Source organism: Pelodiscus sinensis, chromosome 1 (assembly GCF_052426305.1).
Source record: "Pelodiscus sinensis isolate ZL-2025 chromosome 1, ASM5242630v1, whole genome shotgun sequence".
NCBI lineage: Eukaryota > Metazoa > Chordata > Testudines > Trionychidae > Pelodiscus > Pelodiscus sinensis.
The window spans coordinates 222738260-222810348 of NC_143052.1; the positions used below are offsets into that span (position 1 = coordinate 222738260).

Sequence of the window (72089 nt, forward strand, 5' to 3'; positions counted from 1 at the left end):
GCTGTTCTTGTATACATGGCTGTGATCATATAACTGTATTATATAAAAATATAAAACATTAGAAACAGGGAAAATCCATTACAAAAATGATTACACTTTTTGGTTCAATTCTGTCCTTGCATGTGCACACAAAGCTTCCATTGAGCTTAAAATAGTACCCAATATCCTGTAAATGTCAATGAGAGACATGTGCACATATTTAAAAAGATAAATGTATCTGAATCGTGTTTTTTATATTTCCCTATTTTATAGCTATCCCCCACTCTCCAAAGATAAAGTTATCCTTTAAGTATAAATTACCCCCAGGAGTTTTGGAGGGGAGAGTTGTATTATGTTATCATGCTTGCTGCATGAGCCCTATCTGCCTGGGAAGCAGGAAAACTGAGATTGTTGATTCTTCTAAAAAACTAAATTGCTAAATTCAACAAATGCTTTGAAAAAAAATATCATGTGAAGTAAAACACTGAAAAAGTTATGAAAACAAACTATTTAATGCCAATTCTTTGTCCGTAATTTATTAGTTGAATACAGGAATAGGAGACAATAAGGTTTTGTGAATGTGTGTTATACAGCATTTACTTTGATGACAGACATGCAAGCACTAGCTTTAACATGCCTTAGGCTGAAAAGCTGATGTTGGAATCATGCTCAGCTCTGAAGCATCTTTTTCCTGGACATCTCCCTCGTCTGAAATCTCTCTCTCTCTCTCTCTCTCATCACCTGTGGAACATTGCAAGGGCTCACTTATTCACATCTTCATCAGCTTTACTTCTGCAACTTTATCTTCTAATATGCTATTGTGAAATCTTCAGGGTAGCTAAAATGTTGGTGCCAGGCTACAGTCTCTCTTCAAAAAGTGAGGGGGGGGGCCTTCCTGTCTTTTCATCCATCAGTTCAGCTCAATATTAAATTCATTGCTGTTTACCCACCTATTTATTAACATTGATTTGTTTGTGAAGGTTTCTGAATATCTCTGCTTCCTATCACCCATTTTTCTTTATCAGTGGAAGTTTGATTGGAAGACAAAAAAAGAGGGTTGAAAAAAAGAGCAAAATAAATTCATGAAGAATAGGTCCATCAATGACTATTAGCTTGGATGGGCAAGTATGGTGTCCCTAGCAAGTATGGTGTCCCTAGACTATTAGCTTGGATGGGCAAGTTTTGTCAGGGCAGGGAATGGGGATGAATTCATGATTCCTTGTCCTGTTCATTCATTTTGGGGCATCTGGCATTGGCCACTCTCGGAAGACAGGATACTGGGCTAGATGAACCTTTAGTCTGACGCAATGTCACTGTTCTTATTTTCTTATGACAAAAAAAAAAAAAAAAAATCCTGCCCACACTACATGTTAAGCTCTATCTTAAAAATTAGTATCTTCTAATCCTTCTGTTTTATCTCCCCCTATACTTTATTTACTGTTGATGGGAAACTTTTATTTTTCCCTTACTTAAAATTTTACTTTGTTATTTCTTCTTTATATTCATTAGATAGTAAACTCTTCAAACTCAGAAACTGTGCTTACTTCCATGTTTACATAGCACTTCACATAAAACAGTTGCTGATTGTCACTGGAACTCATGGCTACTAACATATAATAAATAACAACAATATATAATAACTCTAAAAACAGTACCATTATTGTAGCTGACATTGCTTTGATTATTTGTCATATTGTTTCATGTGGCATTACATTTTTTTGTATACCTTTTGAGCAAAAAACCTATTTCATTATAAACTGATGAAAGAAGACATCAAAAAAAAGTTAAAACACATTCTGCTTCTCTACCAAAATATAAACATTATTAGTTTTATTGTTCTTATTAATTTGTTAAATCTGTACTTGTTTCCTCTTGTTTAATTTATAAAAATGCTGAAGGCTTTTGTTAAAATAAATCACATAATGTCTAAAAAGTTAAAAACAAAGAAAAATCCAGATGAAGTTATTCTGAAGTTTAAGTATTATTCTGTGGTTTTAGTATCTGTTCACATTTGCTTACATTAGAACAAATGAATAAAATAAGTTCTTAAATCTGGAGTGTTTTCCTAGTGACAATGCAAAGGAATACAATAGATAAAGATTTTTTATTAATCAAACAATTGACATTATAAAAAGGTCTCCACGTCAAAAGAACTGGAGAAGTTACTGCTATTTTTTGATCTCCTGCACAGTTAAACCAAGATAGGCCTTTTTTTATTTTGCTGGAAACTCTCAGACTCGTTCTGGTCCAGACAGAGTGTTTAAGATCAATGTTAAATGGCCATATTTCTACATTAAGCTTTGATAATAGCTATGCATCTGATTCTAGTTCTCATACATTTCGATGAAGCTCATTTCCATTAAATCTGTATGTGGTAAAATAGAACATGCCTTTCCATTGTCAAACCACAGAAGAATGCTGTGAAATATTTTGTTGTGGTTATTGAGTTTATATGTTTTTAGTGAACATCTTTCCAAACTGTTGAGCTGGCGATGCATTGATTAATACCATTAGAAATAACCAAAAAGGCAGTTGAAAAGGCTGGCAAGAGTTCAAAATCATGAAGGACTGGAGAAATAAATATTAGCTTAAATTATGCATAAATATCTTAACCAAAAAGATACTCTGGCCTACACACACACACAAAAAAGACAGATTCAGTAGTAAGTATACTACTCATACAGCTGAAAATCCACATCCATGGATCTATACTCTCAGACTCAGATTTTAATGAATTCTGATCAGTACTGTAGTGGATAAGAAAATAAATATGCCTCACTATTGCTGTTTTTTAGATCAGTCTCTCTCAAAATGGGCCAATGTTTTTCAAAGTAACTCTCAGGCCCACTTTGTGGAAACCTGCTAATGGGCTGCTCTGGTTTGTTTATCTAAAGGTTTCATAGCCACGGAGACTTGCAGCTTCCATTGGCTACCCTTCACCGTCCAGAAACAGTTGGAGAAACACTGTTTTAGACTATAAGGAAATATTGTTTAATGTGATTTTATTTGCAGCTCTTTGTTTCACATCATACGTGGATGTGCCACTGGTGGAGAAGAAATGGTGAAGATAAAAGGACTTATTCCTGAAATGGAGAAGTGAAGCTTGATCCTTCAGATGGGTTCTCAGAGAAAGGTTCCCATTAGACACATGGGACTAATCACATAAGTAGTGAATATTTGTCTAGGCTGCATAATCATACTTTAACTGAATCGTAGAAGATGAGGGCTGGAATGTCAGTGACCAATGTCAGATGCTTGAGAGGGAATAAACGGAATAGGTGATCATCAAGTGATCTACCCCCTGTCACACAGTCCTAGCTTCTGACAAATAAAATTATTCCAGCAATAATCTGGATCTAGCTCCAGAACAACAATTACAAATCATAAATAATATACATCTGATAGATTACAGTAGAAAGAATGACCTTTACTTAACTACTTAAAGAAACAGAGTTTAACAGATTAACAGTGAATAACACTAACAAAGTACACAGAAATAATAGGAAAGTATCTATCTGGCATTTGCACTGCCCCTGTTTATCACACCCCAGAGTATGCACTCCTCAGGATTCACAGTACCATACGCTCACTTGCATGGGCATGCTTGAAGATTTTGCAACTGGAGTGAATGATTCTAGTCTCCTTCTGTGTGCTCGGTGCAGAGTAGTACTTCTAGCCTCAGGTATAACCAAAGGGCAATCAGAAGCAGCCTGCTAGATTCCAGTCCCAAAGGCTCTGAATCCAAGTCTGTAGCTGCAACCTAACAGTTCCTGGACTGGCTAAAACTCCTCCACAGCAGCCTGGCTCCTCTTTTCCAAAAACAAAGAAAAGAGTCCACAGACTTCTGAGAGTCTCTCTCCACACACATAAAGAAACCCAGATCCACCCCTCACTCCAAAAAAACCCCTTCCTTCCTGGTTTCCTCAAGGGCTCATGGGAATTGTAGTCTCTGGGGCTAGATTGCAGCATACAGGATCTTCCTAGAAAATAAGCAGAGGCACCTTTAGTAGGGAGACTACAACGATATCCACTGGATTTCCCTTTTCCATGTGCTTTTTGACCCACCTCAAAGAATTCTAGAAGATTAGTGAGGCATGATTTCACTTCACAGAAACCATGGTGACTTTTCCCAATCAAATTACGTTCATCTATATGGCTTACAATTCTGTTCTTTACTATAGTTTCAACCAATTTTCCCAGTACTGAGGTTAGACTTATTCGCCTGTAATTGCCAAGATCACCTCTACAGCCCATTTGAAAAGTTGGCATGATGTTAGCTATCCTCTAGTCATTTGGTACAGAATATGATTTAAAAGATAGATTACAAGCCACAGTTACTAATTCTTTGATTTCACATTTAAGTTCCTTCAGAATTCTTGGGTGAATGCCATCTTGACCTGGTATCTCACTACTGTTTAGTTTACCTGTTTGTTTCATAACCTTCTCTAACAACACCTCAATCTGGGACAGTTCCTCAGATTTGTCACCTAAAAAATGGCTCAAGTTTGGGAATCTCCCTCATGTCCTCATCAGTGAAGAATAAGGCAAAGAATTCATTAATTTTTTTCCTTGAGTGCTCCTTTAGCATCTTGATCATCCAGTGGCTCCAGGTTATTTAAGGCTTCCTGCTTCTGATATACTTAAAAAAATGCTATTATTTTTTGAGTTTTTTGCTAGCTGTTCTTCAGATTCTTTCTTTGGCAGTCCTAATTATATTTTTACACTTTATTTAACAGAGTTTATGCTCCTTTCTATTTTTCTCACTAGGATGTAATTTCTACTTTTTAAATGATGCCTTTTTATCTCTCACTACTTATTTGTTAAGACATGGCGGAACTTCTTCAGTTCTCTGTTTTTTTGGATATATATTTTAGTTGAATTTTTCTTATGGTATCTTTCAAAAGTTTCTATGCCGTTTGCTGGGATTTCATTTTTGGCACTGTACCTCTTAATTTTTGTTTAATTAGCCTTATTTATGTGTAGCTCCCTTTTCTGAATTTAAACACCATAGTATTGGGCTTTTGTGGTGTTTTTCCCGTCACAGGGATGATAAATATTATTATTTTATGGTCATTATTTCCAAGCAGTCCAGCTATACTCATATATTGGACCCGATACTGTGCTCCACTTAGGACTAAAATCCAGCATTGCTTCTCCTTGTGGGTTCCATGAAGTAGCTATTTAAGGTATCAAAAAACTTTATTTTTGCACCCCATCTTGATAGCCCTTTTAATCTCCCTTAGCATTTCACAGTCACTATCACCATCCTGGTCAGGTGGTTGGTAATACATTTCTACTGCTAAAGTCAGTTATTATTGGAGTATAGAATTACTATCCATAGGGTCTCAATGGAATAGTTTGGTTTATTTAAGATTTTTACTTCATTTGATTCTATGCTTTATTTCTCATATAGTATTTCACTCCCCCACCAGTACCACCTATACTTTCTGATATATTTTGTACCCTGGTATTACTGTGTCTCATTGATTATCCCCAGTCCATCAAATTTCCATGAGGCCTATTATATCAACATCCTCACTCCATATGAGGTACTCTAGTTCACTGTCTGCCATTACATGATGTGATTGACGAGGGCTCTTTTTCATTTGACTGTTTCTCATCAGATCTTACCCATATTTTATCATCTTCCATTCTCTCTCCTCTTTACTAGGACATAGAAAATCCCTATTAATAGGTCAGCCCCTAAGGGATGTTGTGGTCTGATCCATGTGCTCCTCTGCACCTATTGACTTTCTCCCAGCCTTCAGTTTCAAAACTGTTGTACAACCTTTTTAATTTTAAGTGTCAGCAGTCTGGTTCCATTTTGATTTAAGTGGAGCCCATTCTACCTGTATAGGATTCCCATTTTTCAAAAGGTCCCCACCTCCTAATAAATCTCATCATTTTCTCCAGGATCTCTTTCCTATGCTTCCCTATGTCAGATCAGCAAACTTCACAAAAGGCAGGCAAGTCACAATGCAGTTCTCCTGGTCATCATAAATCCAGCTCTCTTTATTTATAGTGATCCAATTCTCCATTACTAACACCTGTATTACTGGAGTTCACTCTACTGTAGCGGTATCCTCAGCACGAGAGGATACCACATCATTTGGAAGGAGGGTCCCAACTATGGGATCATTTCCCTCCGCTCCAGTTGGATGTTCTCCTTCCCTGAGCCTTTCACTCTCCTCAAAAGCTCAGAGGCTGATGTGTGTGACCAGGGATGTGGTCATTCTGCTGTGTTCCAGAAAGTCTCATCTATGAACCTCTCTGACTCCCTTAGCTCCTCCAATTCAGCCACCCTGGTCTCCAAAGCCTCAACATGGGCTTTGAAGGCCAGGAGTTCCTTGCACTGACTGCACACATATACCACCTGTCCATAGGGAAGATAATCATACATGCTTCACTGGGTACAATAAACTGGATAGCCTCACCCTGCTGCTGGGTTTCTGCCTGCATTCTCTTTTTACTCTGAGTTAATTCCTTTTTTTATAGTTATTTTTAATCAGATGGTTTGGGCTTTAGTTTAGTTTAAATAAGTTTAAAGAATGTCAAGAGTATCTTCAAACTCCTCCCCTAAACTCCCCCACAAAACTCCTGTTAGCGGCTCCTGTTTGCTAGCTCCTTTGGCTGCTTAGCAGCAGGTTTTTTAAAGTTCTCAGGGAAGCAGCAAAGTACACCATGAACACACACACTGCAGACAACCACTTAGCTGAGTCACATCATCACTCCTCCTTCATCTTGAAAAACTCCTTTTTTAGCTGCTCCTCAGGAGTTCATCCCAGCCAGGACTTTATCAGGCCTGACCTTAACAATCTTTAGGGATGAAAATTCCACCACCTCCTTAGGTGACCCATTCCAGTGCTTCACTACCCCCCTAGTGACACTTTTTTACCCCAATATACAACAAAAGTATGAAAGTGCTACCATAGGACAATATGAAGACTCAAAAAAGAAAAGTCACATTGCTAAAATATGCACCATAGAAAGTTAGGATTGGTGCAGTAAAACAAGAAAGCTAAATTAAATCTACCAAAAGAGTTTAAACAGACACACATGTATTCATGTAATTATCCAAACTTTTGGATTATGTATAAGCCCCCAGCAAAACTAGAAAAAAAACATAATTCCAAAATCCAAGGTAGTATGTATGTAAATGCAATGAACACAAATGATTGGATAAGGATATGAACTTTAGTTACACCATTTGAATGTCTGATACCTGAGTTCAAAAGTTAATAAATAAGGTTTTTATTAATTCATGTTCCCATGTGGGAATGAAGAACAGTGAGAATCACCTTCCTTGTGATATTTTGGCACTTTTTGGTCCACGTAGCAATTTTCTTTAATTCTCTTGTTACATTAGATACATTTTTGACAACCATTGCTACATCTTTTTTTTTTGGAGGGGGGGAGGTGTACTGGGAAATACCTCAAGAAAAACTCTGAAGGGGCCTTTCCCATAATTTCCCCTATAATCACACGGCACAGCCCTTCAAGATAAAGTCTCAGAAACAAATCCCAGTCTTCCTAACAGCAGTTGTTTTGCCTTTGAATATGACAGGATGGGAAAATAATAGAATGGTTAGTGTATTTCAGAAATGTTTTGAAGAGTTTTTGTGTTTGTTTACTTGTTGGGGAATATGAGAGAAAGAGAGAGAGAGAGAACTCTGATTTTTGTAGTGACTGTGGATACTGTAACTTGCTACCTAGACAAAGTAAAGAATGAAGTTTTAATGAAAGGACTTTTCAAGCTGAGTATTTTTAGAAGCTTAGTGCCATTTTAGGCTCTAAGTCCAGCATTTAAACACCACTGGTATTCACAAAAACCCTGCTCTTCTGTCAGCCAACCCTAGGAATGCTTAGGTTTCCATTGTTATCATCTCTGAGGCATGTAACTCAGGCAACTTTACATACGTTCAGCAGCTAAAGTCCTGACACTCCCAAGCAGCTCAGAGGCTCAGATTCAGCAGCCCACTTATCTTTCCTGCTGAAGCTGTTCTACTGTTTATAAATAGGTAAATAAACATTGAGCAACAGATTGAAAGAGAGAGAGAGAAACTGTAGGGATGGAAGATCCAACTTCATATCATTTCTCCACATCAGAGAGGGAAACAGTTGAACTTGAGTCTCTCATATCCAAAGGGTGTGCCCTAAATATAGACAAAAGGTAATAAGGCAGTCAATCAGCCTGACAGGATTTCTTTGTCCAGATAACCAAAAGGGTGGTTTCCTCACTACTTTTAACAGAAGGCTGTTGTCAGATTTACTTTCTCTCTGTTACACCTTCCAGGCAGGCAGCTGGTATGCCAAAAATTACATTTCTGATTTCCCAAACTGAAAATTCTCTGGAAATCTCTTGTTCTTCACTCATTCAATTGCTAAATAAATTTGGCTGTTTTCACCTGATTCAGGATGGTGATTTTTTTCCACCTCATAAATGCTAACATTCTCATTGAAAGAGATTTCCATGTTCTGGCTGTCTGTAACAATCAAAGGCATACTGAAAGCCAAACTACCGTAAATCAAAAGTTATTAATGGTGGTGGGGGGGGAGGGGGGGAAGGCAATTGCCCTTGTAATAAGGCTGTAATTTGTAGTCTTAAAGACATCACTGAAATCCTCATTAGCTATTCAAAGGCTAAAACCATACAGAAATTTTTGTACTAGTGAATAAAAAATTCCCATACAGGTGGCTCTCATCCCTTGCATTAGAAAAACTATTAAAGATACCAATAGTCAACAAGCAGGTTGGGAATAAAGGCAGACTGACTGGAAATATGTTTTAAACTTTTATTTTTATGGAGGGAGAGAGTAATCGACTAGCATAGAACTCTTCCAAATACAGTAGACGGAAGACCTCCAGAAGAAAAAAAGTGCTGTCACTCAGTCTCATTTCAGATCACATTTCTCTGCATCTGAAGGAGCTAATGACTGCCTCCATTTTTGTTAAAAGATAGCACTCATTAACTTTTAATACAGCATCTATAATAGTCTTCTTTCCTCTTCTGGGATCTTACAAAACAATATTTTAATTTTCACCAAAATCTTTGCTGGTCACCTTTAACCCTAACTTTATTCCACTCAGAGTGCAACCTGAAACCTGGTTCTATCTTCTAAGCATTCCATTATGAGAAGTAATTTGCACCTAATCAAATCACTCATCTTCTCCCCAGTACTCTCTTCTGACTAGAGATAAACCATTGATTTGTTCTGCTTAGTATCCAGAAAACACTTAGTAAAATGAACAGTGTCAATGAAAAAGGAATAGTTTTTTAGATCAACAAAGCTATTTAAAAATAAGCTAGAATTCTGGCTCTGAATTAGCTGCTTGTGACGGGTGCTCAATTATAGCTCTGGACACAGAAGTCCTCCCTTTAACTTTTGTTCTAATGCTCCAACAATATGCTTCTATTCTGACCACAAGAGAGCATTTCCAGGAGTACCTATGTACATTTGTCTTCCCTATTCATACTCATTCAAGTCTGGGTTTCTTCTCCAATGAGTTTGCTTTACAAGGATGTCAATAAATGCTAGTTGTGGTGGTTGTTCATATGATGTTGTACTCCACAAAAACTGGAATGAGATAACAAACCTCGTTTCACACAGAGAACCATATATCATATATCAACAAGTACAGCTCAGCATCTCCCTGGGAAGGAGAAAATCAGCAAGTCTTTATATTCCTTATAATTCATTTTGTGTAATAAGTTATCCTTTTTATGGCTTATAAGAACACCTCTCTGAATATGCTTATCTGTCACCTCTTTGTCTCTGAGATGTCCTTATTCTTTACACTGCAGTTATTCTAATCAAAGCATTTTTGTTTGACAGACAGCTAAATGGACTTGCTTATTTGTTTGGTTACAGATAGAGGGTTTTTTAAAAATCATAATAGGATGGAAATCATTCTCCACTAATAATTAAAAACAAGGATAATTATTCAATTTTTCTGTTTTTATGAATAAAGAACCGGGTCAAATTCTCTTTACTTAACCAACTTGATCACATGGACCAAAAATTCAGGTCAGTGCAGCCACCTCTGTTGAGTTTAGAGGTAAAGAGAGGGGAAGAATGGGGGAATGGTAGGAGAGACCTATGGGCACTAAGGTTTCCATTTTAAACCATCTGACAGTTGGACGTAAGGATCCCTATAGCATCCTTCACCATTAAGTTGTGCTTTGAACTACTGAGACGAGCAGTATTTATCCAATAAGCACTGATGTAAAAATATATAAGAGAATGTGAAATAAACCTATTGATTATAATACAGGCTAGTGAATGCATTCATAAAATCATGATAGTTTACTTTCTGTTTCTGCTCTCCAAATTCATTAATCATGGAATTCAGAGGTGAGCCAATGTTGTTGCTGGAGGTTTCAGGACTGAGCTCTCCTTTTCAGCTCAGACCACCAGAAGAGTTCTTCCAGCTGTAGAAACACCTCAGGAACCAATTTTTAGCCTTAAGACAATATATGTCTTAGTCTCCCATTAGAGAAAATGTTTAATTTATATTCTTATTATTTACAAGACTATGAGTGTGGGCTGAATTTGAAGAAAAGCTGCTGAGAAAAAATGATCAGGCCAGAAGTTTTTCACTATGTTGCACAGCTTGTCTCTTCAGTCACTGCTCATAGGAAGTATCAAGCAGGGAGGGAAAGGCTAAGTAGACTTTAATGATTATAGTAGAATGATAGGAAGGAATGGAAGTTCCTCCGTATAAAGGCAAAGCTTTAAAAACTAGAGCTTTGTGGGAACCAATTCAGAAGCACCATCCACCAAAAGAATGGCTCAGTTTGTTTGGATAAGGTACCAATTGTGACATTGTTTGTGCATGAGTATATGTGTGTTATGTGTAACCTGTGACTACTGCCAACCACTTAAGATTCTGTATGCAAAGGACAGATTAGAAGGAAGAGCCTCGCAATGGAAATGTGTAAATGTTCTTTGTCTGTCTCATGTTGAGGATTACGTTGGTTTGGAAGGAAACATTATCTAGGTTTCTTTTGGAATCCTGTGCTGCAGATTCTCCCAAATTGGATACCCAAGGTGCTGGAAGCAACTAATGGATAATGATGCTGGCTTTGATAGTCAGGATTAAGGCCCCTCAGTAATGTCAGTAAGTAAATTCTCTAACATTCTTCCCAATAACTCTTCATTGACAAGTTTGCATGCATAAGAGATCCAGTTAGGTTGAAAAATGGCTATTCATGGGTGTAACCACCAAGCTGAAACCCATTGCTTGCCAGTAACCACCAAGCTGAAATCCATTGTTCTCTCAGCCCCCTGCCAACAGGCAGGGCATAATTCACCCTGTAAGTGCTGCCTGACAGAGGGAACACCACTGAGATTTAAGGCTGATGTTTTCTGGACAGCTTTGTCATGCCTGATTGGAGACAAAGAAGTGTGGAAAGAGGCACTACAGTGGTAGATTCAGGTGGCTGAAAAAACCATGCTGCTAATTATCCACTCCAGAGGAGGAGGGGGCAAGGCTATATATGTAGGCTGTGTCTAGACTGGCAAGTTTTTCCACAAAAGCAGCTGCTTTTGCAGAAAAACTTGCCAGCTGTCTACACTGGCCGCTTGAATTTCCGCAAGAACACTGACTTCCTACTGTCTGAAATCAGTGCTTCTTGCGGAAATACTATGCTGCTCCCGTTTGGGTAAAAGTCCTTTTGCGCAAAAGGGCCAGTGTAGACAGCTCAGATTTGTTTTGCACAAAAAAGCCCTGATGGCGAAAATGGCAATCGGGGCTTTTTTGTGGAAAAGCATCTGTGCCAATCTAGATGCTCTTTTCCACAAATGCTTTTAATGGAAAACTTTTCTGTTAAAAGCATTTGCGGAAAATCATGCCAGTCTAGATGTAGCCTAAAACTACACAAAATAGAATAAAATACTATGGCAAGGTCCTTGCCCAGGCACCCCTTCTTCAGCCAGAAATCACCAGGAGGCCCTCTCTTGTGCAATCACCTGTGTCTTTTTTATTGCTTATGTCAACTTCCCACCACCTTCTATTTACAGAGCTTGTTTTTCCCCAGCAACTAACTCAGCCACCATCACCTTCTGGCACAGGCAGGCACACCCAGACTCGCTCTCTACTTTTACCACTCCACGTCCCCTCTGGCTGCCTTATAAAGCCCTCTGGCTAATGAGGCCCACAGCTGCTTCCATTAGCCTTTCAGGCCAGGGCTTGCTCGTCTAGCTGTAATTGACCTTTTCAGCCAGGCTGTAGTGGCACAGCGCCAGCTTAGCCAGCAGCCTGACACAATACATATTTTCAAATGAAATAGTCTGGAGAAGCTGAATCACTTACCTGCTCCACTGCTGGACTCAGAAGATCTGGTGGCCTGAGCAAAAGGGTGCACTTTACTCCTGGAGCCTCTGGAAACAACATTTTACTGCCTTCAAAGTTCACAGGTGGGTAGCTTCAGTCTATGAGTAATGAATGTGCAGAGAAGTTGTGCATAAGAAAAAAAAACAACAAATATATTTTAAAGAAAGAATGGAGCAAAGCACTTTCACTGCTGAAATAACTGTGTTAATAATGAATAATTCCCTCCCCCCCATTCTAACTGCAACGGAAGTTTTGGGTGCACAAAGTATTTATGATTTGGCCATTTTTCTTTACCTGATAAAAGACCTGTTGTCATCATGTCTTTCAAACTTATACACATTAAATTCATTCTCATTCAAACTAACAGTATATTACGAATACAACTTTGGCTACAAAAAGCACAGAGTTTAAATAATGTTAAAACCATTTACTGCAGTTACTTGGGCTTGGGTTTTTTTTTCCATTAACAATGCCCAGATATCAGTAATCAAAAGCATATGATGGAATAATAAATATATCTTTGCTTCCAGTAGTTATATATACACTAATCTTTGTACAGAAAGCAAGAGAAAAACAACAACAAACCAAACTCAGTGATGGTAAAGAATTGTTTTTATATCCTCCAGGTTATTTTGAAAAATGCAGATTTTTTTGGACAATTTAATTATCCAACTAACACAGTTTGTGTCTTCAGTTCAAATATATGCCTAGTCACAACTACAAGCAGAGGTTCTTGATCTCATTGATAGTGCTCAGACCAAAATGTGATCTCCTGAGTAAATTAGAATCCTTCAAAAAGCCCTTGGCTGTAAGTAATCACTCCAACTATGTATAAAAAATAGTTCTCAACCTACACAGTGCCAAGAATTTAGGAATATGATCCATAGTGGGAACAGCAGAGAATATATTAGAAAACCAAAGCTAGAACAACTAAAAAAAGCATTAAAAAAATACTGAAGGGGAGAAATGTGTTTTCTAATGAACCATTCACAAATTCAATAATAGTAACTGTCACTCAAGAAAGTTTAAAATGCCAAAGTCTTACAAATGTATTTTTGAGAAGTTCAGGAACCTATGAACACAACTAAATTAAAGTTCTACCGACTGGATCACATAAGTACGCTTTCAGGATACACAAATTTGTACCTACATATCTTTTTTCCCATTAATTCGGTCTCCCAGCATATGAGATCACTAAAGAAAACTCAGCTTCTGGTGAAAATGGCATAAAAATATGCAAAAACTCTTGGCCAGTGCTTAGCTATTGTAAATCTGAATAGCTACATTTACTACAATGGAATGCCATTGATTTATACCAGTATACCAGTGGCTCTCAACCACCGGTCCATGGACCAGTGGTGAGCCGCGAACCTCTGACTAATGGGCCATGGCACATTGCCCGGCCATGTCCCCTGCTTTTGATTAGACCCTTCTGCTGGGGTTCCCCATAAGGAAATTCCCTTTTGCCCACTTCATCATACAGCAGCTGGGTGAGTGGGGCTGTGGGCTGGAGCTGGAGCCGAAGCCGAAGCCAAAGCCAGGGCTACAGTGACGCTGTCCCTACTGGAGCAGCCTTATTGTAGCTCCAGTTCCAGTTCTGACAGCTGCTACATGGCTGGTTGGCAGGGCCGTGTGGAGAATAGCTGCTGTGCCGGGGGTGGGGAGGAAGCCCCAGCCATGTGGTGAGTAGCCAGGGCCTGTTCTGGCAGCTGGGGTGGGGCCTGTGCCACAGCCACATGGTGGGTGGCTGGGTTTTGCTCCTACTTGGGACAGAAGAGGGGGCTGGAGCCTGCCACTTGACAGGGAGGCTGGGACCTGCAGTGGCAGTATGGCAGGGGAGGCTGAGGCCTGCTGGAGGGGACTGGGACCTGCTGCGGGGTGGAGGAGGACAGAACCTGATGCATGGCTGGGATCTGCTCCATCTGGTAGGCAGCTACTCTGGCCGCTGGGGCTGAATAAAATAATATGGGAGGCTGCAGGAGTCAGGGTTGGAGTTTATAAGGGAGTCGGGGTACATATTTTGGTAAACAGGAAATGTTTTGTTTGCATATTTGTATACCTATTATTTGCATAATGAACATGCAAATATGAAAATGTTGCCGGTCTGCTGCAAGTTTGCGAACGGGTTTTGCCCGTATAAAAAGGTTGGGAATCACTGATCTATACTCAGCTCTATGCATGGCTTTTTTTTTAAATATAAAAAGTAAGCTACTTTACAAAAACAAACTCCAAAACACATGGAGACTTACCCTGAAACCACAAACCTTTATGCATGTAAGCCCTCTTATTCATTATATTTATTCAAGCACATAAGTGTCTACAGGATTATCAATGGCAACTTAAACTTTTCTGGGGCCTTTTAAAGTTTAAATTCCTTTTTATTAGCATCTTACAATTTTCAAGCATTTTAAAAAGAGCCTGACATATTTTAAAACAGAAGAGAGGAAGAAAACCCTTTTAAATATTTTTATTCTTTTTGGTAGCAGATAGTTAATTTGAGGGAATTCCAAATATAGGCCTACAAAAATGAGGTTAAATATGTTTCAAATGATGACCCTAAAATAGATATTCTAATTACAGCAGGGAGGTAGGAATGTATGTGAATCATATTTCCATTGCAAATATTGATGTGAATTTAAAGGATAAATAGGGAAGCTTACAATTAACTAGGTAATCTCTCTCTCTCTCTCTCTCTCTCTTTCTCTCTTCTCTCTATGCTCTTTTTTGTTCTCTACTCAGTACTGCTTTTTTTTCTGACCTGAACTCCACAACTTTAATCAGCCCAAACTTCCAATTATTTCAAAACAAGTTTGGGTTGGAAAAGATCTGAAGGAACAACTGCTACAATACAGCATTCTCATTTCAACTGCAGTGGTGAGATCAAGATTTGTATCTTATTCTCTTACTAGTGATACTGGTGCTAATTAGTAGTCATTGCACTGAGATATATTATGATGATCTAAAACTCACACAGTATTCACCCAACTCTGTTCCCATTAAAGTCAACAGGAGTTTTAACACTGATTTTAATGCATGTGGAGTTAAGCTAAGGGTGTGCAATTTTTTTGAAAACCTCACCTTGGAGCTATACTTATGTAAAAGTGGAAGAAATGACAGGATTCAAGCTGCCATAATTTTTTTAGTCCAAATTCTGAGCAAAAGCAGACAGCAATTCTATGGTTCCTAAATGGGACAGAAGCTTTGTGGGAAATTAACCAGAGCAGTTCCATTTTGGAACTTTGTTCACCACTGTGCTACAGATTGAACTTTTCTAGTTCAGCACCCCGAGAACCTGATAGGTGCTAAACGAGAGAATTTGCCGAACCATGGGAGATCAGTATTGTCCAGCAGCATTACCAACACTTCCACTGTTAGCTGGACTCTGAGGCTATGTCTACACTGCAGCCTTTTGCCGGCAGAGAGTATGCTAATGAAGTGCTCATTAGCATTTGTCTTGCTGTCATTTGAATATTCTCTATGTTTTTTGCGCAAAAACAAGGAGTGTAGAGGGGTCCATTTTGCACAAAAAAACCCTTTTGCACAAGATCCTTATACCTCCTTTTATGAATCATAAGGATCTTGTGCAAAACGGGCAACTCTACGCTCCTTTTTTTTGCTCAAAACTCTCTCGTGCAAAAAGCATCAACAGAAAATATGCAAATGACAGCATAACAAGTGCTAATGGGTGCTTATTTAGCATACTCTCTGCTGGCAAAAGGCTGCAGTGTGCACGTAGCCTGAGAAGACATTTAGGGGAAAATTAGAGCTAAATTACAGCACAGAACACTGAGAGCCAGAACTGGTGGCTGTCCACAAACTTTATGGAACCATGGGAAACTTGGCCACACTCATGATAAATGGATATCCAGATAACAAAAATCATTCCAGACCATGGATGTTGCTGGACCAGAGAGTGCGAGACTAGTAATACATTGAAGTACAGGTTGAATCTCTCTAAAGTAGAAGAATGGTGAACTGGAGACTAAAACACAGAAGGGCAGTTTGGGATGCTTTGCTGACCTCCCATTGGTTCCCAGATCTTTAAGTTACTGCAGTCTAAAGGAAGCTTGATATTGTTTCCATGGAGGACTTTACTTTCTAGAAATGTGATTGCCTAGGCTTATTTATAGGCATTTCACCACTGATACATATTATTTCTACACAGGAACTGGAGATGTAATTTCCAGCTCAGGCAGCTAAAAAAAAAAAGCTAAGAAGCTAAAAATAGCAGTGTAGTTGCAGTTGCACAAACAGCAAGGAAGGGCTAGCTACTCCCAAATCTAATTCTATTGGAAATTATAGGTGTGTATTTGGTGGGGCTAGTCCATGTTGTTGCCTATGCAGCAAAGATACACTGCTGTTTTTATCACTCTACTTTGATCAGAACTAATGTGGGTATGGCTGCCTGAACTGGAAATTACACCTCCAGCTCCTCTGTAGAAAATATCCATGGAAGACCTTGGTTTCAGACTGCCACAGTGCTGTCCAAGGTGCTGTATATTCAGATGTGATTTTATGTTCTTGTGTCTCATAGAAATCATAGAATTCTGTGACATTTCAAGAAGTCAACAATGACTCTGGTATCTTGACACTCTCTCTCTCACTCACTCAAACAGAGTCTAATGTCCATTGTTGTATATTCTGGTATTACTAACAGAATAGTGGTCACTTGACCTGCCTACATATTCACTTAACTACTAGTATTTTAACTTAAAGTTTTTTTGTTATACTTTTAGTATGAAAGATTCAATCTATACCAAAACAAAATATTATTTCTTCCAGACATATGATCACCTGCTGTTTCTCATCATGCAAATCCTGCTGGTTACCATTCTTTGCCATGGTTTTATGTACCAGGTGGAGTAAGAAACCATAAAGTAGACATTCTATAACAGTCTTCTAAAGTTTTACTCTTTAATTCATGCAAAGCAAGTAAATGTGTTGTTGCATGACCATCATAATCATGGTAAACATGAAGGAGTCTATTTTATATCTGGACTAGTAAATTTTAGGACAATTATGCAGGACTGCTCTACAATATGCAATAGATGGGGTTACATATAGAAAACAAAAGAAATCACAAAAAAGTATCTGAACATTATGGAACAAGGCTTATTTCTGCCATAAGCATATATTTTTGTTCAATGCAACACAGTGGTTCTCAACCAGGGATGTGTGTACCCTTAGGAGTAGCCCTTGGCCTTCCAGAGGGTACACCAACCCATCTAGGTATTTGCCTTGTTTTGCAGCGGCTACATGAAAAAACACTAGCCAACTTACTACAAACTAAAATTTCATATAGACAGTGACTTGTTTATACTGCTCTATATACTATACTTTTGGATAGCTGTCTGGAATTCCAGAATTCTTTTAGTATGGACATAAAATTAAATTACTGTTGATGAACAGAATATAGACAGAGAATGAAAGGCTTCACTAGAACTATGCCAATTCACACAGGTTTGTATCTGGCCTTGTCTTTATTGCCACAAACTACTTAAGGTGAAAATCTAAAATCAATGGGAATTTTGCTATTGACTTCAAGAGAGCAAGGACTTAAACTCGGTCTTTACATCTGTAGTATCGTCTTCATTTCCTTTCTGGTCACATTGATTAAAATTCCTTTTTAAGTGGCAGAACCTGCCTAGCCAGGTATCTGAAGTGCCTTCAGGATTTGTCTTTGTGCTTATGATTCATTACTAGAGTTAAAAAAAACACTTCATGTACTGTGATGATGTAGGGTATGGAAATAATAATTTATATTTAATAAAAATGGCCTAAGCTGTTAAAAAAAAAATCTTCAGACTTCTAGCATAATGACATGTTTGCATTAAGTATCTGCAGCTTTTTGACCTTATAATGTTCAGGTATTTTATTTTGTTATCTGTAGAAGGACTTTTTTTTTTTTAGGTGCTCAATATTCCTTTGATAAGAGAAAATACACTTATGTTTCTCTCCTGACTTTGCTGATCTCTATTATGAAACTAATATAAAAATTCATGGGAGATTTTATTTATGTCGCCTTCTCACAGGATGGCAAAGGTAAATTTGTAGTATTTCTTCTCATGCACATTTATTTTATATTGCATTCTCACAAAGAGCAGATGCTGCATAATTAATATAATATTAATCTTCTATTCACTTTACAGCCTTTTCTTTTTCCTCGCTGCTCTGTTTTTTCAGATGCCCAAGGGAAAAATTGTCATAAATACAGGTGTTTGTAAAAGCCTTGTAAGAAGTGTAGGTAGTGTGGTTAATATTTGTTCTTTATATTAACTGTGAAGCATAATATAGGGCGTATGCAAAATTATTTTCCCTTACTGACTGTTTCAACATGCTTGCTTATTAGGAAAGCTTACTATTGCTTTCCTTATTATTAGGAACAACTTGACAAAATAAAAGACCTCTCCCAAAACAAAAAAATCCACCCTAAAATCATAACCATATAAATGCAAAATCTTTTGGAGACCTTGATAAGATGGCAAAAGCTGCACAGAGAAGAATGTTTGAAGTGTTTTGTTTGATGTTGTGCCAAGTGGCTTGACTTGTTAACTATTACATTTTTTATGGTTGTTATTTCAGACTTTTGTAGTTGAAATAGCTGAACAGAAAACATAGAAATGAAGAATGGTTTTACAAAACCCTGAACTGTTCTTTCGTTTCAATTGATGTGGTCTCCAGTAACAGCTGCCATATTGCAGGATGAATGGATCCTTTTGTTGTTGTTGTTGTTGTGCTTTGTTTGAAACTCCATGAAAAGGAATGATTTGAAAATAACTTCTGAGGTGAAGTAATAAAATAATTAATTGTATTCCTATTTTCAGCAATTCTGGTACCATTTAATAAAGGAGACAAGCTAATTCTTAAACTCTACTTTTAGGGTAGGTGTTTATCTGCTTCACTCATTTAATAAAGTTGGGAAAGTGAAATATAATTAGAAAACAAAACAAAAGTCTAACGTAACAGTATTTTCTCTGAAGACTTAAATTTTATTTGATTTGAATTTGTATTTACCTTTATTTAAAATTATCTGTAATTCTGTGGACAATCCCTAAAAAGGGCCCAAACTTAATGTTATTCTCAAATCAATGGCAAAGCCAACAATGACATCAGTGGAAGCAACTCTGGCCCAATGAATGAGTCTCTGATAAAAACTGAGAAACTATCTATGGACATATTTAAAATTACTTGCTCATGTGGCATATTTTCTTCATTTGTTGTCATTGGTTTACTGCTGTGGTACCTGTAAGGAAAACAAGCTTTTGGTCAGATCCTTAGCTCTTGTACATTGGCATAGTCCAATAGAATTCAGCAGAGCAAAGACACTTTACACACCTGAAAATCTGGTACAAAGTCTCTTTCTTTGTTTTTCACCAGACATTATAAATGTTGTGTTCATGCAAGGTGCCAGATTGACAGCTTAATAAGTAAAGTCCTCTGTTTCACCTGAAAACAGGTGTAGAAGTGTCAGAAGTAGGACCTGCTTTTTCAAAGTGTCATGATTTGGGCTGGAAATACTCTTTTAAGGAATGGAAGAAACTTATGTCCCTTTAACCATGCGTTTTTACTGATATTGTACTGAAGATTTCATCTACAGTCGGACATGCTGGCTGTGTTTCACTGAAGGGTACAATTATCCACTTGAGACAAATAGTCTTTTCATGTAGTCATAGTTCAGCTATCAGGTAAACAAATACTAATGACTTTGTCATTATTTCCCTGGAATTAATTTGAATCAGTAACTTAGGAATTAAGTTCTCATCTCATTATCAGTCTTCTGAGAAATCCAGTCCCTCACACCTTCAGGATTTAAGTTTTTTTTTTTCCTGCTCCAGAAAGATTATACTTCACTTTTGATCAACATAATCTGGTATTTGACTCCAGAACGCTGTGAAAATTTTGTACCAAAGCTAAACTGCTGAAAAATGCTACTTGGTGCCTAAGTCCAATATTTAGATTCCATGATTTAGATACCACTGAGATCCCCAAAATCCCCATTCAGCTACTGCCTACCCTGGCAGATTCTGAAACTCCCTAGGTACCTAATCTGTTGATGAAATGACCAACATACATAAGCAGCTGTAGTAAGTCTCCATACAACCACTTCAGTCCAGCTGCTCTTGCACCTATTGTGATGTATTAAGGACTGTGTTTGAAATGCAAGCTGGCTCTGGACGAGTTGGGCTGGCTCTAGAGAGTTGCAGGCATGGAGCTCAGCAGTGAGGTGTTGGTGCAGCAGCCAGTCTGGAAAAAGTAACCCTAGAACAAGGCAGGCTGACTTTAGCTTCTTTGTCTTAAGGAACAACTTCCTTTGTTTTGGTTGTGATGTGAAAATTCTGGCTTCTAAGAATAAGTAGCATCTCTTATAGCCTTTGAGGGAGTATCTGATTTTTTTCCCTCTCCAAGCTCTTTGCATGTATACCATGGACATAACATCTATCTCCCACCTAACAGACTGCCTGTCTCACCTTCAGGGCCTCATCTGGTAGGAATGACCAGAGTAAACTCACAAAATAGCCATGGGTGCAACTTCCCTTAGTGTTTAGGTTAGAGCAGTCAGCTGGGGTGTAACAGACACATATTCAGGTTCCTTCTCTCTCTGATGAGGAGAAGGGAATTGAAGGTAGTTCTCCCACCTTTTAGGAGTGTACCTTAACTACTGGCCTGTGGGTATTCTGAACTGGAAAGCTGTTTTGCTGAAATTATTTCTCTGGGGAAACCTAAAAGTTAAGCACTGCAATGTTGAAAGGGTTCAGCTCCTTAAATGGAGGGTACTGATTTTGCTTTTCACTGCACCTTGAAATCCATCCGAAACCAAATGTCATTTCCTTTGAGACATGAAAGAGTCTGGGACGTGGTGTTCATCTCAAAGTCGATCAGGTTGTCAAGACAATTAGCAAGCAGCATCTGGTGGAGAGCCATAGCCCGAAAGGTTAATTGATGATGAAACCCAGCTGGACAGGGGAAGCCTAAGCCTGTATAAAGCCAACAGGGCTTGAACAGAAAAGAACTGCAGTCTGCAATTAGCCTCTAGGAGAAAGTGGGAGAAGGAGAGGGTTATGGAGTCTGGCATGAAGACAAAAAGAAAGAAAGACTAAAGCTGCTCCTTAGGAGGAGGAAATTTGGGCTTTTAAACCTAGAGTAGTGGGAACCAGAAGACAGAGAAAGGACAACAGTGATAGGATCTGTGAACAAGCAGATCAGAATGCCTAGAGATAGGATCCCTGCAATGGAACACAGAGTATTATGCAGGCCTGGATAATGGCTCAGGAGCTGGGTCTGGATTGGACGACTCGCTAGAGTGGCATGAGGACCTCTGATAGGGTATGTCTACACTACAAAGTTAATTTGAACTAACAGCCGTCAGTTCGAATTAACTTTCCTAGGCGCTACACATACAAACCGCTAGTTCGAACTTAATTCGAACTAGCGGAGTGCTTAATTCAAACTAGGTAAACCTCATTCTACGAGGACTAACGCCTAGTTCGAATTAAGTACAGTAAACTTCCGACAATCCGGAACCTTTAGGACCCAGGGGGTTCCGGATTATCAGATTTGCCAGACTATCAGAAGGGGGGCTAGAAGGGGCCTGAGGTGGTGTGGTGTGGGGTGGGGGGGTGCCCCCCCTTCCGATAGTCCGGCTCTGCCCCGGGCATCCCTGATTCAGCCGCTGCTGGTCAGTTTCAGAATCCGGGACGCCTGCAGCAGAGCAGCTGGAGTGCTGCCAGGTTGGTCTGGTAGCGCCGACCCTTGGCGTGGCGAGACCAACCTGGCAGCACCCCAGCTGCTCTGCCACAGGTGTCCCCAAGTCAGCCGCTGCTGATACTGATCAGCAGCTGACTCCAGGAAGTCCGAGGCAGAGCTGCTCTGCCCCTGGCTTCCTGGAGTCAGCCGCTGGTCAGTTTCAGCAGCAGCTAAATTGGCGACAGCTGGGGTGCCGCCGGGTTGGGTCCCGCAGCCCCGAGGGGCAACGCTATGGAACCTACCTGGCAGCACTCCAGCTGCTCTGCCCCCGGTTTCCCCAATTCAGCCGCTGGTCAGTTTTAGCAGCTGCTGATTCGGGGAAGCTGGGGGCAGAGCAGCTCCAATGGTCTGGCTGCCCGGAGTAGTTCCAGGTTCCTGATGGTGCCGGACCATCAGATGCCGGACCATCGGAGTTTTACTGTAGTTTGAATTAAGGCCTGTGTAGCCACTTAATTCAAACTAGTGGGAGGCTAGCCCTTCCCAGCTTGCCCTGGGGGCCACTTTGGGACAAGCCAGGGAAACTCTTCTGCCCCCTCCCAGCCCTGGAGCCCTTAAAGGGCCGTGGTCTGGCTACGGTGCCTGTGCTAGGTGCAAGCCTGCCAGCACCCAGCCAGCAGATGCTGCACCTGGCACGGGATGAGCCAGCCACCCACTGCCACTCAGCCCTCCACCTCTTCCCAGGACCAGGCTGATGGCTCCCAGGAGCCTGCCCGGAGCTGCAAGAGGCGGGCGCCCACCTGGTCTAGTGCGGAGATCGTGGACTTCATCCAGGTTTGGGGAGGGGAATGCCTCCAACATCCACAATCTCTGCACTAGGCACAGAAAAGTGGCCATCTAGTGCAGGATAGCTGCCAGCCTGGCCACCAAAGGCCACATGCGAACCCAGGAGCAGGTTTGCATGAGAATCAAGCTAGTCCAGTGAGACCCCTGACCTTGAGCACTGAGCTTAGAACATAAGAATGGCTGTACTGGGTCAGACCAAAGGTCCAACTAGCCCAGTAGCCTGTCTGCCGGAGGCGGCCAAAACCAGCTACCCCGGAGGGGATGGACCGAAGACAATGACCAAGTCATTTGTCTCATGCCATCCATCTCTAGCCTTCCACAAACAGAGGCCAGGGACACCATTCCTACCCTCTGGCTAATAGCACTCCATGGACCCAACCTCCATCACTTTACCTCACTTTCCTTTAAACTCTGTTCTAGTTCTAGCCTTCACAGCTTCCTGTGGCAAGGAGTTCCACAGGTTGACTATTTGCTTTGTGAAGAACAGCTTTCTGTTACTAGTTTGAAGCCTGCTACCCATTCATTTCATTTGGTGTCCTCTAGTTCTTATATTATGGGAACTAAAGAACTTTTCTTTATGCACCCTCTCCACACCACTCATGATTTTATAGATCTCTATCATATCCCTCCCTCAGTCTCCTCTTTTCTAAGCTGAAAAGTCCCAGTCTCTTTAGCCTCTCTTCATAGGGGACCTGTTCCAAACCCCTAATCATTGTAGTTGCCCTTTTCTGAATCCTTTCTAAGGCCAAAACATCTTTGGGGTGAGGAGACCATGTCTGTACACAGTACTGAAGATATGGCATATCATAATTTTATACTTCCCCTCCTCCTTCTCCTGGCTTCCCACTTCCAGCTCCCTCCTCCCAGGTTTCTTCCTCCCCGCTTCCACCTTCTCTCTTCCCCTCTCCCATCTCCTTTTCCCAGTCTCCCCAGAGGTTAATCCCCCCGCTCCCAGTTTTGTTAACTAAAGAGCCTTTCTATTTTTGAACTCACATGTCCTTTATTTTTTAAAATCAGGAAGGGGGGCTAGGGAGGAGTAAATGGAAGGAGGTGAGCGAGGAATGGGGCACAAGCCCCTTAATGAGGAGGACTGGGGTGGCTCTGAGGGCTCCTCGGAGTGGAAGCTCTCCTGCAGGGCCTCCTGAATTCTGACAGCCCTCCTGATTGATCCCCCTGGATGGCAGCCTGCGGCAAGTGCTGTGATGTGCTGAGTGCTGTGTTATGCCAAGTGTGGGCACTCATGGCACTCCAAGAAAAGGACTGCTTTGCTATCCCTCATCGAAGTAGACAAGCAAGCGGGGAACCCTGAGAACTGTCTGTCCGGGGTGGGGGTTGGGTCCCTTTAAGCACAGCCCTTGGCTAGCCTGAGACAGCAGCTCCATACTCTAAGTCCTAACCTGATGCTCTGCTGGCACTGGTTCCAGCCAGCCCTAACTTCGGTTCAGGGTCCACTCAGTGTGGACATGCTAGTTCCAATTAGGAAAACACTAATTCAAATTAGTTTTTAGGTCTAGATGCACTAGTTCGAATTAGCTTAGTTCGAATTAGTGCTGTAGTGTACACATACCCATATAGGCGAATGTTGATATTCTAGAAGGGAAGGAATAGAATGAGCTGGTAGGAGGGCTGAGTTGCAAACAGAAAGACAACCACAAGAAGCTCAATGGTAGTAAAACCTCGTGACAGATATATTCATTTAGCTATTTTTTTTAAACGGCTTAGCTATATTCTCAATATTTACTTTAAGAGGTCTAAGTGTCAGGTCACTAATCAGTTGAGAGTGATCATGAGTAGCACTGGATTATGTTTTACGCATTGTTATAACTTCTGTACATGCCAGTATAATGTTGTAGTGTCTAACAATGTTGTCCTTGTGGAAGAAAACAAGCCTTCACTCTGCATTTATAATCAACAAGTAGCCAGAGGCAGTTTTATTATGAGCTGCAGCAAGGGAAAAACTGATTCAGACAGGGGGGAGCACCCCCCAAGACAGATCTTCGAATACAAGCAATTATGAAGCAGTTTATATACTGTCCATTACATATAATAACAGTAAGCAATTAGTCTTCTTCCCATTACAAACACCAATGGCTAACAGTTATTTTAGTTCCACACAGATGCTTCTTTATCTCAAGGTTGATGCTTCAGTCAGCATTCAATCTCTCTCTCCTAAAGCAAGGCAAAGGCAGCATCTTATTACAGCTCTCACATTGTCAGGCCACAGACTTAGCCTGACTTGCTCTGCTACTGAGAAACCCTAAGATGGCTGCACACAAATCCCCTATTCCTGCTTCCACATGTTGATGAGCTTATCTTTGCACTACTCCAATTTGTCCACTCCAATAGAATGCCAAACTGTTACCTTTTGACTAAACTGTCATTATATACGATCATCTAACATTTTCTGTGAAGCTACACTGCTATATTCTGAGATCTTTATTTGCAAAATCATAATAACTTCCATACCAAAACATTCTAAAGCTCTAAAATAGTATTATGATGTGATTCACAAAACGTCATAGAACAATTAATAGAAGCAGAAATAATCTTAGGCTACGTTGAGACTATAGGTTTCTTTCGGAAAAAGAAGCTTTTTTCAGAAGAGATCTGCAATTACTGTCTACAAGACAATGAAAGAAGGGGATGGTTATGGAGTCTGGAATGAAGACCAAGAAAGAAAGATTCTAAAGTTGCTCCCTAGGAGGAAGAAATTTGGGCTTGTAAACCTAGAGGACTTCTTCTGAAAGAGCGTCCACACTGTAAAAGTGCATCAAAAAAAAGCAATCTGCGTTTTCAAAAGAAAGCAGCCAGCTGTGATTGCAATGGACAGAATGGCCACCAGGGCACCTTTGCTTTTTCCTCTTCTTCTGAAAGAACTTCCTCTTCCCCCTCCACACATGCCTTTTTGCAAAGGCTTCTTTCTCATATAATGAGAATTATCGATGCCAGAAAAACCCCTCTGTTCTTTCGATTTTTCTGGTGGAAGAATGCAATTGCAGTGTGGACGTTCCTCAAGTTGTCGGAAAAATGGCTGTTTTTCTGACAAAACTCTGTAACGTAGACATACCCTCTGTGTGGAAAAATTAACCCAGCAAAAATTGTGACTTGTGCCAAAGATATAGGGATGAAGTATGTCCAAAGAAATAGCACATACATAAACTTGACTGGAAAGGCCAAAACGTAGCCAGTGCCAACTAAGTGACCAAGAAATTTGTGTAGGAGACTATTTTTGATAAGAGGGTTAAAATACTTAAGAAAAATTTAGGTGAAATCCTAATTCTATTGAAGTCAATGGAAGTTTCACGATTGACTTCAGTGAAGCTAGGTTTTCATTCATCCATCCACACTTCCTTAGTAAACTGTAAAATCTGAGCCCAAAAACTTCGACAAGTTGGCTGGCTGACATAACGGACATTCTGAAAGAAAGAACATTAGGTTGATGAAAATAGGTTGATGAAAATCTTCTTTGGCGTGGATATTTGAAGAGGGATATTTCATTGGCCTAGAGCTAAATCCATGCATCTGGCCCCTTGATTCATTTTGCCTGCTATGAAGTCTAGACTATAAACTGTCGGGGGGGGAGGGGTCTCGCTGTAGAGACATCTAACAATGAAAAGGCTAAAAAATAACTACATAAGGCCTTCTGTGCTCTGATAAATGAAGTACGGTTGACACACTTAAACATTTTTTTCAAATATACTCCTTCAAGTAAAATCAGGTAGTTTGTAAACTTTATAAATTAAAAGCAACAATAGGAGTAATCTGAATAATCAAAATGGGAAGGATCTGTGAAATGTCGCAAAGTGGCTTATCAACCAATATAGGGTTTTGCTCTCCAAATATTTTCTTTATGCTTCATACCATGAATGAAGTGACAGATTGATGAAGATCAGACACATCAAAATAAAATTGCACTTGACAAAGTAATTCATATAAACATTCCAAAATGCTAAACAATTTCCTCTGCAACCATATGCAATTTTTCTGGTATTTCTATTCTAGAATCTATTTTGATAAGAGTGTGGACATTCAGCTAGCTGTTATTCTCTTTGTCAGACTAGATTTTTGATGAGCTTTGATTATCAAATGTAGCGTCATCTCATAATCTTACAACAAATACCAGAAAAATTTAGAGTGACAGAGGGTACATTTCAGGTTCATTCCTAGTCTACAGACTTCTTTATTTTGATATAATGAATATATTTACCTAAATCAGTAAAATTGTTTAAATGTATCAACTGTACTTCATTCATCAGAGCACATTTAGGACTGTATTTTTTTAGCCTTCTCATTGTTAGATTGTTCAAAAATGAGACCTCCTGACTGTTTAAAGGATTGACTTCATAGACTGAATGAACAGGGTACCCTATGCATTGCTATTATAAGGATCCAGTTTGGCAACCCTTCTTTGAGTGAGTATGTAATATTTAACAATTAGTGCTATTGAACTCTGTGGGATTTTCAACTACTCTGCAAGATAAGGTTGGTTGAATTGGGTCCTTAATTTGGAATGGCCATTCAAGGTAGAAGTTAGATTATTTGAGCATTGCTATCTGTCCTATCTTGCAATACAGTCCTTACCTAGGCCAGTGAACCAAGCTGTACCATAGAATCTCTATGGATAATAATTCCATGTTTGAACAACAAAATCATAACATTAGAGAGATACTCCCAACCACATGAGCCGGTATGGTGATAGTGACTCAAATATTTAGTGATTAGAAAGGCTGCAAATGAATAATAAACCACAGTAATTATGGGGGATTTCAACTATCCCCATATTGACTGAGTTTGTCATCACTTCAGGACAAGTTACAGAGAAAGTTTCTTGATATCTTCAATTACTGCTATTTGGAGCAGTTGGTCCTGGAATCCATACGAGGTGAGGCAGTTCTTGGTTCAATGCTAAGTAAAGCACAGGATCTGATCTCATCTGATAGTATGACCTCTTGGTAACAGAAAACAATATATTTATAAACATTCTCATGACAGGGAAAATGGCACAGCAGCCCATCACAGTAGCATTTAATTAAGAAAAATTTTGGGGGGGAAAGTGAGTTAAATAGAAATTAAGATAGTTACAAAAGTAAAATTTCTGCAAGATGCATGCAAACTATTTAGAGGTTCAATTTAAATGTATAACCCAAAATACAAATAAGAGAATCAAGAATGCAACTGTTGCTAAACAAAGTAAAATAAGTGGTGAGAGTCAAAAAGGTATCCTTTAAAAAGTGGAAGTTAAATCCTAATGAGAAAAATAGAAAGGAGCATAAACTCCAGCAAAGTTAAGTACAAAAATATGATTATGAAAAAACAAAAACAAAAAACCAAACAAAAAAAGAGGGAGGGGACACAGCATACCAGAAGCTGGAAGCCTGCTACTCAACAATGGGATCACTGACAATCAAGATGCTAACAGAGTGCTCAATGAGGACCAGACCCCCAGGGAACAACTAAATAAATTATTTGTATCAGTCTTTATGGCTGGGGATGTAAAGGCAATTCTGAAACTGAGCTTTTTCTTTAGGTGACAAATTTGACATCCATATCGAGTAAACTGGCTGAAACTATAGTAAAGAACAAGTGTTGGATGCATAGATTAGCATAACTTATTGGGAAAGAGTCTACAGGATATTTTAAAGGGAAATCATGCATCACCAATCTATTAAAATTCATTGAGGGAGTCAACAAGCATGTGAATGAGAAGGATCAACTGGAGATAGTGTACTTACATGTTCAAAAAGCTTTTGATAAGATCTCTCAAAGGCTCTTAAGCATAGCAACCTGTCATGGTTTAAGAGGAAAAAGGTCTTCTCATGGAAGAAAGGATAGAAATAAGTTCTCAGCCTGGAGACAGGTAAATAGTGGTGTTCCCCAAGGTTCTGCATTGGGACCAGTTCTATTCAACATATTCATAAATGATGTGGGAAAAGGGTAATCAGTGAGGTGGGAAAAATTACAGAGAATACAAAACTACTCATGATAATTAAATCCAAAGCATACAGTGATGAGCTACAGAAGGATCTCAGAAATTTAGGAGACTGGGCAACAAAATGGCAGATGAAATTCAGTGTTGATAAATGCAAATTAATGTGTATTGCAAAACAATCTCTACTATATATCTAAAATGATGGTGTCTAAATTAGCTGTTACCACTCAAGAGAAAGATCTTTGAGTCATTGTGGAAAGTTCTCTGGAAACATCCACTCAATTTTCAGCTTCAGTTTAAAAAAAAAAAAGCAAACAATGTTGGGAATCCATAAAGAAAGAATAGATAATAAGACAGAAAATATCATACTTTCTTTATGTAAATCCCTAGTAGGCCCACATCTTGAATGCTGCATGTGGATGAGCTCAACCCTATTTTAAAAACAAAATTATAATATGGAAAAGATACCAACAAGGGCAACAAAACTGTTCAGGGGTATGGAACAGTTTATTCATGAGAAGAGGTTAATAAGACTGGGACTTTTCATCTTAGAAAAGATAAAAAAGGGGAATATGATTGAGGTCAATAAAGTCCTGATGGGTGCAGAGAAAACAAACAATAAAGTGTTAATTACTCTTCCTTACAGAAGAATTAGGAGTCACCCAATGAAATTAATAGGCAGCTCATTTAAAACAAACAAGCATTTTCATACAACACAGACAGCCCATGAAACTCTTCGGCAGAGCATGCTGTGAAGACCAAGACTATAACAGGGTTCAAAAAAAAAAAAATAAAAAAACCACTAGATACATTCATAGAGGACAGATTCACCAATGGCTATTAGCCAGGATGGGTGGGGCGGATATCCCTAGTCTGTTTGCCAAAATCTAGGAATGAGCAACATTCTAGCTATCTGTTCCCAACATTCCTTTTGGAGCACCGGGCATTGGCCACTGACAGAAGACAAAATACTGGTCTAGATGGACTTTTGCTCTGATCCAGTATGACTGTTCTTGTGTTTCTCTATTCAGACTGAGGCTTCTGAGCTGCACGTGGCACTTTAATGTGTCTCCTGTGGCTCTGTGCAGCATATGATATTAAAACACTGATTAATCAATCAATTTATCATGCTAATTTTAGCTGATTAAATAAATTGGCCAATTTGCTATGAGAATAATACATATAAAATTAGTAAATGAAACAATAACTTGTAAGTTGCTGCATTCATCAATCACATTTGTAATATTCATGTCCCACATTAAAAGGGACCAAACAGGAGAAAATAATTACTATACACAAAATACTAGCTTCCACCCCCTTAATCTTGGTGGGTTCTGTGCTTTCAGCCAGATTACTTGCCTCAGAGGCTCACTGCAGCCCTCAGTTGGGACACCAGCATGCTCTTTGTTGAGCTACTCATATCACTGGCCAACAAGGGGAAGGGGGTGCGGGGGGGGGGGGGGGGGGGGAGAGGAAACCAAATTTCTTAGTCTCTGCAGCTCCTCCCAGTGGTACAGAGTAGGACAAACCCTTGTACTAAAACCAGTCTCTTTAGTACTGAAATCGGGAGTTGGTGTGTAAGAGTATGGGGAGGGGAGGGGCGGGGAGGAGGAAACCTTGGCCTGCCCTCAACTCCAAATTCCAGCCAAGGGACCCTGTAATAGCAGCAATCTGTAATGTTTCTGGTAACAACTGAACAGCTACAAATCCCTGGGTCACTTCCCCAGTACCTTCCTTACCACAAGTTCTTCTCCTATAGCTGTTACACTTCCTTCTCCACCACATTTCCTCTCATCAGCTCCTTCCTCACACTCTGAGCAAAGAGAAGGGAAGCCTTAACTGGTTCTTAATTGGCCCCCAGGTGTTCTGATGAGTCTGGGTCCCTTGAGTCTGGAAGCCTCCTAACTGGTTCCAGGTGTTTTAATTGGCCTGCTTACTCTGATTCTAGCAGGTTCTTGGTGGTTCAGATAAGCCCTTGTTAGTCTCCCTGAGAACAGAGACCTATTTAATCTGGGGCTAATATATTTTCCCTCCACTACTCTCCTGTAAGGACTTTGAGGAGCAGTGGGCACTGTCCGGAGTTCTCTGCTCCATGTCCTCATCTGGCTCCCTCTGGCTGTGTGACTTCCACACCTGTCCCTGCTTTCCCTTTATTTGACCCCAGTAATCATTCAGTGTGCTGGGCTCTGTGGGTCCTCCCCATAGGCTGGGGGGAGGTCCTTTAGATGTGGGCAGGCCCACCCACCTCCCGGACTCCAATGGGACAACTCTTCTATAAGGATTTCAAGGGACAGTGGGCACTGTCCAGAGTTCTCTGCTCAGTGTTCCTACCTGGTCCCTTCAGTTAGTCCTTTGACCTCCACACTCATGCCTGTTTTCTCTTTATTTGTCCCCCAGAATCATTTGGTGTTTCGGGTTCTGTGGATCCTCCCCATAGGACTCCAATAGGACTACTCTCCTATTGCCCTCTGGCCTGACTCTGTCACAGGATGTATTATCTCTTGTCCAACAAATGAAAGCTCATTAACATCAGAAGAACCATTGTGGAATACCGGAAGACAACCTCTCTTCATAGAATATGAACACACTTATAGAATATGAAGAAAGGGTAGAGGAAAAGTGGTTGGGGTTTTTTTAAGAAGATGGTTCCTATGAAAATGTAGCACCATTGTCATGACACTTCCTGACGTTCTCCCTACTCCCCCTTACGCCCAGAAGTGGGTTGGAAGTGGGGCCACAGGAGGCAGCATAGTCCCCTTAGACAGCAGGAATTCACCTCCAGCAATCTCTAGCAGATTTAAGGCCATTTCATGCTGCTTATATGCTGTAAAGATCTTAGCAAAATTTGGAGAATCAGCCCTTATCTTTAAATGTCTGAGGATCTTGATAGATAGCAAAATACTCTATTAAACTAAAAACTTAAGTCCTTATTTGTTATATTATTTATGTTGTAATGGATAAGTTCATTGGAAACTTGTCAACTCTAGACCAGTATCCCACCTCTGGCCATATCCAACACCTAGGCTACGTCTACACTGCAAGCTTCTTGCGCAAGAACGGCCCTTCTTGCACAAAAATTTGCAGTGAGTCTACATTGCACGCGCATTCTTGCACAAGTATATTTACAGTAAGGCATTAGAACAGAGGGCTTCTTGCACAAGAATTATTCCTCTGCCCATGAGTAATAAGCCCTCTTGAGCAAGAGCTCTTGTGCAAGAAGGCAGTGTGGATGGGCAACAGGGTTTCTTGTGTAAGAAACCCCTATGGCTAAAATGGCCATCAGAGCTTTCTTGTGCAAAAGCACATAGCAGTGTGGATGCGCTCTTGTGCAAGACCTTTTGCACAAGAACTCTTGAGCAAAACAGTTCATGAGCAAAAAGCCTGCAGTGTAGACGTAGCCCTAGAGTTTGAGAGAGAAGTAAAAATACCCGACACTACATGCAGCTGGGTATGCAATGCTACAGAGGGTACAATTTCCTGATCCAAAGAGGAACACACTTTTCACACTGAAGCATCAGATTTCATTCCCCAATCCACAGTTTGCATAATTGCAAATATTGTTATCAGTTATAAATGTATACAGCCCTTCTTAAAATCTGGTAACTAAGCAAGCCAAATGCTTGCTAGCTACCCAGAAAACTGGGCTAGTTTCTTCTCATTCTATCAGGTGAAACTAGAAAACGCATACTCTCTCAATACTGTCTTCTGCCCTGATGCATATATAACTAAAAACATCTGCAGGTCACATCATGTGACCTCAAGGCCATAAAGACTTGATATGAAGGATCATCCTTTTATCCTTCATAATCTCTGTTCCCTTCCCCCTCAGATAAAGCTTTGCAGTCTGAAGCTTTTGAATAAGACAGCTTTATGCAGCAGGACTCCCACTGTAAAGGCAATGTGACACAACAAGACAGTGGGAGTAAAACAGAATATAATTTAAAGCCCTAAATTGCCATTGCACTCATTTCTCTATATGGGATTCAAATGGCATGTTGCAGTCTGATTGTTCCTTAATGCACATCAAATGTAGGTGCTATTCTACATTTAAACTAATTTCCTGCTTAAAAAACAATTAAGGGTCTACAATAGAACTTGGTTTTCATTTGCATCTGTTTCATCCAGATGATACAAGAGATAAATACTCGCTTTGACTGATTTATTTTATAAGAACATTATAGAACTTAGAAGGAAAATGATATATAATCAGGAAATCCATGATGTATACTCTTAATGTCCCCAGTTAAGAGCATAAAACCCAAGGACGTTGGGTTTTTTGAGCAGCTTATTCAAGGATTTCACTGGCTGCTAGCACATTTATTTTCAAGATAAGAACTACCATTTCCATTAAGCTTAAGGGGATGCGCATAAGTTATAGCATCAGCCACTGAACTTTGTGGGTTATTTTTCCAAATGAGAAATTTCACAGAGAATCCTTGTTTGCCCCAATGATATTGGAAGTGAATATTTTATATTAAAACTTTAAGAACCAAAAACTTAGGATTAGCAAAAATCATTGGAAACAATGTTTGTGTATGATCTATAGTAAGAAGGTTTATATAGTCCACCTATATACAAATAGGCCATTGCTATCACAGCAGCAGCAGTGGCTGGGAGCTCCAGACTCGTCTAATTCTCCCAGAGCTCAGTGTAATCACCCCCTTAATTCCCACGTGTCAGCAGCCCTGCTCTAGTGTGTCATCCACAAACTTTGTAAGTGTAGTCTTTAATTATATAAATTATATAATTAATTATATAAATCATTGAAAATCTCAAACAGAACCGAACCCCAAACTGATCCCTATAGAAACCCACTCATTATGCCATTCTAGCATGACAGTGAATCATTGATAACTAGTCTCTGGTATGGTTCTCCAACCAGTTATGCACCAACATTATGGTATCTCTATCTAGATTTTATTTCCCAAGGCTATGTCTAGACTGCAAGCCTCTTTTGAAAGAGGCTTTTTTGAAAGATACTTTTGAAAAAGCCTCTTTCGAAAAAGAGCATCTAGACTGCAAGCGGAACTTTCGAAAAAGCAAGCCGCTTTTTTGAAAGGCAGTCTGGATGTGGATGCTCTCTTTTGAAAAACCCCTGTTTGCATTCAAGAACGCCTTTTTTCGAAAGAGCACTTTCGAAAAAAGGTGTTTTTCCTCGTAAAATGAGGTTTATCACCGTCGAAAGAAAAGCCGCGTTCTTTCGATTTAATTTCGAAAGAACGCGGCTGCAGTCTAGACACAGGTGAAGTTTTTTCGGAAAAAGGCTACTTTTTCGGAAAAAACCCCTGAGTCTGGACACGGCCCTAGTGTGTTAATGAAACGGTCTAGAAAGACCATCTGAAGCCTTAGTAAAGTGTTATTTATCACTGTATTATCTTCTAGATGTTTGCGATCTAAACTATTTGCTCTATTATCTTTCCTGGTATGGAAGTTAAACTGACTGGTCTGGAAATCCTTGGGTTGTCCTAATTTCCCTTTTATAGGTGGACACTATATTTTCCCTTTTCTAATCTTCTGGAATTTCTCCAGTCTTTCATGAATTTCCAAAGATATTAAGTAATAGCTCAGACATCTCTTCTGTCATCTCCTTCAGTATTCTAGGATGCATTTCATCAGGCCCTGGTGACTTGAGGACTCCTGACTTGTCTAGGTAATTTTTAACTTGTTCTTTCACTATTTTAGCTTCTGATCCTATCTTATTTTCACTTGCATTCGCTATGTTTGGTGTCAAATCACAATCAAACTTCTTGGTTTAAAATCGAAACTAAGAAATCATTAAGCACTTCTGTTATGTCCATGTTTTCTGTTTTGTTTTTCCCCTTTTGATTAAATGGTCTTACCCTGTCCTCTAGGATCTCCTAGTTAAGCCAGGGTGGTCTCTTGCCATACGTCCTACCTTTTCTACACAGCTGAATAGTTTGCTCTTGCACCCTTAATAATAATTAATGGCTACTTAATGGTAGTGCTTGAAACAGATGGTTAATATACACTAGAAAATCTTTAGTGTACACCAGCAGGGAATCCTCAGGTTAATAAATGTTAGGTATGTTAAGCATACTCTAGAAATCACATGCTAATAGAGTACTAATCAATCATGTTCACCAGCCCTAAATCCAAATCTTCAGTTCATCGTAATAAAGCACCTAGCACAATGCTAGTGCTAAATAAATAGTACTCATTGAAGCTTTTTCTGAGATATGTAAGCCTATAAGGGACATAGCAGGAATCAAATAAAATCTGTGAATCAAAAGCAATAGTTGGACTCAACTATTAGTCTTTCCTTTCATTCGTGTGCATGCTTGCATGCATGCATGAGAATACACAGACATGTAGATACAGAGAGTACGCTTTTTAAATTTGCAGATGATACCAAGTTGGGAGGGGTTGCAAGTGCTTTGGAGGATAGGGTCATACTCCAAAATGATCTGGATAAACTAGAGAAATGCTCTGAGGTAAACAGGATGAAGTTTAATAAGGACAAATGCAAAGTACTCCACTTGGGAAGGAACCATCTGTTTCACACATACAGAATGGGAAGTGACTGTCTAGGAAAGAGTACTGCAGAAAAGGGATCTAGAAGTCCTAGTGCACCACAAGTTAAATATGAGTCAGCAGTGTGACTCATAAAAAACAGACATGATTCTGGGATGCATTAACAGGAGTGTTGTAAGTAAGACACAAGAAGTCATTCTTCCGGTCTACTCTTCACTGATTAGGCCTCAGTTGGAGTATTGTGTCCAGTCCTGGGCACCACATTTCAAGAAAGATGTGGAGAAATTGGAGAAGGTCCAGAAAAGAGCAACAAAAATGATTAAAGGTCTAGAGAACATGACCTATGAGGGAAGACTGAAAGAACTGTGCTTGTTTAGTTTAGAAAAGAGAAGATTGAAAGGGGACATGATAGCAGTTTTCAAGATTTTAAAAGGGTGGTAAAAGGAGGAGGGAGAAAAAATGTTCTCCTTGGCCACTAATAATAGCAAAAGAAGCAATGGGCTTAAATTACAGTAAGAGAGGTTTAGGTTGGACATTGGGAAAAACTTCCTAACTCTCAGAATGGTTAAATACTAGAATAAATTGCCTAGGGAGGTTGTGGAATCTCCACCACTGGAGATATGTAAGAGCAAGTTGGAGAAACATCTATCAGGGATGATTTAAATCAGGGTGGGCAATAAATTTTGACCAGGGGCCACTTCAGAAATTTTCGAAGTGGCTCCAGGCCACCACAGAAGGGTAGGGGCCTCAGGTGGAAGTGGCAGGGCCAGGATACTTCCATGCTTTCCCCACCACAAACCCTGATTGATCTGTGTGTGGGGAAGCACATGAAGTCTTTGCTCTCCCCCCACCCCCTGAGAGAACCACCAGTTGCTCTGAACTGCTGGCAGTTCCCTCCAGGTGCCTGTGCCCCTGGTAGTGGAGACTTTGAGCACTTCCGTCCCTCCCCCCCGCCCAGGTCAATCAGGGCCTGGGAGCAGGGGAGTACGTAAATTCTGCTCCCTGCCTTGAAAGGGAGCGCTGCGCTTTTAGTCACCCCCTAGCTGAGAAGCAACTGGAGGCTGACTCTAAGTTCCGAGCCCTTTGTAAGGTGGGAGGAGACTTTGCATGCTTCCCCTGCCACCAGGCCAATCAGGGCTTGGGGATCGGAGAGTGCATGAAGTCTCCTCCTGTCCTGCCCCTGTCCTACAAGGAGAATGCAGCACTCCTAAGCACCACGCAATCTTTACGAAGGCAGGGGCAGGAGACTTCATGCACTTCCCTCAGCCCCCAAACCCTGATTGGCCTGGGTGTAGGGGGGAGCGTGAAGTCTTTCACTTCCTTCCATATGGCACGCAGCACTTAGGCTGTATCTACACTACAGCGTTATTGCGAAATATTTAATTTCAAAATAGTTATTTTGAAATATCTTATTTCGAAATAATGCATCTACACACAAACTGCATTTTGAAATAGCTTTTTGCTATTTCAAAATAGCGCATCCACACTGATTGGATGCTAAATCACATTTAAGCCAGCCGGAACGGGTCAGAAGTTACCTTGTGGCCAGGGCGGCCAGCAGGGCACCCTGGGAAGGGCTGGGAGCCCCCTATTTCAAAATAAGTGTCTACACAGTGCTTATTTTGAAATAGCAGTTTTGAAATTGGTGCTATTCCTCGTGAAATGAGGTTTACCTAGTTCAAAGTAAGCCCTCTGCTATTTCAAATTAATTTTGAAATAGCAGTTGGCTTGTGTAGATGCTAGGAAAGTGATTTTGAAATAACTTTGCTGTGTAGACATACCCTTAGAGTCAACCAACATGGTTGACTCTAAGCGCTGCATGCCCCCCTGTCCTTAGGCCCTGATTGGCCTGGGGGTGGGGCAGCAGGACCTCTACAGCTCAGATCAGGCCCACAGAAGCCCTTTTGCACACCCCTGATCTAGATGGTGCTTGGTCCTGCCACAAGGATCTGTCTAGGTCCCTTCTGGTTCTGGTATTCTATGATTCTATTCATAGTTTTTAAAAAACACATTTACAAAGGGCATGTCTTTCCAAGGGCCTGGTATTTCAATCACTATCCATGACAAATGCATTGAACTGGCATGGAAAAACATCCCTTCTTCATATACAGAAGTTCCAGACTGAAAGTCTCCTGTGTGCTTTTAATGGAACTGATGAGTGAAAAATTAAAGAGAGCAATATTTAACTGCTTGCACATGCCATGCTTAGGATTCAGCAGCAGAACAGTGAAATGTAATGGTGAACAGCTCTGTAGGAGCTTTCATATGCATTCATAGGATTTTACAGATAAGAATATATTCTTAAAGTAGTGCAAAATTGTTAGAATGTACAAACAGCAACTGTTGTTGCTACCAATAGTCTTAATAAACTTAAAAAACAACAAATGCTCTGGTAGCACTTTATAGACTAGCAAAACATTTAGACAGTATCATTACTTTATAGACTAACAAAACATTTGACCATTTGATGTTTTTTAAGTTTATCCTGTACAGACTAATTCGGCTACCCCCGAATAGTCTTAATGTTTGTTTTGTGAGGTGGGAATTCCATTGGGAATTTGACTGAAATGCTTATAGAGATCATTTTCTTCCATTTGTCCACTTTGGCAATGTTTGAATCCCAGAAGAATGGGCTGCTGATGAAGTGGGACACCCTCATGATGCATTTAGTGAATTCTTATCTGATAGCACAATGGTTCAGAGATGACTGAATATATCTGGCTGATAGAAATGCAGAATCAAATGTTCTGGTTATCTCTGATTTGAGTGCAGTATTCATCTCATACCTCCATATGTTTTCTTTCATGTCAGTCTGAACTGGAAAATAGTGGAAATTATTTCTGCTCTTTTTTTAGTTACTTGGCCTTTAATATTTCTGCGCTAAGACTTATTTTGTCTATTTTGTTTTTATTTTTATATCTATGTACCTTTGAGTTTCATAGTAAATTTTTGTTTCTTTAAATTAATCAGTGAATCTTCTGGATGAAATAGATATGACATAACATTGAAATCACTGAATTTTTATTAATTGTCCTCACCAAGCTCCGGTTTGGGGAACCAAAGCTCATATTAGTCATAGTTATTCTTTGCTTATTGTCTTAATGTTCTTGTATGGCATTGTTCCATTTAGTTGCCATTTTTTAAGATTGTTGCACTGCAATCATCAGAGGAGAGATTGTTTATAATTATTCTGGAAGTCCAGAATGGTGATATGGATGTGGCTGTATGTGCTCCTTACACAAAGAGGAGACCCACGTAGAGCTGGAAGGCTACAGCTGTTTGGGTGTTTTAGGTCCAAACAATCTTATAAGGAACACCTAGAAATTTGTTTCAAGAGTGCTAGAAGACTTGTCATACAATCAAGGTTCTTTTCAGTCTTCCTACATCTAATTCAGAGACTAATCTTACAGAGGGATAGTGAAAAGGTTTTTGTTCGTGTATGTGGGGCCTGATTTATTATTATTTTATACCTTGTGTAGCCACACTCAGCAGTGCAAAGTGAAGGCTAAGTGGATTCAGGCCAACACAAGGTACAGGGCAAGAATGTATCAGACTTCTAATGCCTTGAGATATTAAGGGGATAGGAGCATTAAGAGTGTCTAAGAAATATAGATAAAAGACGGGCTTCAAAACTGTGCTCAGATAATCAAAATGAAGTATAGGAATCAAGAATAGAGGGATAGAAAACTATTTAAGTATTTTCATACAGCTTGTGCATTTAAAGAAATTCCACCTTCTCCCTGATCTGAGCATGATACTTTTTTGTAAAATTATATGTATATGTATGTATTGAAAAAGAAAAAAAAACCAACTGTTCATGATGGTGCATCATGAAACCCGTCTCAGATGAGAGAGAGAAAATGCTGGTGTGTAGCCAGTCATTTGCAATTTAGGGAAATTTTTTACAAGGGAAACTATTTAGAATGTAATATTTTTCTTAATAGATAGATTGTTTTACATTTTGAAGAGAGTAAACCAAAATATGCAGACATGAAGGCTATTGGCTGGATTATCTATTGGGGCTGGATTTTCAGGCAATGTACTTGGAATTTGCTCTTTGTTTCCTTCTTCCGTACTCTTAAAGTTCTGTTTAATCTCTGGTTATAGACTCTTTTCTCAAAATCGGTGTTTTTTATTGCTGTTCTTCAAAATGGAAGACCATTGGTCCTGCAAAATAGGACTTTAGACTAAGAATCAAGAGACTTGGGTCCTATCTCTTCCACTCACCTTGGGCAAGTCACTAACTTCACTGTTCCTTGATTTCTGATTATGTAACAGAGTGATGATGCTTACCCATCCTTTCCTCTCATCTTCTTAAAACCAAAGCTCCATCAACCTTCTGGCTGTTCTTTGCTTTGGTGAAAACTATATTTTGTATCCAGACTGATGGTAATGTAGTATCTCACCATCCTGGAAATAACAATGAAATATTGTTGTAACCCAGAGGCCCTGAGTTCACTGACAGGGGAAAGGGTTTGTAATTCATGCAGTAGAGGCACATGGTTTTAGCCCCTAATGTTGCAGGTTCAATCCCTCCAGCTGATGACCAGAGTCTGTTGGGTTTATATTGTCACAGCCATTAAAAAAAATCAACAGTTAATACCATAAGTAAGCAAATGAACTGAAGGACTGAAGTAATTTATTCTACGTATGAGTATATCTGTGATTACTATGTGTTGATGGTTGGCAAATGATGACTTTGATGGAGATTAATGCACTACTAATTTTGTAACTGTCATGAAATGGACAGATCAAGAGTCTGATGTTCTGTCGTGATCTGGTACAATGCTGGTAGTCATGTTTGGCGATTGAAGCAGGGAAAACAAGGACTAAATGGACAGAGATTGAATTCTCCTTTCACCGTACGGGCTGTTCTAAATGAAAAAATATTAATATGTTTGGACGTAGTTGTAAAAAACTGATTTAGCTGATGTGACATTCTGACATTGAGGTCAACATAAAGCAGGGCACGTCATGTTCCAGCCAACTGTGATTAAACGCTGAGGACCTCACATTTTAATCATGACAAGCTGACATGAAGTTAAGCACAATTTGTCCTGGGCCATGCTGTTGTCAAAAATCATGGATTCAACACTAATTCAGCTAAATCCACAATCATCTTTAAATGTGACAACATTTTATAAACCATTATAGATTGGCATCTACAAATGAATAATGAAGCACTCTAATGGAGGTGTGGAAACTGACTTCTCTGACTGTGTGTCTGGCATGCGGACTGCAGTTTTCAGTGGTTGTGATCTATTATCATCCCCTTCCATAAGAAGTAAAATTGATTGAAAAAACAGAAGGTTTTCTTGGTTTGATTAGTTTTTAAGCATATTGAATAAGTACTAGTCATCTATACATACAAAGAACTTTAACTTATACATTCAAAGAAATCATTAAATTTCTCTTTTGTAGTTTTGGATAAGTCCCAAAGCAACAATGGTTTAATTTTAGCTTTTAGTGAACAGATTGCTGCTCAAAATTGGTGATCTGAGGTACAATCAAATCCACCTGCATCCCTGGTATTCACAGGGATGTTTACAATCAAAGAATTGATTGTTGCATGGTGGAGTAAACAATGACACCAAGTGGTCAGAAGGCTTCAATGCACATTTATAATCTCTGGATTTCTTCTGAATAAAATTTTTTATGACTTAAACATATAAAATGTTTTGTAGTACTGTCAAAAAACTGGCACTTGAGTTTTCTTTGGGGAAAATGTTGAAATGGGCTTTTGAAATGCAGCATAAAAGGGAGATGTTTCAACTTGGTGCTAGGAATGAAGTTGGCCAGTTTCGTCAAGAATACTTACAGCTCTAAAACTAAATTTAGTTTCAAGAGTGCTAGTAAGTCAGTCATGCTGTACCAGTATAGTATGGTCAGATGGCAGGTATTTTTCTTGACTTCAAAGATATCTTGAATGAAGATGGTTTTGTTTCCCCTTCCCTGTCCAAAAAAGTGAAGCCACTTAGGAGGTTAGAAAATAAAATGAAAATGAAAATGAAAAATGAAGCCTCCATTGTAAGGAAAAATGTGTTATCCAAGCCTGACTGAAACCAAGACAAAAATCAGGGAGGTTCAATGAAATCAGGGAGGTTAGATGTAAGTTTGGATCTTGTCCTCTGGATCTAAGCTTGTGTTTTCTTCCTATCACTTTCCAAGTGCATCCTAAAGTACTGAAAATTCTAATGCCAAAGATGACAGAGATGGCAAGCTACTCGTGTCATCTGCTCCTGCCATGTGATCATGTGGCAGATAATTTTATTAATAATGAAATACTGAAATTATTGGAATAAAATGGTCAATAAAAAGTTGTTGTATTCTTAGTGTCTTATTTTATTCTTTCACTCCTGGGTTATGTAGTAAGAATATGTCTACACAGCAGGGCAAGGTCAAATTGAGCTACACAGCTTCAGCTACATCAACTGCGTAGCTTAAGTTGAAATAGTTTAATTCAGCTTTTGCCGCTGTCTAGACAGCAGAAAGTTGAAGGAAAAACACCCTTACTCCTTGTGAAATGAGAGTTACCATGAGTTGGAATAAGAAGTCCTCCAGCTTGACATTATTTTGAAATAAAGGCTTGTAGTGTAGATGCACACTGTGTTATTTAGGAATAGCATCAGTTATTCCAAAATAACAAAGCTGTGTAGTCATACCCTCTGGGTATTTCTAGAGTATAAGCCTCTTTCAAAAGAGGCTTTTTCAAAAGAATCTTTCGAAAAAGCCTCTTTCAAAAGAGAGCGTCTAGACAACAAGCAAATGTTTTGAAAAAGCAAGCAGCTTTTTCGAAAGAGTCTAGATGCTCTCTTTCGAAAAAGCAGTTTGCATTCAATAGCACCTTTTTTGAAAGAGTACTTTTGAAAAAAGGTGTTATTCCTCGTAAAATGAAGTTTACAGCGATTGAAAAAACTGCCGCGTTCTTTTGATTACTTTTGATTACTACATGGCTGTAGTCTAGACACAGGTGAAGTTTTTTTGAAAAAAGGCTACTTTTTTCAAAAAAAACCCTGTAGTTTAGACACACCCGGTATGTAGCCTGACCTAATTAATGGTGTACTAAGGCCCAACAGATTTCACAGATCAAAGGTGGCTATGACAAACTGGCAACTTTTTTTTTATAGAGTAGTATGAATTTTAACAGAGATACATGCAGATTTCATTTTTTTGTTAGTTTGCTGAAAGTCTTTATACACTGGTAACTGGCATAGCCAGCTAAAGAGATTATTAAAGGTGACCATTCTACAGATATTTTCATGTTTTTGTTAGCAGTCATTTTTATCTTCATGAAACTTGTATAAAGATATGTTGAAGTGTGTTAGTAATTGTAGATCTAAAAAATGGAGAAGAATGAAATAAGAGCAGTGATCAAGTATCTCCAAATAATGAAATCTCTTCAATCAATGTAAGTAATCCACCTTCCTGAGAGTTGGTATCTAGATTAATGGAAGAATTCTTCCATTGACCTAGAACTCTCCACAGGGTGACTTTCACTAGTTAAACTATGCCACTCAGGGATGTGGATTTTCCATCACCTTGACCAACATAGTTAAACCAACTCAATTCTCTAGGGTAGACCAGACCAGGTTTTTCATGACCACTGTTTAAACCAGGCTCTGGGCTTGTACAACCGTATTCATGCTAAGACCAAATCAATTACATGGTTTTTATCTTTTTATTATCTTTATGGGTGGAAGATCAGAAATTTCTCACCAGACTCCAAGGCTACGTCTAGACTGGCCCCTTGTCCGGAAGAGGCATGCTAATTTCTAACTTTGGAATAGGGAAATCCGCGGGGGATTTAAATATCCCCCGCGGGATTTAAATAAACATGGCCACCGCTTTTTTTCCGGCTTGGGGAAAAGCCGGAAAAGAGCGTCCAGACTGGCGCGATCCTCCGGAATAAAGCCCTTTTCCGGAGGATCTCTTATTCCTACCTGAAATAAAGGGTTTTATTCCGGAGGATCGCGCCAGTCTGGACGCTCTTTTCCGGCTTTTCCCCAAGCTGGAAAAAAAGCGACGGCCATGTTTATTTAAATCCCGCGGGGGATATTTAAATCCCCCACGGATTTCCCTATTCCAAAGTTAGAAATTAGCATGCCTCTTCCGGACAAGGGGCCACTCTAGACGTAGCCCAAGACTTAGAACTAATGTGTTTGCATCTCTCTTTCACTACTAGTTCCCTAGGGGTATGTCTACACTACCACCCTAGTCGTAACTAGGGTGGTAATGTAGGCAACCGGAGTTGCAAATGAAGCCCGGGATTTGAATTTCCCGGGCTTCATTTGCATCTTGACGGGCGCCGCCATTTTTAAATGTCCGCTAGTGCAGACTCCGTGCCGTGCGGCTACACGCGGCACGGAGTAGGTAGTTCGGACTAGGCTTCCTAGTTTCACGAGGAGTAATGGTAGTTCGGACTAGGAAGCACTAGCGGACATTTAAAAATGGCGGCGCCCGGCAAGATGCAAATGAAGCCTGGGAAATTCAAATCCCAGGCTTCATTTGCAACTCCGGTTGCCTACATTACCACCCTAGTTCGAACTAGGGTGGTAGTGTAGACATACCCTCGGTTATTTGTTCTAGGGCCAGAGCTTTCTAATTCTTCCAGCTAAAGTTAAAAGAAAACTTTAGATAAAAGTCCTCCCCCCAAATGAAGCCAATGAGACCTTCAGGAGACCAGGATTTCACTCTTAGAGCTTATTTATCATGTACAATGATTTTCTATGCCATATATGGCAACTTGTTTTGCAGTAGCCATTTCACTTGCAGTGAAAATGAGGCAAACAAGTTCTTGAATTCACATCATAGTCTTTGTTTGCCTCTGCTGTTTTTGTTGTCTTGTTTTCCAAATTGCACATGAAATGACTAAATTTCAAAGGGCAGGCTTTTCACATAAAATGGAAGATGAACCAAACTGTCAGCTCTGGTCAGTAAAACATGGGAGTGTGGGCTGAAACTTCCCCTCTTCCCCCACCACACACACACAGCTACTGTAATGGTCACAGCAGCTGTCTCTTCATGTGGTACTCATAAGATGCTGTATAGAATGCTTCTGAAAGAACAGCACTTAGGAACAAGTCATCTGTAAAAGAGCCCTTATTTCCCTCCAGAATTTGCTTTAGGGACCTATGAAACCTACTGCTGTTAGAGCTGTCACCCCCACTTACCTTCGTCAACATTTTGGAGAGATAGCTGTTGAGAGCTTCATTGTTTGTATTGGGACTCTCCTCTGAGATCAAGCAGGATAGTGATTTAATTAAGGTAGCACCGTTATGTTTTGAGCAAAAGCATTGCACTTAGAAGGTCTTGCTAAATGAATAGCAAATGTCTCAGGATTGTATGTGTGAGCACACAACACAGTATGCTTTTAGAAAAGACCAAATACAATGGTAGTAGCAGTTAGTTTGCTTCAGTCGTCATGGCTGAGGACGTTGGGGAGATTCCCAAATCTGCACCATTCTTTGTGGGTGATGAATCTGAGGAATTGTCCCAGATTGAAGTGTCATTAGAGGAGGTTTTGGAACAAATAGAAAAACTTAATGTTAACAAATCTCCGGGACCGGATGGCATTCATCCAAGGGTTCTAAAAGAACTCAAATGGGAAATTGCTGAGCTATTATCTGTGGTTTGAAACCTATCCCTTAAATCAGCTTCAGTACCTAATGACTGGAAGGTAGCCAATGTGACACCAATATTTAAAAAGGGCTCTAGAAGCAATCTGGGCAATTACAGACCGGTAAGTCTAACTTCAGTACCGGGCAAATTAGTCGAAACAATAGTAAAGAATAAAATAGTGAAGCATGTAGAAGAACATAATTTGTTGGACAAAAGTCAACACTGAAACAAGGAGTAACGGTAGTTCTGAGTAGGAAGCCTAGTCCGAACTACCTACTCCGTGCCGCGTGTAGCCGCGCAGCACGGAGTCCGCACTAGCGGACATTTAAAAATGGTGGTGCCCATCAAGATGCAAATGAAGCCCGGGAAATTCAAATCCCGGGCTTCATTTGCAACTCCGGTTGCCTACATTACCACCCTAGTTCCAACTAGGGTGGTAGTGTAGACATACCCTTAGAGTTCTTTGAAGGGGTTAACAAACATGCGGGCCAAGGGGATCCAGTAGATATAGTATACTTAGATTTTCAGAAAGCCTTTGACAAAGTCCCTCACCAAAGGCTCTCGTGTAAATTACATGGCCATGGGATAAGAGGGAAGGTCCTTTCTTGGATTGAGAACTGGTTAAAAGACAGGAAACAAAGGGTAGGAATAAATGGTAAATTTTCAGAATGGAGAGGGGTAACTAGTGGTGTCCCCCAAGGGTCAGTCCTGGGACCAATCCTTTTCAACTTATTCATAAATGATCTGGAGGAAGGGGTAAGCAGTGAGGTGGTAAAGTTTGCAGATGATGCCAAACTGTTTAGGATAGTCAAGACAGAAGCAGACTGTGAGGGACTCCAAGAAGATCTCACCAAACTGAGTGATTGGGCAACAAAATGGCAAATGAAATTTAATGTGGATAAGTGTAAAGTAATGCACATTGGGAAAAATAACCCCAACTATACGTACAGTATGATGGGGGCTAATTTGGCTACGTCAATTCAGGAAAGAGATCTTGGAGTTATCGTGGACAGTTCTCTGAAAACTTCAACACAGTGTGCAGCAGTGGTCAAAAAGGCAGATAGGATGCTAGGAATTATTAAGAAAGGGATAGAAAATAAGACCCAGAATCTCTTTCTGCCCCTGTATAAAACTGGTACGTCCACATCTTGAATACTGTGTACAAATGTGGTCTCCTTACCTCAAAAAAGATATTTTGGCCTTGGAAATAGTTCAGAAAAGAGCAACTAGAATGATTAGGGGTTTGGAACGAGTCCCATATGAGGAGAGGTTAAAGTGACTGGGACTTTTCAGTTTAGAAAACAGGAGACTGAGGAGGGATATGATAGAGGTATATAAAATCATGAGTGGTGTGGAGAGGGTGCATAAAGAAAAGTTATTTATTAGTTCCCTAAATAGAAGAACTAGAGGACACCAAATGAAATTAATGGGTAGCAGGTTTAAAACTAATAAAAGAAAGTTCTTCTTCACACATTGTGTAGTCAACCTGTGGAACTCCTTGCCAGAGGAGGCTGTGAAGGCTAGGACTATAATAGAGTTTAAAGAGAAGCTAGATAATTTCATGGAGGTTAGGTCCATAAAAGGCTATTAGCCAGGGGATAAAATGGTGTTGTTGGCCTCTGTTTGTCAGAGGCTGGAGAGGGATGGCAGGAGACAAATCGCTTGATCATTATCTTCGGTCCACCCTCTCTGGGGCACCTGGTGCTGGCCACTGTCAGCAGACAGGGTACTGGGCTAGATGGACCTTTGGTGTGATCCAGTACGGCCGTTCTTTCTTAGTTAGTTAGTTAGTTAGTTAGTTAGTTAGTTTTATAACAAACACAAACAAATATGCTTCCTGATCTAGGGTTTTGGTCTGTGTTCATGGAGTTAGGCATATTCTGAAATACTACAGTATTTACTGTCTATGTGGATCTTGCACCTTAGTTTTGTTTTGTGTTTTATGTTTACATTTTTCTAAATCAAGCTACCTTAGATATTAAATGATCCTTGACAAAACATGTAACACTGGAGAATATAGTCATAGGGGGTGGACAGTTGGCTAACAGCTGCACAACTGGAGAATATAGTCATAGGGGGTGGACAGTTGGCTAACAGAGTTCATCTTATTCCAAGTATAGGATGCAGTCTCCTAATAATGCAAGCATCAAATGTTAAACTGATGGCATACCTGATCCTAGGCACAAAAAAGTGACAATAGCAGCTTGAAACTCAACACAGTGTCACACAGTTGACCATTCTCAGCTCATAGATATATTTACATGGTAAAATGATATTAGCAATGCAATGTAAGATACAACCCCCAAACAATGGGATATATACTTCCTCCCTTCTTCCTGTCCCTAGTTCACACCAATATTATTGCATGTATGTATTTGAGAGCAGATGTTATCAACCTGTTGGAGTTATTGTCATGGCAAGTTGTGGTGGCCAAAATATAATTGGGTTAAAAACATGGAAATGGCGGAGATGCTCAATGACTTCTTTGTTTCGGTCTTCACCGAGAAGTCTGGAGGTGTGCCTAACGTAGTGAATACAAGCAGAGAGAGGGTAGGTTTAGAAGATAGGATTCACAAAGAACAAGTTAAAAGTCACTTAGGAAAGTTAGATGTCAGCAAGTCACCAGGTCCTGATGAAATGCATCCCAGGATACTCAAGGAGCTGATAGAGGAGGTATCTGAGCCTTTAGCTATGATCTTTGAAAAATCATGGCAGACAGGGGAGATTCCAGAAGACTGGAAAAGGGCAAATATTGTGCCCATCTATAAAAAGGGGAATAAGAACAACCCAGGAAACTACAGACCGGTCAGTTTAACGTCTGTCCCAGGGAAGATAATGGAGCAGGTAATTAAGGAAATCATATGCAAACACTTGGAAGGTAATAAAGTGATAGGGAATAGCCAGCATGGGTTTGTGAAGAACAAGTCATGCCAAACTAATCTGATAGCTTTCTTTGATAAGATAACGAGCCTTGTGGATAAGGGAGAGGCGGTGGATGTCATATACCTAGACTTTAGTAAGGCATTTGATACGGTCTCGCATGATATTCTTATTGATAAACTAGGCAAATATAACTTAGATAGGGCCACGATAAGGTGGGTGCATAATTGGCTGGATAACCGTAGTCAGAGAGTTGTTGTTAATGGTTCTAAATCCTGCTGGAAAGGGATAACAAGTGGAGTTCCTCAAGGGTCTGTTTTGGGACCCGTACTGTTCAATATCTTCATCAATGATGTAGATATTGGGATAGAGAGTACGCTTATTAAGTTTGCGGATGATACCAAACTGGGTGGGGTTGCGACTTCTTTGGAGGATAGGGACATAATTCAAAATGACCTTAGCAAGTTAGAGAAATGGTCAGAGGTAAACAGGATGAGGTTTAATAAAGAGAAATGCAAAGTGCTCCACTTAGGAAGGAACAATCAGTTCCATACATACAAGATGGGAAGCTACTGTCTAGGAAGGAGCATGGCAGAAAGGGATCTAGGGGTCATAGTGGACCACAAGTTGAATATGAGTCAACAGTGTGATGCTGTTGCAAAAAAAGCAAATATGATTCTAGGTTGTATCAACAGGTGTGTTGTAAGCAAAACTCGTGAAGTCATTCTGCCGCTCTACTCTGCACTAGTTAGGCCTCAGCTGGAGTACTGTGTCCAGTTCTGAGCGCCACATTTCAAGAAAGATGTGGAGAAATTGGAAAGGGTACAGAGAAGAGCAACAAGAATGATTAAAGGTCTAGAGAACATGACCTATGACGCCAGGCTTCATGAACTGGGCTTGTTTAGTTTGGAAAAAAGAAGATTAAGGGGGGACATGATAGCGGTTTTCAAATATCTAAAAGGGTGTCACAAGGAGGAAGGAGAAAATTTGTTCCTCTTGGTTTCTGAGGACAGGACAAGGAGTAATGGGCTTAAAGTGCAGCAGGGGAGGTTTAGATTGGACATTAGGAAAAAATTCCTAACTGTCAGGGTGGTCAAATATTGGAATAAATTGCCAAGGGAGGTGGTGGAATCTCCCTCTCTGGAGATATTTAAGAACAGGTTAGATAGACATCTGTCAGGGATGGTGTAGGTGGAGCTTGGTCCTGCCTTGAGGGCGGGGGGCTGGACTCGATGACCTCTTGAGGTCCCTTCCAGTCCTATTATTCTATGATTCTATGATTCTATGATATTATTTCTACCAATCGGGGTGAAACTCATGCTTGCTCTGGAAACTTCACCTTGGTTGAGACGTGAATTGGAGCACTACCACTAGCACAGTCTTAATGAATGTCCAGATGTGAACACTGCTTCCTTGGCCCACTACTAAACTAAAGAGAATCTTCTGCTTGCTAAATCTAAGCATTAAGGTAAGACGGATCTAAAATTTTACACAAACTAAGCATACCTACAAACTAAGCATATTCAAACTGTCTACCATATACAGGTTGCACCTGCCAAATTTGGGATTCTCTGGTCTGGCAACATCCGTGGTCTGGCATGACCATGCATGTTCCTGGATGAGAGAGCCCCGGAGCAGGGGACCAACAGCTAGGAACCCAGCACAGCCCAGCAAGTCTGGTAGCAGTGGGGCTGCAGCAGCTTGGGCAGCGGAAGTGCTGGGGCAGCCTGGGCAGTGGCCGAGAGCGATCAAGGCTGCCTGCTACTCAGCAGTGGGGCTGGGACCATGGCAGACTGGGAGGGGAAATCTTTCTGGGACCACATGAGTGGTGGTGGTGGCAGGGTCACAGTATCCTGGGAAGTAATGACGGGGCCAAGGCTGTGGCCACAGCAGCCCAAATACGGAAGCTGGGCCGGGGCTTTGGCAGCCCAGCAGAAGAAGCATAGCCAGGCCCACGTGTCACCTGACGGTCGAGCTGGGGTTGGGGCTGGCTAACAGGCAGCCTGGCCAGGCCAAAGGAGCCGGAATCAGGGAGGGACAGCGGGCTGACGGGCTGGTGTCAGGGGCCTCCCATTGTCAGGCAAATTCCCTCACCCAGGACCGGTCAGGTCCCCAGGGTGCTGGACCAGGGAGGTCCAACCTGTAGTACAAAAAGTGTCTATTCATCTTGTCTTACAGAGGCAAATAAATCACATTTGTTCCTCTGGGAGTTATACACACACACACAAAGGGAAGCCAGACTCCATTTGTTTTGCTTCCGTACCATGGAGAAAAATTGCAGTCATGTCCTTTGCCTTTATAATTCCTCAGCATGAACTGATTGTTCCTTCATGTGTGGGAGGTTGTTTTCCATAGTTCTTGAATAATAGCTGTGATTGCCACAAAGCGTGCACATCTATAACTATTTTAGGAAAATAAAATCCTGGATTTTGTTTTCAATAAATATTTCATTAAACACCATAATTATATCTGCCAGCATTAAAGTGTCCCAAGAAGTAAAAGCCCTGTTTCTTTAACATGTTTTTTTAAAGAACATAAATTTGAGCTGCAACACACTGGAAAAAATTCTTCATGGTGATCAAAAACTGTCTACAGAAAACAAAAAGGCCTCCAAGTGCACTGAGCACAAGAAGACAATGAATGAAGTCAATGGAGAAATCTTTAAGGAAAACAAATAAAAGTATTTTAAAATGCTGTTTTGGTCTGGGCTTTCAAAAGTTTTTTCTTTATAACTGCTCATGTTCTTGGGGGTGGGAGGAACAACTTATCTCTCATAATTAATTAGATCACTATCAATCAGCATTCCATTCCCAGTGTAGTGAGCATTTTTACATTTTTAATGATGCAAACCTCATGCCAAATAGCAAAACAAATTTGTCATTGGACTTATGAGGTCAGTTCAGGCTACATTAACTTCTTTGGCAGCTCATGAACTACTTGGAAGGCTACCTTCTATGCTGAGAGAGGATATCTGATACACCGTTCCTTTGCTGATATTGCTCAAGTTGTTCCCTTCCCAAACAGAGGCTTCTGAGGTCCACAATAGACTATCCAATCATTGAGAGAGAAGCCCAAACTGAAAATCTGACTTTAAAAAAAATAAAAAATACATGTTTAAATATAATTCTATTTTGCAAAAAGATATTTCTTCCAAAGTAGAATGAAAATAAATTTCAAAACATTGAAAGCTGTTGCAAAACAGAATTGCTATTCTTCCATCACCTCTACTCAAAATATTTGTTTAGATCTTTCAATTCCACTTAATTATTAAAACACAATATAACACTAAAATGTAAAAATTGAAAGCTTTCAAATAAAATTTTGAAACCTCTGAATTTCTGCTTTGATGGGAATTCTGTTTTTCCTCAGCTCTGCCATCAAAGTTTTGGGGAGACTGAAAACTGGAATTTTGTTTCATGCCCAAATGTCAGCTTCATACAGCTCTCACAGATCCCATTTTAAAGCAAGAGTTAAAGATTAATTTCCTTTGGGAGATTACTTCAATCCATTAGTACACTGAAAAACAGAAGACTGAACTCAGAAGGAGTTGCATATGGTGAGAGAGAAAATCACTTAGGCCAGGACTACACTAGACCTGGAAGATCAGCTTAAGGTATGCAACTCTAGCTAGGTAAAATATATAGCTGTAGTTGGTTACCTTAATAAGAGCTTGGTGCCATCCCACTATGGGAGGCTAATGGATGCAAACGCTCCTATCCATTTTCCTTATGCCTGCAACTGTGAGGAGTACAAATGCTGGCTGGACCTGATAAATCAAATGTAGTATAGACCTGATAAATCAAGTGCCAAAATGTAGATTTCCAGAGCGGTGAGTAAAACATGCCCTTAGAAATTTCTCTATAATTCCTCCCTGTGTAGCATCTATTCATTAATATTTAGCAGATGCAGTGCATGATTGATCATTCAAATCTCTTACATCCTGTATTTATTAAAAGTAGAGGAAACAGCAGCTCTGGTTTCCCTAATTTCTTGAACCCAAACTTGGAGACACCACCCCTGTAGATGAAAGGATAACTTAATTGGCTTGACTTACTCAATGCTTGGCAATTTCAGCTGGAAAAGTCAACAAGAACATCAATTGATGCCAGGCTTGGTGGTGAGTTTGGATATGACCTGTGTCTGGAAGGAAACTGACTGGGTCCACCAACTAAGCAGCAATCCAGTGGTATCTATGTTTAATGATTACTGACATGCGCAAGATTAGAACAGGGGTACATATACACTGCAACACTATTTCGAAATACTAGCTCTATTCCGAAATTACTTAGTTCGCGTCTACACAGCAGGCAGTTATTTCAAAATAGTGTCAAACAACTGTCAAACTAGAGGACTTCTTACTCTGACTCCTGCAACCCTCATTGTATGAGGAATAAGGGATGTCAGAGGATGAGTGCTCTATTTTGAAATAAGCTATGCAATTGACGTAGCTCAATTTGTGTAGCTTATTTCAAGTTAAGCCCTGAAGTGTAGAAGCACCCCCAGGCAACCTACAATAGAGAGGCTGTACATCCCATTTGTAACCTGGTAGGCCGTCAGAAGTGTGGCCCTTTAAGTCCCTGTATTGTGACTCAGTAATCAAGAAATCTTATTATTCATCTTATCTGAAATGAAGTGCCTTCCATCTGCATTAATTTTGCTGTTTTGAAATTAAAAGAGAGAAGGGATAATTAACAAGCCCCTGTTTGTGATGATTTAAAGCTATTTTGATCAATGTAAATAATGGACCATTTCAAGTTGATTTGTCACCTCTTGGCCTAAGGCAAACAGCATAAAGAGTTCAGGAGCTTTTTTCAAAGGAATTTAGAAAGGTTTATTTGACATGGTTTTATTCCTAAGGTGAAATTCTTGTTTTATTTAAATCAGTTGGAGTTTTGGTATTGATAATGATGCCAGGAATTCACCCCTACACAACAGGACTAAAGTCAAATTAAGCTACACTACTTCAGCTAAGTCAATTGCATAGCTTAAGTTGAAATAGCTTAACTCGGCTTTTGATGTTGTTTACACAGCAGGAAATCGAAGGAAGAACACTCTTCCTTCAACTTTCCTTAGTCCTCATGAAATGAGGGCTACCATAAGTCAGAGTAAAAAGTCATCCAGCTCAACATGATTTTGAAATAAAGTCTTGTATTGTAGATGTGCAATATGCTATCTCTGCAACTTTAGTTCCATTTTAACTCCCATGAAATTCTTGGTGTCTGTTTCTCTTCAGATAAATGTAAACTTCAATCACTGAGTTATTACTGAAAGAACATATGTTCATATTAACATTAGGTAGACAGCAATAGCTATTAGCATGTGGGGTGTTACAGATGTAGCCAGTGCAATTTTAAACCAAACACAGCTGGAGAAAAGTAAAGGAGCTCTCATGAGTTGGTAATGCTATCATTTCACAGTTGACTTATCTGAGCCTATGCTAGAAAATTTAAGAAAAATGAAACATTTGTCAGATTCTGAATGCATTCAGAAAGCTGAAAGCAACTGTTTAATCTACATTTTTCCTAAATCCACTCTTGGCCAAACTCAGTGGTGCCATTTAATAATGGGAAAACACTAAAATTAATTTTGGAGACTCATCTCAAATTAATTGCATGTGGTGCCTAACTCCTTTCTGGCTCTGTACCTCTTGCATAGAATATACACTTTAAAAATATGTTTTAATCAATCATACACAAAAATAATTTTAATATCCTAAGATAAAACCGTTTTTAAAACACATAGTATAAGACACAATATTAAAAATAAAGGGAAATTGAGTGAATGAATCTTTCTCTTTTGGGGCAGAGTATTAGATACTGAAGTGTTAATACTCTAGCCTATAAGCCTGAAAATCTGTCTTTTGTTTGCAGAGCATAAGGTCATAATATAGGTGAGATAACCACTCCAAGTTTTCCTTCAAAAACTTTTTATACATTTTTTTTCTTTTAAGAATTCTCAACAGGTTAAGAACAAAAAGTCATCTGAAAGTTGACTAACCAAAACAGAGTTGTTAGTATATGGGTTTCTCAGTATAAAACTTTGTCACCACAAAGCAAGATCAAGTATGTGTCTCTTTTATTCTGGGATGTATAACTCTGCTCTCATATAACTGTTTAGAGTGTTGATGGCTGCTAATGCTGATATTTCCGTCTGAAATTTAAACCATCGTTTGTATATCCTACTAGACTGCTTTTGAGAGTGTTCTGAAAATAAATGTTAAAAGTGTAGAGAACAACAAAATATACTCCATCTTCTGTTCCACTCAGCAAAGGCTGAGATGGGAGAAGTACCTTCCCATGACACTGTTCCTAGCCTTGGGCCATCCAGATAATCATATTTCAAACCAATTAGAGTTTCATTATCATTTTTGACAATTCAAATATATTTATTTCATACCCTCTGTATTAAAGCACATTTTCTTTGAAGAAATCAATAACATGTATTTTTGAAAGTATTGTATTTTCTTTGTATTTCAATTTTTCCTGGATTATAACTCACATTTGTAACTAAGAAAAAGGCAAAAAATAAATAGAATGACACAAAGTTGGATCTGATTTAGTGTCAATTTCTCATTGAATATTAATCCAAATTTGAGAATGAATAGAAATGACCTAATCACTTCTCTGTGATTATAAGAACACTGAAGTATTTGTTTAAATTGATTTATGAGCCTTATTTTACTCTGATAGTTGCAGCTAGGAACATTGACAATAATAGTTATTATTGGGAGATGTTCCATTGTGTTAATGCTTTGACAATCCCAGGGCCTTGACATAAGTCTGATTCTCTGGAGACTCAAAAGCCATTATTGGAAAGTGAATGAGGTCATTTCATCTGTATCTGAAGCATCTGTGGTGAGCAGCTAGCTTTCAAACACAACACATTCACTTGACCTAATATTGTATGAATTTTCCTTTGAGGAAACTTTGTTTGACTCATTTTTTATTACATTCCCTCCACTCAGATTTAAAATAAAGAGACAGATGCATGAGAGAAAAACAACTCAAATATGAAAGGGTGCTCTCCAATTCAGGAAAGATGGCAGGGGCATAGCTAATATTGATTCAAAGGTAACATTTTTCAATGTCTGACGGGAATAGAGATTGATTTGAAAATCCTTGGATCTAATGGCTGTGGAGAATTATGTGTTTGTTGAGAACTACAAAAAGGTAGCAGATCCAATCAAACAAACTGAGATGGCCCCATTGTTCTTGTTACTGACTGTGTGTAGCAACAAGCAAACCTAATATTCTAATCTGCCCACACGCAGTTACGGTAACTACATGCTCTAGTTGAGTAACTGTATATTGAAATGTCCATTTACTCACCTACCTGGCCATCTGCATACATATTTACCTGGTTTGTAAGTGATAATAGTGCAACTGTGCAGTCCTCACACATTTTCAAGTGGGCTATTGTGGAAAGAGAATTTAGAAAAAAGAAAACATGCTACATTCACATAATTGAATATTCAAATTATAAACTGACAGTATAATTTAGAAGGCAATGGTGCCAAATTGAAGTCTATTGCAACTACAGTTAGAAATTATATGAAAACAGTATGCATTTCTGAGTCAATGAACAAACTGATAGATAAATTACAACAATAAGAGGCTAGATGATGAGTTATGATCTTATAACATACTTTGGGCCAGATTCCTCTTTGAGTTCTCAACAACACTGATGTCAGCAGAGGTACTCATACTTTACATTAGAGTAAATAAGAGCATCTTGCCATCTGCAGCACAGATTGAGAAAAGCTTATAGTGGTTCAAAATTAAGAGGGAACTAGATCATTCAAGAAAAATGTTCTATCTAGACCTGTAACTTAAAGTGAAACATGAATTTGTATTGCCAGTTTACCTTTCTCAAGATGCTCTCTTTGCTGTTACCCATTTTGGCTAAATGGATTCACCAGATTAGGTGAACTTAAATGTTGAAGAAACTATGTGGGAAGATATTTGGAGGTTGTAATCATACTGTAAATTATGTGTATTTTATCTGAATTTCATTTTAATTTTCTAGAAGGATGAATGATACAACTCAGACTACAAGCAAGAAGGGAGTATTTCAGTGAATAATTTCAGTTAAAGAAGAGCAGCCCTGCTGTCAAAGACAGATATGGCACTAACCTCAAGTCCAATCTTAATAGTTGCTATGCTATGCTATGAAATGCTATGCTAAACAGTGAACAACCAGGCATCCTGTCACAATCTAATTTAGTTGTATGTTTGATAGACACATGGGGATAATGTAGCAGGCTAAACATTTCATGCTTATGTACATGCGAGGACTTGTCCATTAGCAGAACACATTCCTCTTTGTCATCACCAACATAAGCCACAACAAATTTTTCCCTCATTTAATGCATTATAGTAAGATAGTTAGGGGGATATTGGGGATAGGAGTGAATGAATAAATAGATGGGTGGTTGTATGGTGATGAAGAATAAGACAGGTGTCTGTGTGCAAAGACTGACAAATAGGGAAGAGACCGAGGGGACAATTTTAGAAGAATATGAGGTAAAATAGAGAACATAGAAAATAATTCTCCCATGAGATTGAGGATGGGGAATAAAGAAAGACAAAAATAGAGAAGAAGAGACTAAGGACTAGTCTCCACTATACGGTGGATTGACACTGCAGTGATTGATCCACTGGTAGTCAATTTATTGTTTCTGCTTAGACTCAATAAAATGACTTCCAATTGCTCTCCCATCAACTCCAGTACTACAGCAGGATGAGAAGAGCAGGTGGAGTCGACTGGATAGCTGCCAACCTGACTGCATGGAAGAAACAATGGTAAATAGATCTAAGAATGTCAACTTCACCTATACTATTTGTGAAGCCAAAGGTGCGTATCTCAGATTGATGCGGGGAGGGCATGTAGTGTGGACCAATCCTAAGATAAATTGGGGTGAAGATGAGAAATATATAAAAGGAGAAAATACCTCAAGTGAGGAAATGAAAAAGAAAAAAAAAGATGGATAGATTAAAGAAATGGGAAGATCAAAATCTGGGAAAATGTTATAAACAACAATGTTAATGTTGAGGAAAGTTTGCTAGAGTACATATGACACAAACACATATCATCAATAGCAAGACAGAAGCAGATAAGTTGTTGAAAACTACAGCTAGAATCAATATGAAAGTGGAGGTGTGGCCTGTGCCTAGTGGAAGAGAAGTAGTTGAGGATAAGAACAGGAGCATAAATGTCACATCATGTGACTTACTCATTATATCCTTGCATTTTACAGTCTGAATGGTTGGAATATGCAGTCTGATAGCCTTAATTCAAAGTCAACAATGTTTTATTGTTTATGGTGGGAATATGTATTATAGACACACAGTACAAATGGTTCATAGTAGATTAATAGACTTTTATGGGCCATTCAAAATATATGATCCTGACTATATTCTCTTACTAATCCAGGCTTCGGATTGCAAGTTTGGGACCTCAATAGAAATGGTTGGGAAAGTGGGAGTGGGAGATGCCAGACTCAAGTGGGAGGAAAAGTGAATCAAGGGAACACCTGACTAGAAGAAAATGCCTGTTGGAGGAAAGGCAGGAAAAGTTGCTAACACCCTGGGGTAGGGAAATAACTGATTGATAAGACTCCAATTAGTCTTAATCCACCTCTGTATTTAAAGGAAAGGCTGTTTTTTTAAGTGTCAGTTTGTTCTGAAATGTGATTTACTATATTATGCACTAAGGAATGCAAATTTTATTTCAGCATGAATGTGACATTGTTTTAGACTTTTGGAACAAAGGAATGAAAAAGAGCCAGTGAACCATATTGTTCATGATAGCTTGGGAATAGATGTTTAAAAGATTCAGAGGGGTAGCCGTGTAAGTGGGTTGTACCCACGAAATCTCATGATCCCATCTACATTTTTTGTTAGTCTCTGAGGTGCTGCAAGACTATTTGCTATTTTTAAGTTTTTTGAGAATAGATGTCTATTATATAGGTAAAAAGCTCAAGGTTCTGGGATCCCACTACTTTGTCTACGTGAAATAAAAATATAAAGGCAGTCTTAAGCAGCAGCACTGCTTTACATAAGAGAAAAACAATAATATTTCCTCAGGTTTAGGTTTGTGATTATACAACAGAAAGCGTTATGCTCAAGGTTATTTCTTTTTAAATTGATGTAAGATGCAATTCAGCAAGCAACCAGGCCCTCCAATGAGAGCTGAATTGCAAATAATGAAGAATCATGTTGTAGGTTTTGTATAGTATAAAAATCTTACACAAGACAAATTTTTTTCTACATTCCTCTCTGTCTGTCTGTCTCTCTTTAATTTCCATTACAAGAAACTTCATTTTGACATCATGCACTGATTTGGAAAATGGGACTTATTGCAGAATGTCTTGTAGAATTATACAGGCATAAGCACTGGAATCTCATTATGTGAGTGTAAGTAAACAATCATCTCAGGGCTTAATATGTTTGATCTGTGCCATGAATGTTACAGAGTATTGAGATTTAACTGATATCAGTGACTCTGAACATTGTACTTCTTTTCTCTGCCCAGTTACCTGTAGACTCAAGATTTTTTACTCCAAAGTCAAAAGTCAGTCTTTTTATTTTTTTACAGGAAAAATCCAGATATTTCTATTACTTTCCACTGAAGATTCACCCTCTCTAAAAGTTTTAAAATAGGAATTAATTAGATTTTTTTAGGCCTCCTCGAGATTAGGTTGGATTTAATTTAAAGTCTTGAAATATGGAAATATACAGTGATTAAGAAAATACATAATGCTCATATCTTGAAACACGCTTCTCAAAATATTATCTATTAAAATATAACACTTTCAGACAACTTACAATATGTTTTTGCACTTGCACAAAGTCTAGTACAGAACAGCCACCACTTTAGTGGATCCCAGCACCAGAGCTCATTGCCATGTCAGCTTGCTAAGTTTTCTACTTTTCATAAAAGATTTTTGAAAAGGAATCTAAAATGGCAGCTATAGTTTGATTACAGGATGGTACAGGTCTCTGTTACCAGGGTTTTCATACCAAAATAAACCATGTAACAGATTTCATCAGTCTGATTTCAGAACTCAACAGAGACCTGTCAGAGAGGATGTGTTCAGCAACATGAGGACTGTGGAGAGAGGGAATGAAACTGTAATGAGGGTGTGAGTGAGGCTGTGAAGTTTGGGGAATGCATGGCAGCAGTTGGTTGCAGGGTGTTATTGGTGTTTGAAAAGAAGACAGGAGTTTTCAGGGACACTGGAGGGGTAAACTCAAAAGTTCTGAATAAATATTGAACGGCTATCAGCATCTTGTTCTGTGTGTGCAAATCAAACCTCCCAACATTTTAAAATAATAGATCAACTAATCCTATGCCAGGCTGGCTGCTGCCTTTGGAAGTTTACTCTTTGGATCTGTTTTCCTTGCCCTTGCAAGGAAAGCTTTCTAGCCTTCTGCTTGGCTGACATGATCTGGCAGCAATTTAGCTACTGTAAATTACAGGGCTTCTGAGGGCTTGCTGCTCTCAGGCTTGGTTGTTTCTTCCCAGTATTTCTCTGGTGTCACTTGGCTGTCTAAAACTAATGCCTTTTGTTCTCCCACTTAAGTGGCCCATAGGTATCTAGAGTCAAATCCAGAGTCCATATTTAAAAAAAATATTTTAATCCAAGTGAAAATCACTGAATATTATTTATTTGTAGAGCTCCAAACTCTAAAGAAACAGTCACTTGTGAAACGGACAGGTAACTGATGAAGAGGATGTAGATTACTCTAGTCTGAAGTAGTTAGTTACTATTTAAGAATATTTGAAGGTGTCATAATTAATCCCACTTCATGCTGAGTATTGTGGTATTTTTTAAATAGTTGTAGTGTGTTCTACATGCCATGAGCTCAGAAGTAGGTGCTGTAAGTGGTCCACTAAATACTACAGGCTTTCCTGCAAAGGAGGAATTTCTATTAGGGCTGATGCAAAAGTAGGCATTTTCCATTGCACAAATATTAAAGATGTGGGGAATTTCCAAATTAACTACCTAGAGGGAATACAAAATGGGACAGGAGAAATAAGGTTGGCTGCTATTATATTTACTGAGTTATAAAAAAAATAAACAGATAATACAGAAGCAGAATTGAAATGTAAGAAATGTAGGTACAAATTTAGGCAAATCAATTAGTTCTCATTTTAATGTAGTGTCCAAGCAACATTTTCCCCATGCACTAAGACAACAGAAATGTCATATGAGCTTCTAGACAATGGGGTTTCTGAAACATGTGGGGCTGAAATTGAGGCTACGTCTAAACTGCTGCTTTTTGGGGGGAAAAGGTATGCAAATTGTGCTTCACAATTTGCGTACCTTTTTCCGATTTTTTTTTGGAAGAGGCTTTTCCAAAGTTTGGCCCGTGTACACTACATAAAGTGAGGAATATAGGGCTTCTGAAAGAGGCTATGTCTACACTATGGGGGAACACGTCTGCTCTTCTGCTTTTTTTTTTTTTTTTTTTTTTTTTTTTTTTTGAGGAAGAATAGATGTTCTCTTTTGGAAGCCCTATCTTCCTCCTCCCATGAGGAAGAAGGGCTCTTCCGAAAGTTCTGCCTTCAGCCCCAGCTCTACTGGTGAGGAAGCCGTGACTATCCCTGTTGGAATCGCAAGTAAATCATATGCTTGAATTATTAACTTGACAAAATATAAAAATTCAAAATTAAGATGAAAAAGTAGTTACCATGCTAGGATTCCTATATTAGTAAGATGTACTAAAAGCATGAGTTTAATATTATCACCTGAAATTTTCTAAAATAAGCCTAGTATTGTATATAAAATATGGAACTCTTAAAAATTTGGGTCAAAATATGGTAGCCTTAAAAACTTACTAATATGGTACAGCAGAATTCTCTTCTTACAAGTTCGTATACCTTGCTTATCACCTTGCTTATAAACAGTATCTGAGCACCTTTCAGTGTTTTATTTAATGATATGTTTAGTGCCTATCATGTATGATCCATTCCTTCTCTCATCTGCTTCTTGTAGCAGCTAGTTCACGAACCCACAAGGGGAGAGGCACTATTAACTATGGTTTGTAACCTGTCCGTTAAACCGGATTCTGTACCTAATGACTGGAAGACAGCTAATGTAACACCAATATTTAAAAAGGGCTTTAGAGGTGATCCCGGCAATTACAGACTGGTAAGTATAACATCAGTACCGGTCAAATTAGTTGAAACAATAGTAAAGAATAAAATTGTCAGACATGTAGAAGAACATAATTTGTTGGGAAAAAGTCAACATGGTTTCTATAAAGGGAAATCATGTCTTACTAATCTATTAGGATATGTCTACACTACAGAGCTATTTCAAATTAACTTATTTCGAATTAGTTAATTCAAATTAAGCTAATTTGAAATAACGCATCTAGACACAAAAACTAATTTGAAATAGCATTTTTCTTATTCGAAATAGCTCGTCCACATTGAGTGGACCCTGAATCAAAGGTAAGGCTGGCCGGCATCAGGGTCGGACTTAGTGTGTGTGGGGCTGCTGCCTCAAGCTATCCGAGGTCTGTGCTTAAAGGGACCCTACCCCCCATCCTGGACAGACAGTTCTCAGGTTTCTCTGCATGCTGATCTACCTTTCTGAGGGACAGCAAAGCATTTGTGTCTCAGAGTGCTCTGCTTGCCCTCACTTGGGACACCACGGCACTCTGCAACATGGAACCAGACCTGCCCCTGGGGACTGTGCTACATCTCATGGACACGTTGCCAGCAGCCTGGCTGCACTGTCTGCAGGCTGCCATCCAGGAGGACCATCGAGGGGCTGTCAGGATCCAGTGGGCCCTGCGGGAGAACTTCCACCCTGAGGAGCGCTAAGTCTCCCCGGTCTGCTCCACTGGGGGCTTGTGCCCCATTCCTCCCTCTCGTCCTTCCACTTACCCTTCCCTAGCTCCCACTTCCTGATGTCAAATAAAATATACGTATTTTCAAAAATAGAAACTGTCTTTATTTAACACAACTGGGGGCGGGGGGATGAACCTCTGGGGACACTGGGGAAAGGAGGTGGGAGAGGGCAGGAAAGAGGATGGGCGAGGGGAGGGGGAAAACTGGGAGGAGAGAGCTGGAAGGGGAAAGAAGGGGGAGGGGAAGTTCAGCACTCAGGGTTGGGGGTCTCGCAGGGCCAACTGTCTCCCAGCACTGGGGGGGGAGGGGACCTCGGCATCCCCAGGGTGATGGGGAGGAGGGTGCTGAGGTTCAGGTGGGGAGTGTGAAGATTGAGGAGGAGGGTGTGCAGGTTGAGGAGGGAGAGGTGGGAGGGGGAGAAAGAGTGGGAGGAGGGGCGGGAGCTGGGGGAGCAGCTTATTTTAAGAGGAATAAGGGATCTTTTGGAAAAGGCTTTATTTTCCAAAAGATCCCCGTTTGGACTGGCGCTTTTTTCCGGCAAAGCTCCGAGCCGGAAAAAGCAGCAGCCATGTTTATGCAAATGAAGCAGGGGAGATTTAAATCCCCACTTCATTTACAATTGTGATGTGTCTAATTTGCATCCCTTTTATGGAAAAGGGATGCAGTCTAGACACAGCCTAAATGTAAGGGCATCAGAATTCGAGGCTTAAAGTAAATAGGAAGTTATTCCTGTTAAATTGTATTCCCTATGTACAAAGGCTTCAGTTCAGTAGGATTAAGCACGTGACTAATTTTAAGTATATGAATAGTCCTATTGATTTCAATGGACCTATTTGTGTGCTTAGTTTTGCACATGTTAAGTACTTTGTTATACTGTGTCCAGGGGTGCAAATCTAAGATTAAACCAAAAGGAAATGTTTGGGACCTGTCAATCAAACTGGCAAATTATTGCACAGGTTCTACGTGGCTTGGAAAACCTTAGTGTTAATGGAAGTAAAAGGAGTCATGTAATTCTCTTCAAAGAGTCTAAACCATTCTCAAATTAGGAGAGAACATGATTTGTATAGCATACACTATGCTATATTACAAATCAAGCAATGACCCGTTTAAGAAGCTGCACCCAAGATAAAGATTCCCCTTTAGTACAAAATTAGCAGCTGAAGAGCCAAGTACATGAGTAAGCATTAAAAATTGGAGCTTTGTTTATTCAAGCACATCATTACAACATACACAATGCTGACTGCAGAAAATTGAAGTGCTCCTGCAGAGTGGGAGCAGGAAATTCAGTTTTCCACTCTCCAACCGCAGGGATGTGTCATTGTTCTGTATCGGCACTCATGTTTGAATCATCTGGGTAGGAGGCTAACGAAAAACAAAGGTCGATTATCAGTAATCTTAAAATGCAATGGATGAAAGAATGACAAATTAGAGAGAGACAGTTGGAGGTTCTTTGTATCATTCTTGGCTAAGAATTTGATCATCTAGACAAGTTATGAAAGGAAAACAAAATATTTTCCTGCCAATGTTAAACTGTTTGAAAGCATCAAGAGACTAAATACTAGACATACTTAAGGAAATAATTGAACCCTGATTAAGTTTGGATGGATGATTCAGAAGCTTAGTGCTGGAACAGGCATATCTTATTAGAATATATCATTTTAATATAAATCATACTCCCACATTTTGATTTAGATTTCAGAACAGTTTAGGGAAAGCATATAGCGATGTGGTGGATAATAATGCTGTACAGATTTCTATAATTTCCTCATGCTCTGCATGAGACAAGGCATTTTGCAAAAGAATTACTGGCAATAAGACAACATTATTGGTGGATCACAAAGCCTGCTGCTTTAGAGAAAAGCATAACATATTATATGGACATAGGCAAAATGATCTTTTTCTGATTGTGCTACATAACCCAGTTCAACAAAATTTTCAGAGGCACAGATTTCCTAAACAGTTTTCTTAAGGAGCTACTAATTAATTATTTGAGTGAAGGAATACTATTTAATATGCATAATTATATAAACACATACCTGATGTTTATAATGGTATGATTCCAATATTATTATGATCACTATTACGAAGTGGCTGCAGTGTGCTAGATGCTCCCTGAACAAATAGAAAGATCCATGACACAATGAAACACTCCACAGAGATATAGTAAAATATTAAGACTGAGGATAATTTAGTGTGTGTGTGTGTGTTTGTTTTTCAAAAGCTTCAGAGGGGTAGACAAGTTAGTCTGTAACAGGAAAAACTTAAAAAACAACAAATAGTCTGGTAGCACTTTAAAGACTAACAAAATATGTAGATGGTATCATGAGCTTCTGAAGAAATGTGCCCACGGAAGCTCATGATACATATTTTGTTAGCCTTTAAAGTGCTACCAGACTATTTGATGATTTTTAAGGGTTTTTGTTTTGTTTTGTTTTGTTTTTCAGTGAGCTCTAATGTGGAAGAAAACAGAAAAGTCATTCTTAAGACCACCACCCCCTCACACAAAGCTATCTTAACTCTTGCTTCATTTGGGGAAAAAAATCATGACAGATTATTACATTGATTATAGCTACCTCTTCCTTTGTATGTAGTGCTTTCATAAACAGACTGTGCAGGAACTGGCATTTCCTTTTGCAGGAAATTTTATAATTTTTGAAATCTGTTTTAATTCCGAATCAAGGAATTTAGAAATTCACTGTGAAAATAATCTTTGAATACATTTTGTTTTGTATTAATCATTTCAACTTCAATTTAAAAAAAATAAACTAAACTAAAAGAAATTTTTAAAATTAAGTCACTTGAAACAGAATATCAAAATATTCCATCACAGAACCATCAAAACAAAATAGTTCAAAACATATCAAAGTGCTTTTATTTTCAATTATTTTCCAAATGAAATTTTATTAAATATATCCATTTCTATGGGAAGTTTATTTTGATGAAACACTATTTTTCTCATGAAAAAAAGCAAAAAACAAATAATCTATAAGCACCAAAGACTGGATAGTCAAAAGAGGCAGATAAGAACCATTGGTAGGCAAATAGAGAGGAAGAGTACTAACACCAGATACTATACAGACATAGAGCCATTGGCACCTTCATTGTTTCGTAGGTTGATAATGTCCCAGCCATCCTGTATCTTTATTTAAACCATTTGCATGAGTATCAAACTTGTGAATGAATTTTAGTTCCAGTCCTTCCCTGTGTATTTGGCTTGTGGAATTGGTCTGTAACAAGCCATCTGTTAACGAATGCCCAGGCAGACTGAAGTGTTCCCCAACAGGTTTCTGTATGTTCCCTTTACTGATATCTGATTTATGTCTATTAATTCTTTCCTGTAGGGACTGTCCATTTTGTCCAATATATAATGCAGTGGGGCAGTGCTGGCATTTGATGGCATAGATTACATTCCTGGATGTGGAGTTAAATGAACCTCTGATTTGGTGGCTTATGTGGGTGGCTCCAGTAATGAATTCACTTGTATAAATATGTGGGCAGAGTTGGCACTGGGGCTGATTGCAGGAGTGGGTTGCTGAATGTTTATGATGTAGCTATGTAGCATGGTTACTGGAGAGAATTTGTTTTAGATTGGGGGGTTGTCTGTAAGTGAGAATAGGCCTTTCCCCCAAGGCCGCTGAGAATACGGGGTCATTTTCCAAAATAGGTTGTAGATTTTGGATAATGTGTTGGAGGGGGTTAAGTTGTGGACTGTAGGTAATGACAAGTGGAATTCTGTTATTTTCTCGTTTGGGTCTGTCTTGAAGTAATTCATGTCTGGGTACTTTTTTGGCTCTGTCAATCTATTTTTTCACTTCTCCAGGTGAGTATTTCAGTTTTAGGAATGCGCTATTTAGATCCTATAAGTGCTTGTTTCTGTCTACGGGATTGGAGCAAATCCGGTTGAATCTTAGGGCTTGGCTATATACAACAGATTGAGAAACGTGTCTAGGATGGAAGCTGGAGGCATGAAGGTAAGTGTAGCGGTCGGTGGGTTTCCGATATAGGGTGGTGGAAATTTGACCATTATTTAATTGTACTGTAGTGTCCAGGGAGTGGATTTCCTGTGTGGACTGGTCCAGGCTGAGGTTGGTGGTGAGGTGGAATTTGTTGAAATCCTTGTGAAATTCTTCAAGAGTCTCTTTTCAGTGGGTCCATGTGATGATGTCATCAATGTAGCGTAAGTAAAGTAAATGTGCTAGGGGGTGGGAGCTGAGGAAACATTATTCAAGGTCAGCCACAAAGATGTTAGAATATTGTGGTGCCATGCTGGTGCCCATGGCTATACCACTGACTTGAAAATACAAATTGTCTCCGAAACAGAAGTAGTTGTGGGTGAGGACAAAGTTGCAGAGCTCTGTAATCAGGTGTGCAGTGCTGTTATCGGGGATGGTGTTCCTGATGGCATGTAATCTGTCTTCATGTGGAATGTTGGTGTAAAGGGCTTCTATGTCCATAGTGGCCAGGATGGTAGATTATTGATGTTTCAAAGTTTCCTCAGGAAGTCAGTGGTGTCATGGAGGTAGCTAGAAGTGCTGGTAGCATAGGGTCTGAGGAAGGAGTCGATATAGCCAGATAATCCTATTGTAAATGTGCACCTGTTACACAACATCAACATTGCTATTTTTACCACACTAGCTTGGGAGGAGCTAATACTTTTCTGTTTACCCATATTGAGAGCTGGATGTTCAATTGTAAGGTAGATATATCCACTAACATCACCAGAAGTTTTTCCACTGACTTAATGAACCCAGGATTTCATCATAAAGTAAATACCAGAGAACAATCTAATGACTGGACATGAGTAAAATGAAAAAAAAAGTAAAAATCCTTGAAAATGTTAACCAAAATAAAAATTTTATTTGTTTGCCCTCAAGTTACATGCCTATGTTCAAATTAAGGTAGCCAGTATGGAACACACTAACTTGCAGCCAATAGGACTGCTAATGTGCTTAAACTCACATTTATGCTTAAAATACATTCAGGACTGAACTAATGCCCGGAATACAGGCAGTACCCGGGTTACATACAAGATAGGGACTGTAGGTTTGTTCTTAAGTTGAATCTGTATGTAAGTCGGAACTGGCGTCCAGATTCAGCCGCTGCTGAAACAGACCAGCAGCTGACTACAGGAAGCCCGAGGCAGAGTTGCTCTGCCCCGGGCTTCCTGGAATCAGCCGCTGATCAGTTTCAACAGGCTGAATCTGGACGTCAGTTCCAACTTACATACAGATTCAACTTAAGAATCCCAGGTGTCCTCAAGTCAGCTGCTGCTGAAACTGATCAGCAGCTGATTCCAGGAAGCCCAGGGCAGAGCAACTCTGCCTCGGGCTTCCTGTAGTCAGCGCTGGTCAGTTTCAGCAGTGGCTGACTTGGGGACGCCTGGGGCAGAGCAGCTGGGGTGCTGCCAGGTTGCTCCAGTAGCGCCGCTCCTCGGCGCTACTGGACCAACCCAGCAGCATCCCAGCTGCTCTGCCCCAGGCGTCCTGATTCAGCCGCTGCTGAAACTGACCAGCAGCGGCTGAATCAGGATGCCTAGGGCAGAGCAGCTGGGGTGCTGCCGGGTTGGTCCAGTAGCGCCCAGAGCGGCTCTACAGGACCAACCAGCAGCGCCCCAGCTGCTCTACCACAGGCATCCGGAGAAAAGCCTGGTCTGCTGGGGGGGGCATACTAGCTGCGCCCCCCCCCCCCCCCAAGCAGACCAGGGAAACGTGGGCAGCGGACTGAGACGCACCGCGGTCCTGCCGCCTGGGTCCTCCGCGGCTTTGCTCCGCGTCTCCCTGGTCTGCTGGAGACCAGCAGACCAGGGAGAAGGGGAGCAAAGCCTCTGAGGACGCTGGCAGCGGGACAGCCGCGGCGCGTCTGGGCTGTACCGCTGCCCGCTTGTCCCGTGGCTTTGCTCCGCATTTTCCTGGTCTGCTGGTCTCCTGGAGACCAAAGCCGCGGAGTACGCGGGCAGCGGGACAGCCCAGACGCGCCGCGGCTGTCCCGCTGCCGGCGTCCTCAGAGGCTTTGCTTCCCGTCTCCCTGGTCTACTGGTCTCCAGCAGACCAGCAGACCAGGGAGACGTGGCTCAAAGCCCGTTCGTAACTGTGGATCCCACGTAAGTCGGATCCGCGTAACTTGGGGACTGCCTGTACATACTTAGGAATAATTTGCTTGAGTTTCAGAGGTGCTGAATACCGACAATGTTAATTGACTCCAATAAAGGTTGGGAATTCCCCAGGATTGGCCTATATACAAAACACAGGCCAGTTTCTGTATCTACAAGCACATTTTGTTCCCATTATGCTCAAACTAAGTTACTGAAATATTTAAAAGGTTTACACACAAAAATGTCTATTCAAATACTAAATGTAATACAAAAAAGCCCTCATTTTTCTTCAATAATTTTTTTCAGTACAATTCAATTGACATTTAGTTCCAATTTACATGTTCTGTATTATACATTAATAATGTAACTTTATTGGAATAATACAACTTTCTCAGAAGATGGAGGCAGCATTCTTGTTTCCAGATGATAAATTAGATTATGAACTCTCCTTTAGATCCAGTCTGGAAAACAGAGCATTTTCAATGCTGTTTTTGGTTATGTTCAATTCGGAATTGAAACATAACTAGAAAGGCTATGCCAATTCTTCACGATATGTAATTGTTTACTTGCTATAAGACTGTTCCTTATCCTTTGCCGATTTTGTGTCTTTTATACTCTGAACCCTCCAAGGAAGAGATTGTCCTTTATTTGTTTGTATGTCTAGAACAATGGAGCCTTAATCCTAATTGGGCTCCTTGGTCCCTTGCATAGTATAAATGTTTACTACTAATAAAACAATTATTTTTATGTATAGCATTTCTCCCTTTATCACTGTTTTATTCAATAGAGAGTTGGTGTGCCCCAGGAGCTCTTTCCAGTAAGAGTGATCAACCTTTATCCTCAGACCTGGTGGGTCTCCAAAGCTACCCCCTATTCTGCCTAGGCTCCATTAGTAGTAAAAGTACTTCAGTGGTGCAGGGTCAGGCCCCATAGATACATATGAAAATCCCCAAGTGCCACATTTCCTAATGTGTCTTCCGGTCCCATTTATACAGTTCCCCTCATTTACCCTCATTTACCTGAGAGTAAATGAAATATGTATCAGCTCTCCCACCACTGGTAGCCATAAACCCAAAAGTGCTGAGAAGGGAAAGAATGTAATTTGTGGCTGCTCAGACAACCATTATTAGAGTCATCATCTCAGACTGGGTCTAGCTCTACCAGCTTCCCAATTGTCCCTCAGCACTGGCTCTGCTCCTTCACCATGAGTCTGATGTCATGCTGGTATTTGGTAAGTTTGGATGTGAATCATCAATGAAAATCGAAAAGTACTTATTTAATGTAAAAAAATTAAAAGTGTCTGCTTAAAGTCAGTAGAAGCTTTTGTGTGCTTGGCATTTTTGAACGTCAAACCTCTTATTTAAGTGCTTGTAGATAGGCTAAGGAAACTAGTTTTAGGCACCCTCTTTAAAATAATCTTGGCTTTAAGCTAATCTCCAAATTTTCAGCATTCTGTTTTCCAGCATCAATTTACTTCATCGTTTTGAAAAGACTTTCAGTTTGAAGCATGTCTGATAGACCATTAGAAAACACATCACTTGACAATACCTGGAAAATGATGTGGAACATTAAACTAAGCCAATCAAGGGTGTATTTCTAGCTACGATATGAACTTTTAGGAGGCATTTTATTCATACCTTTTTAAATTTGTTTAATTCTGATTTTATTATATTTATTGTTTACTAAACCTGGAGCCTAAAACAGTCCAATATAATCCACCATGCACAGAAAAGCTTTAAAAAAAAGAGGAACAAGTCAAATAACAGTGGGATCTTGATCTGAACTTTCTAATCATCCAAGGAGGTTGAATCTAGGGTTTTGTTAAGTCCATTAGGTGCTCTTGGCCATTGTCATGAATTCATAGTGAGTTTTGTGATATGTACTTTTCTTAAAGATGCAGCTCTTGAACGAAAGAAGAATTCAGCCCATTGTCTATGAACCATGGGGATGTCCTTTACATAGATAGGTTAGGGAATATCTACTCAGAGCAGCAATGCTCATTATGGGTGTGTAATTTCTAAAGCACCCTACTGTGTTGGTCACAGAGTGATCAGTATAGACACTTCTGGGGTGTCCTAGAAGGTCCTTAGTGCTCTTTAATGTAGTACTCTATGTTAAAGTCCATTAATACCTTTTTAGTGTGTTCCATCTATGTCTGTATGGACCAATTGGTACACAACACCTAAGTTCTCTTTAGAAATCACATCCTTGTTGCTGTTCCCTGTAAGCAATCCCTAGGTAACAGCAAGCCTGAATTCTCAGAAGTAACCTTTGATTTGGGATGCCTCTGTTTCCTGTAGCTAGCAAAACAGATCTGTCACTCCGTGGAGCATCCAAAATTAACGTATCGTGTTATCTGATTAAAATATGACCCTATAAATCATTATTGCTATTGTTGTTATGTAATTGAAACAAATCTTATGCAAAGTATGTCAAGTAAGGTGTCAGTAGAAAGGTTATGATATTGCTGAATACAATTATGCTATTTGTATGCATGTATCATTTTTGTATTTGAAGTTATAGGTATTGGCTCTATACCTGTTTTTCAAATATGTTGGCTCTTGTGGTAATGTCCAGGAGATACTTAGCCTGAACATCTTGAAAGGACTATTCAAATTGAGTGACTCATAAAAAGAACATTTAACTTACAATGGAAGATGCCCATCTACACTGAATGGATTTTCTGTTCTGTTTGGAGTATAGGTAATGGCCTAAGTACACGGAATCTTGCATGAACATATGACTTGTCCATGTGATTCCAAAAACCATCTTATTACTGTAATTTGCCGCACTGAGAACAATGGGTTTTCCGCCACATGAAAGAAGCTAAAAAAGGCCTTGGGAACCCTTGACTTTTGCTCCTTTCCTGTTCCAGCCTGTTTTCCTGCTCAAACTTCCATCTACACTATAATCTTATACCAATGGGAGCATTATAACTAAGGAACTGAGGACCATCCAATGATTCAGAAGCAACCAGAGAATTGGCTTAAGCCAGCAGTTTATTCCATCAGTGCTACAATTCGGAACCAAGAAGTTTGCAATTATTGTATGTATTTTATTCCTTCAACCAATTTTAACTCTCACTTTTCATTTTCTTTTTTTTAATCTTTATAAATAACCCTTTAGAATTTAGGTGCTAAAGGATTAACAGCAGCATAATTATTGTGTAAAATCTGAGGGTATGTCTGCACTATGGTACTTTTTTGAATTAACTTAATTCAAAATAGTTAATTTGAATTAACCTAATTCGAAATAACACATCTACACACAAAACCTATTTCGAACTAGCATTTTGCTATTTTGAAATAGCATGTCCACACTGAGTGGACCCTGAACCAAAGTTAAGGTTGGCTGGAACCAGTGCCGGCAGGGCATCAGGTTAGGACTTAGTGTGTGGGGCTGCTCCCTGAGGCTAACTGACTTCTGTGCTTAAAGGGACTCTACCCCTATCCCGGACAGACAGTTCTCAGGGTTCCCCGCTTGCTTGTCTAACTCGATGAAGAACAGCAAAACAGTGCTGTCTTGGAGTGTCTTGAGTGCCCGCACTCGGGACACCACAGCACTTGGCCACATGGAGCCAGAGCTGACCCTGGGCACGCTGGTGCATCTCATGGGGTCATTGCCATCAGCCCGGATGCACTTGCTGCAGGCTGCCATCCGGAGGGTCCACCGGGCGGCTGTCAGGATCCACGAGGCCCAGAGGGAGAGCGTCCACCCCGAGAAGCCCTCAGAGCCTCCCCGGTCCTCCCAACCGGGGGTTCATGCCCCATTCCTCCCTCACGTCCTTCCACTTTCTCCTCCCTAACCCCCCTTCCTGATGTCAAATAAAAGACATGTATGTTCAAAAATAGAAACTGGGTTTATTGAACAAAACTGGGGGGGGCGGGATGGACCTCTGGGGAGACTGGGAATAGGTGGGAGAGGGGAAGGGGAAACCTAGGAGGAGGGAGCTGGAAAGGGGAAGCAAGGGGGAGAGGAAGCTCAGGGTTGGGGGTCTCGTCAGAACAATTTGACTTTCATGCTAAGTTGCTTCTGGGTTCGCATGTGGCCTTTGGTGGCCTGCCACAGATGGCCACATTCCTCCGTCTAGTGTGGAGATCCTGGATGTTGGGGGCATCCCCCCCAAACCTTAATAAAGTCCATGATCTCCACCCTGGACCAGGAAGGCTCCTGGGAACTGGAAGACTGCTCCTCGGGAGCGGTGCAGAGCTAGCTACCAGTGGCTTTCTGGCTCATGTTTTGAGGCCACTGGGTCAGAGGGCCCAGTGGCCACTGCTGGTTCTGGGCTAGCAGGCTTGGAGCTGGCACAGGCACTGTGGCCAGTATCTACCCCTTTAATGGCTCCGGGGCTGGGGGAGAGGAGAGTAAGCTTTCCTG

At 39.9% G+C, this 72089-nt stretch overlaps 1 long non-coding RNA gene across 1 annotated transcript; it reads left to right on the forward strand.

Moving 5' to 3' along the window:
• Positions 1 to 18220: 18220 nt before the first annotated feature.
• On the forward strand, positions 18221 to 19123 carry LOC142827024 (uncharacterized). Its single transcript, XR_012901366.2, has 2 exons — positions 18221 to 18354; positions 18895 to 19123. It is a non-coding gene; the product is annotated as an uncharacterized LOC142827024 (long non-coding RNA).
• The last annotated feature ends 52966 nt before the right edge of the window (positions 19124 to 72089 follow it).